The sequence below is a fragment of the Dermacentor variabilis genome, chromosome 11, assembly GCF_050947875.1.
Source record: "Dermacentor variabilis isolate Ectoservices chromosome 11, ASM5094787v1, whole genome shotgun sequence".
NCBI classification, from domain to species: domain Eukaryota; kingdom Metazoa; phylum Arthropoda; class Arachnida; order Ixodida; family Ixodidae; genus Dermacentor; species Dermacentor variabilis.
In genome coordinates, this window is record NC_134578.1 from 74,074,783 (window position 1) to 74,146,871 (window position 72,089).

Below are 72,089 nucleotides of genomic sequence, written 5' to 3' on the forward strand. Positions count from 1 at the left end.
GCTTGAGGGTAAATTAAGAAACGCACAAATATTGATGGAACACAAATTGTTAGGCGTAACATTAAGACACAGGAAGAGAGCAGTGTGGATAAGAGATATAGCAGCGATAGACGATACTAAAGTTGACATTAAGAGGACAAAATGGAGCTTGGTAGGCCATGTTATGCGTAGCGCTGATGACCGGTGCACCTTTAGAATTAGAGACTGATAACAATGGAAGGGAAGCACTGCCAAGGACTGTACAGAATCAGGTGGGCTGGTGCAATTAGGAAAATTTTGGGCTAAACTTGAAATGAGCTAGCTGAAAACAAACGTAATCAGACATCGCCTTTGTCGTGCGGTGTCTTCGCTGATGATAATTGTGGCTCTAGTCGATGAATTATGTGAATGTAGTATCCCTCATACCAAGAATGCTGGTTTAAATATTGACACGTACATTCTCCCGTATTGAATCAGGCTTTCGTTACTTTGACTACAAATACGATCCTCAATTAGGTTATTGCTTATTTTTTCTTGCAAAAGCGTCAACGTTTCAAACCAAGAAAGCCAACGTCCAGCGCATAGTTAAGCCAAACGGCACCTAACTTCACATAGGCTGTGAGGCTAAACTACCATTGTGTCTACGCGAGGTTCCCGTTGACTGCGAATCAACGGCGCAAGCGTGCCTCGTCTGAGAAGAGCGGGAGAACGCGAGCACCTGTCACCGACGTAGCGGCTCAGGTGTTGGAGAAGGGCAGAGCGCATCGCCGCAACATCAAGTCACCCTCGCACTGATTCTCTTAAGCCTGAGTTATTCGTGTGCGACACTTCCCGAGCTTTGGCGCCGAGTTCTAACTGCGACTTTGCAACGCCAAATGCAAACGCGTCTAACGTCTCAACGCATTCACTAACGTGCAAGGAGTGCCGTAAACCCCTCAATAAAAATGCAAAGTAGCCCATTCTTTGAAGATTGCCGGCGTCCTCCTTAGCTGCCCTTTCCCGACACTCGGCCCTCTCATTGGCGAAAAACCATAGCATGCTCTGGCGCACTTTTTATCTTCGTTGTTTTTTGCTTGTGCTGCCATCGCGGTGTACGCAGGTACCAAAGCGGCGTACGCAGGTACCATGTTTCGCGACACCTTGTCGCTTTTGTAGCACAGTTCCGTGTTCGCGATACCGTGTCGCTGTGCCTTAGGGCGAAGCACAAGGCAAAGGGCCGTCAAGCGAACATTTCGTATTCCATCTGACAAGCAAGACATGGCCCAGCCGAAGGCTCATTTCAAAGAATCAGCGGCACTGGATTCAAACAAACGCAATTTCGCCGGCTCTGTGAGGTGAGTGAGCGATTATTCGCTCACTCACCTCACTCACCTCATGTCGTAAGCAAGAAACGCTCCATACTTGGGCCGGTCCGGAAGATAGTGCAATACCGGCCCGACCCGCGACGGAGGCGAAGCCGGCATTAAGGACTCCCCATACGTGGGCCGATCCCGAAGATATTGCAATGCCCGGCGGGCCAGTGGTTGAGGTGAAGCAGGTGTTAATCACTCCCAATACGTGGGCCGATCCCGAAAATAGTGGAATGCCGGGCCTACCTACGGCTGAGGTGAAGCAGACATTAAGCATTCCCCATACGGGGGCCTATCCCAAAGATTGTGGGATGCCGGGACGTCTCGCGGCGGAGGTGCACTTCATCATTAAGGGGCCCACATACACAGCTTCGCTGGTCATCCTTCATCACGGAGCGTAAGGCCACTGAGTTTTTTTTACTTGATCTCAATCCACTATATCCTGCAAGTCATCGACGTTAAAAGTATAAGCTACGATAAATATCATTCGCATGATTTAAGCAAATCGCAAAACTCATTTGCGGCTTTTTCTTTAATGATATCTGCCGTCCGTAATACTCTGCAGTCGTCGATCGGATGATCTCAACATCAAGTATGCGACATATGAATTACGACTACCAGATTACCATCAACGTCTACCGCGTGACATTCTTGTGAAGCACGTGGCTAAGCCAGATAAAGGTCAATAATATCCAGTCAAAGCACATTTCACATAGCAAATTGCTAATGGTGGAGTGATGAATAAGTATTGTATTCCGACTATTGCTCTCTTACTTGTTGAAGCGAGAGTTTTTGAATCTCTCTATATGTGTGGAAACAAAGAGAGTCAGAGAGCATGTCTTCTGCCAATATCCGAAAGGTCAACACTAACAAGTGGGTACAGATCCGCGAGAGCGACCGTTTATAGAGTGTTTTGTGGCTCGTGATGTTCACTACTCAAGTGCCAATAACCGCATTATTCAGCGACAAAGTGTCGTGTAGTATGTTCCAAAGAAATTGCATACACGAATTTGGCCAATGTCCATTTTTTTTTACTAGATCATTCATGTTGTACCTGGTATGAGAATATTTTAGCTTGACCCAATACCAGTGTCAATCTCTGCGATAACATTTAGAGAAAGGCAGCGTGAATGAAGGAGCACCAATATTGAGGGGGGGGGACAAATTAGAGAAAGGTTGACGCAGCAGACGCACAAGACAGGAGACAGAAAGTGGCGGTTTAGGAAGTGCAGAAATTATTTCTGAAGAAAACAAATTCTTCCAGACCGTTCTTTAGAACTTGACGCGTTCATATAAAAGCAACATCATATACGTGCCCACCGTGAACAACTTAAAGCACTGTCGCACAGATGACCCGTATTCTTTATTACTTAATCTTGCTTCCTGCCTTGCGCGTCTTATATTGCTTCAAAATTTATAGTTCTGAAGGAAAGTATTGCGCATAGAATTTAATAGATAAGTACACTGGAATTTCTTTCAAATTTGTTGAGCCGTCAATTAGCTTGACGTCCCTATTTGCTCGAGATCGATTTGTGTTTATTACCGGCACCATATCTCCCCTATTTGTAAAGTGCAGTCGAAGGCTAGCTTATGTTTATGCGGCCTGTTGCGTTATAAATGTGCGATTATTTATAGGCAATGTGATGTTTACGTGCATACTTGTAGAAATATTACTACATGGCCTTCACAAAGAGGACAACAGCCAAATTTCATTTCTGAGCACATCGCGTACCGCTTCTGCATTCTTGGACAAGTGACAATGAGTTTTATAGAACATAATATAATATTTAATGTAATCAGCAATAGAAAAAAATATAGCTCAATTACCTAGCGCATACTCAGGCTTCCATACGTGTTTACCTCGTGATAATAAATCGAAAGCATTTAAATATCTGGTGCTATTACGCCGATTTGATATTTAATGTCGATGTCAAAGTACAAGTCGTTGATAAAGTTTTAACGCTTCGTGGCACTTTCTTTAATCTCATGGGGAAGTCTTGGTGGATAAAGCGTTGGCATCGATGATACTCAACGTAAGATATTTTATGCTGGAGAATAATAGTCTAGAAACTTTTAACTTGCGCATGCTTGTAAAACAGGCCACAAGCTATTCACGTCTTCCTTTCTTCCGACTTGTGCATAGGAGTGAATATGGATGTCTTTCATTATCTTAAGCTTTTGCATGGCCATCATAACCATGAGTGGTACTGGCTAACACTTCCCGGGTTCCACCTTGCACTGAAAGATAAGTACACAAGAACGCCGACACCGCGATTAAATCCCGCGACCTCGTGCTTCGCCACCGAACACTATAGCCACTAAGCAACGACGGCGGTTCGCTTTGAAAGGTTTCACAATTGGAATAAATGCTAATGCACCAACAACAGTGCCGCTGCTTAGTGCTGCATATATGATAGTTTGAAAAGCTTGTGGATACAGGTGTTTGCCCACTGTGTACTTGGAGTCTGTTCAAAAATCCTTTTCGCTTGAATGTCACAAGATTAATAAGAGAACGTTAACCTTGAAGCGCAGCTTGAAGTTTAATGACTACTCCACGCTGTAGAATTAAGGAAGCGTGTTCACAATTGGCGTAATTTACATGAGTGAATCAGCCAATCGGCGACGAGCAAGAGCTGGCTAATTTTCAGGCGGCGCGTATAAAACAGTGCGCCAAGGAAAGCCTTCACAGTATTTTTCATACTTCCGAGGAAGTTTATTAATTTGCTTTGCGTAAAAGCATATTGTTCGCTTGTACTGTTTTGGAGACGAATCAGATCGTCTACCAAAGTCAGGAAGTTGTCACATCGGAAGAAAACGTAAGTTGTTTTGCTGGCCCCAACCACAGAGAAAATTGCAGTTACATGGTTCTACAGACATTTGGCGTAAATTATATGAAAACTGAATCAGAATCAATATTACTGTCAGGTCTAACACTGTCAAGAGTTGCAACTTGAGATAATCTTATTCTTCATGGGGAGGTAGCCATCACGAAAGCATGCTAAAGAAATTGTCTGACAGATGTACTAGAAACCGTAAGGATATTACAATTGTCGAAGTTAGTAATTCCATAGTTTGCTTAAGAACGCATTAAGAAAACGAAAAGATCATCTACATTGAAGCGAACCAAACACAGGAAGTTTTTAGCAACTCCGGACTCTGCACCCTTTTTTTACGCATGAATATCACAACTACTTATTTGTGCCCCTCTTAAAAACGAAAACGCCCTCTATGTCTTATCCTTCATTCGAGATTCAAAGTCCTCGAGCGGAAACGTGGCAACGTCACCAACGGCACAAACACTATCCCCATAATTGTCAATGGAACATACGCGCACAAGTATAAATCGACCGATTCTTGGCCAATCCCGCATAGTGGGTATGAGTTAATCTAGAAGACAAGCAAGTAAGCGAGATGCATGATAACGATGGCAGATAAAGTGAATTAGGAAGGACGATAAAGCAAATTAAGTGGACGACTCAGGCGAGTTGAAGAAAATAGCGTTAGAAGATGAGTAAGCGGATTAAGTAGAAGGTAGCGGATTAAGCGGGATGGTTCAGGGAAGTGCACTAAGCGAATTGAGGTTACGCGTGCGTCAGGTGTCCGGATTTAAGGGATCGGCACTCAGGTTTTGGCCTTCAGGTTGTCCTAGGCATAACAAAAGAGACCCTGTTAATTTTTTTTTCGCTGCTAAGGCGTCGACCGGGGGCTGACGGCTTTGCTTTTCGCGGCCGATTTTTAGCGGCATGCTCACGAAATAAAAAATTAATGCTTCTGCCGGAAGGCACCACTCCCTATTACCGCTCTTGATGCGACCATTTAATTGTTGTGAAGTTGGTGCTTCTGTTGATGGTCGTTTGATTATCGCGAACACCAGCATTTGCTGGACACAGAAGGCGATGCTGCGTTATAAACAGAAACATACCGCCTTTGATACAGAAGGAACCTCGACAACTGCGGTTGCGCGTCTCAAGAGTTTATTCGATTAGCCATTATATTCTGTGTATGTCCTTGATCGAACGGTGCCGCGTTCTTTCTTTTTTCAGTTATCGAGCGCGTCCGGTGGTACATCGCGGGTATACCAATGTAATTGCTTTGCAACCGTTTCTTTAATTACTTTGCCAAACTTTTTAATGCTTTATAGTAATGCCTATATTAAGAAGTTTCCATTATATATTTCCTAGCGCATCAATCATTCACATTTATTGCCGGCGTTGTCGCGCTAACAACCTTTTATCGCTGGGTGTGCAATTGGTGATGATCATTGTTCTATGGCATCATGATCGTTCCTCATCCGTTTCGGCGGCAAAGCTTTTCTGAACCGCATCTGCTCTCAGCGAGGTAGCAACCACCGCATAGCGATGACCTTTGCGTTTCTCAAACTCACCAGCAGTGAGCTGCATCCTCGGGAAATGATGCCTTCATCAAACTTCATTAAGCAATAACAAACAAGAAACGCATACAGAAAATTGGCAAAGGTCTCACACGACATTGAGTATAAAAAGAAGTTCAAGAGTACTTATGACCCTAGTTTGGGGGAACACGTGCTGCACCATTAAGGGCCTAAGTATTTAGGTAAAATTGAAATTAAATTATTGGGATTGACGTGTCAGAACCACGAGCTGATTATGAGGTACGCCCCATTGGGGTACTCCGGAAATTCGGATCTCACGGGGTTGCTCAAAGTTTACCTAAATCTGAGTACACGGGCTTTTTCGCATTTTGCCCCCATCCAAATGCGGCCGCCGTGGCCGGAATTCGAAGCCGCGACCTCGTGCATAGCAGAGCACGTATTTAGGTAAACAATCACTGTTTCATACTCAGATTTCGGTGGCCTACTGTCTGCTTATAAGTGTGGTGTGATGTCGTACGTAATTGTTAGTTCAACACGTTGAACCATAACGCAGTTCATTGAAATTTTGCATCAGGCTGCCCCAATTCCAGTAATATGGATCACAATAGTAGTGGCTGAGCAGTTATACAAACCAAGACTACCTCTTTTTTACTAGTGACAAAAACAGCTATTTATTTCACTAGCCTCCAGATAGAACCAAACTATCATTAAGGCAGTAAAATTCAAACTAAGATCCCAAAGGAACTCATTAACTGAATATTCACGAACTTTAGTTTTACGAGTGTACGCCCTATCCGTCACATGGCCCGCCCAGCAGACGTTTTAAATGCGAAGCATCTTGTCCTAACGGAGCCAAGGTCAGAGCAAGGTCAGGCACAAAGACGCATCAATTTTTTCTTCAAGAACTGTGGGCTGACTTCACAGATAATCCAGCTAGAAAAGCCGCCACAAAGAGTGCAAACGAACTCCGGATATAGTACAAATTAGGGTGGCCCAATTGGCCCATACCGGAAACAGTGCTAACAAACGGCAATATTGTCACGATGTAATGATGGAGAGCAACTACAGTTGAACAACGCAAGCTACAAAACTATTTATTGGCGAATATGTGTCGAAGACAGCAAGTGACGCTTACCATAATAATATTGGTGATTCTAATTGTCGATTTCAATTTCTGATCTGCAGAACAGACGTCTCAGCTATATATATATATATATATATATATATATATATATATATATATATATATATATATATATATATATATGACATATTAAACGTTCGAGTGTAATCGCTGCTTTTCTTGTTTAATTAGAATGCTTGTCCCATTGGGATTATACCGAGGACGTTAAAAATACACGAGCAGATTCAAATCGTGCAAAAAATCTAGAATTGAACGATAATGTGGACCATGGATCCAACATTCAAGGCCGGGTGGGCGGCCAGACCCAAGGCCTGTTGGCCGGAGGTGGTGGAGTAGGCTTAGATGACGTCCTGGGCACATTCAGAGCAGTTTTGTCACTGTCGCATTTGGGATTTTAGTGTTCCAAAATGGGTACGATGAGCCGTAGGGACAATGATAATGTTGTTGCCAGAGAGCGGTCACAGACGGGGTGAGCGCGACCCCGACACGTAGCCTCCTTAACGTAACCTCCTCTCGGCGGGTTAACGCACCAGGGAGATCTGACCCACATGCAGGTATAAGAGCTCGTGCAGTACGTCGGAGGTTTTCTTTTTCCCTGATCAGTCGTCCACAGGCGTCTTCAGCAAAATGTAGAAGTGGGTATGTTGTAATCTGTGGGTGCGTTGCCTTATCTGCTTCAAGGAGACCCGGCAGGGCTACTCGAGGCACCCACTGCACACGTATAGGCATATACGTAGTAGCAAGAAGACAGCGAATGCTATCTGATAATAGAGTGGTCTGAGATACCCAACGTATGTCGTGGATTGCTTGAGTAGAGTAGTTGCAAATTATGAGTTCAGAGTATCGAGCAGCTTGAACAGTTGGTAGCAACGCAGCCAATCCGTCTCGTATGCCCGGGCAAGATAGGCCGGAGGTGCACGATCGGCAACATACGAGCACATCTGGCCTGCTCTCGTATCAATGGGCATACGAGAGTTGTGTGAATGATGGTGCCAATAACACTGGCACCAGTGTAGGCTACAAGAGTCGCATCGTCTTGATTATCATCGGCGGGATGAAGGCGGGAGACTTAGGCATTCGTCTGGCGAGGAACTGAGCTCTACAGATGACAATGAGGCTTATTGTCACTTAATTGCACCCTGTTCCACGGGGCTCCATCGGGTCTCGTTGATGCTGGATTGTCTATTTCGTGTCTTATGTACCGGGCCAGTGAAGCAGCCGAGCAGAAATTTGATGGCTTGAGTGCACACGCATCTACGTTGGTGCACGAGTTCGTCGATAGTGTTGAGTTGGGACTCGGCCTGTAGGTTTGGCAATGCAGTGAAATGTTGTAGTCCCGTTATGGTCTGCATGGCTTCATTAGTAATGGCATGAAGGCGAACCCATTGTGCCTTCGCGACATTATGAGACTGGGCTCTGTAGAAGAGTTGTGGTTCCAATACAGAACGGATAAGAAGGGGAGCCATGTTGGTGCTCGCTCCGCCAGATTTCTTCGCAATCCGACGTAGCAACTGTATCGGTTCTCTGGCCGGTTGCTTTTCTTTCTTGACATACGGTCGCATAGATCCGGAGGAATCTATTTCAAGGGCGAGTAGACGGAGAGTTGAAGCCTCGTGTAGTGGTTGCTTATGCAGAGATAACTGAAGAGGCCGGAGTGCCAGTAGACGGCGCCCATACTTCTTCGCTGCTGACATGTACTTCATCTTGTCCTTGGAAATTTCAAGCCCTATCTGAGCACGCCAGTTGTGCATCCCATTAAAGGCCTCTTGGATAGCTTGTTCTTTTGGCAGATTCCAGGATCAACTGGCGAGACAGTGATGTCATCTGCGTACATTATGTACTGTGTGTTATGTATCGTCGCTAGCTTCCAAGCTAGTGGAATGAGAGCAATATTGAAAAGGACTGGTGCCAGCACAGATCCTTGTGGGACACCCTGATGTGCGACGAACATAGCTGTTGCTTGGCTAGCCAGGCGAATGGAAGAGGTGCGGCGCGCAGGGACGCTTCGATGATTGTGCAGACACGGCTAGGTAACTGAAGCCAATGGAGAATTCCGACAATTGCTTCGTGACTCACATGGTCATACGCTCTAAGAATATCCATTGCCGCAATGGTGCGTATTCCTCGGGAGCGACCTCCGATGAGAACCACAAAAGCTTGAAGCTTGATTAGGCACGTACGACCACTGCCTAGGTAGTGAGCAGCCACGGCCTTCTTTGTGGGACACAATAGTTCCTGCAGGAGCCTCTCGGATTCTTTGTCAAAGTCAACGCCATTAACCACGTAGCGTCTTAAACCGGCACCACTGGTGAGGCACGCCTAGACTGGAAGGACACATTATTCCCAGACTTGTATTTGTTGCAGTTCTTCGAGTTTATAAACTCGTGCCATAGTAGACACCTATAGTGAGACCGTATTGGTAGGTTTGTGTAGAGCGAAACCTTGAAATCGGGAAGTCTCGAGGCAGGCGTCCAGGGCCGCTTGAATGATACGGTAGTGCAGAGTGGACATGTGATATCTAGAACGGGGTTTGATAACCAATTTGTACGACGATGTCATTGGCGACACCAGATACGTACGTGTCGGTCACATGGGCAGGCCTTGTGATGAGCGAGATCTTTTCGGGGCCGCTGGAGCTAGATTTTCATCCCATGAAAGGCCAGTTGCTTACTTCGTTCTCTTGGCAGAGGTGTGCGCCATGACAGCAGAGCTGTTTTCCTGCATGTCGGTGGTATCTATCCACAGGGTACCACCTTCGCACGTTGCACTTGTCCCCACGAAGGAGACGCTCCTGACTTGGATGGCAGTTGCATCAGTATTCTTCCACTCCCTCGACGCAGCGGACAGTAGCTTAGATTCTGCGCGCCGACACGGCGAGTGCGCGGCTTCGCGAGTGAACCTCGCGAAGTCGCGCAAGAATTCGAGCTGCACGATGCAGCAGGATGTTATAGATGCCGACGGGCCTTGTAGATATGCGGCAGTAGTAATTAGGACACACAAAGCGGTCCATAAACAACGGTGTTCCGGTAGCGTGGAAAAAGCAGCAAACGGGTCGAAAATCCGAAGATACGGAAAAACACGTCCGGTGTAATTGCTGTATGCTAGAGTAAATTCTAGAATTTCCAAAGCTGTCATCTTCACGCGCGCAATTTCATTACACAAGGGTAGGCCTCAACATAAAGAAGATGTAGAATCAGCGATAAAATTAGAGGAACTTAAGAGAAGAATTAATAGAATCGAGAAATAGAATTATTAGAAATAATAATAATAGAATTGAGAAACGATAATAGAAGGGCGTGTTGTGCTGGCCGATAACGTAGAACAGTTGCTAGACGGTGAATGACGGCCACAATGAAAGGTAAAAAGTACGCATGTCAATATCGTGTGAATTAGGGCACCCCTTGGCAAGTGATGCAGGGGAGTGGACATGAGCTCCAGCAGTAGCATACCATCGCTTTCATGCTAGCTTCTCGATTCCATCGTGGTGATTTTATTGCCTTCTGTGTGCCGTAATCATTCTTTGGTTATCATAACATCGGCATCTTTCGCTATTTTTAGCCCATTGCTGTAACTTCCTTCTCAAATTGTCGTCATCACGCCGTCTTCTAATCTTCGTCATCATCCCGCTGCCATTATTAAATCGTCGTCATGCAATTGTCAATATCGTGTCGTCGTCAAAGTCAGCGTCACGCCGTTCTGGTCGTTTTATGCTCTTCAATTTGTTGTAGCAATTACACTCCTGTTAATCCATTGTCGTCATGCCTCGTCATTCATTTGCCCGTCATGCCTTCGTCGATGCATCGTCGTCCTCATGTGCTTTTACAGCGTAAGCTGTCATGGACACATTCCGATACCCGTTTCGGTTGGCGATGGTGTCCGTCACCGCCACCGCCACGAGCACCGGTGTCCCTACCAGCTATCACCGGGAATATTAATAAAAACACCTCCTCTTCCAGTCCCTGAATATGGTCGAACTGCCAAGTTGTGTTAGTTGCACCGGGTGGTACATCATGTAAGTCGAACTTAGAAAGCACTGTATATTGTAAATGTTTTGTATCACCATTCTTTCCTCACATTTTCGCTTTTGGGTGCTTCGTCTGGTGAGCACGCTTTAGGAGTGCTCTTTTTCGGTGATACCTATGCTTTTTTTGCAGGAGGTTTCTTTGGCGTATAGCTCGGGGTATGACCTACGACTACGAGCCCGTTCTCGAGCCAACTCTCTCTGACGCTTGAGGTAGGCAGCTTCTTGCTCAAGAGTACGCAATACTCATGGTCTTTCCATATGGTAGCTGGGAGGGAATGTGCGGGACGACTAATTCAAAGCTCCGTGCATTGGGCGCAAAGCTCACAATGGAGATGCGGACGCTGCAATCGTTGTGATGATTGCTTGGACTGGTTTGGCGATTGACGTCTTTGTCTTTCTTAATTAGGTTACACATACGTTCGGCTGCGACGGAGAGAACGACCTCACGGACGGTATGCCCGCAGTCCGCCGTTGTCGCTTCTGTTTGACGTCTCCAATTTGCAAGGTGACGTGGTTCGCAGCATGCGCCTGGCATTACCGCTAGTGATTCTTCCAAACTAATTTGCTTCAAAGCAAATGTGTCCTTCCTGTAAGACAATGAATGGCTCATACGCCCTTAAGCAATGTAAACGCCGCCCCTATTAGGACGACAGAAAAGATGCGAAATTCTACGCTGGATGACGAGCTGCAACGAAGCCAGCTGTGGAAGAGAACGAAGACGATGAGTGCGGGAGCAGTGACAGGAAAGCGTTCGCGCTGTAGCGCTGTGGAAGACGACGAAGGTCAAGACTTCGCTCATGAATATAGGTTTAGAGAACGGACAAGGACGGCACAGGGACCGCATAAAGAGTTTCGCTCTAAAAATACCCAGTACCCGCCGTGATTAAACCGGGCTGGCTGCGTGCGTTAGCTACTCTACCACTGAGCCACGACAGCGCTTGCTCGAATTCTACGAAAAATGCCCTATAAACGGAGACGTCGCGCCCTGTCACATGCACGCCACGTAGCGTGGATACTGATAAAGAATATGGAGATGTATAAATATTGATTTAATGAAAGACATGTATGTCATACATGTCTTTCATATGTCATGCATGTATTCCATACGGGGTCAACTTAAGCAGGCTAGGTGATGGTTTTTGACGTCCCCTTTGAAAGGGTACGCCACTAAATCATCGTCATTATTATGAGCATCCCATTGCGCTATTTGACACGCTATGTGGCATGCGCACCGCGTAGCGTGGACACGTACAAGCTGCGTTGCAGTTCCGTTATATTCCACAAGGTGCCCTGCCATGCAGCAGTTGCATGTAGCAGTTACATGCTGCATGTATCGGGACCTGGTTACATCAAGCAGGTTAGGTGGTTTTATGTCACCGCCACGTTTCGAAGGGGTTCCCAATAAACCATCGTTTGCGTCGTAATCAACAGCAAGGTATCATGCAACGTGTCAATGAATGTGATATGTAAACTTTGTAGTTCGCATGCATCTGTTTAGTCTTTGCTACACGTTATGGTGCCTCCTCGCAAGGTAGGAACTGCAGCTGAAAGAGCGAATCGTAGAGCTAGGCGCGCGGCAGCAAACGCGTAACATCGGGCTCAGCAGACTGCTATGGAGACAGCAGGACAAGCCACAGCGCAAGCCGCAGCGCAAGCCGCAGCGCAAGCCGCAGCTCAAGCAGCAGGTTGCCGCCGAAGCTGTGTGAACCGTTCAAATACTTCGTCAAAACGACGCGAAGAGACTTCACCGCAAAGGCCTGTTAGGGGGTTGTGTTCAAAATAAAGCCCCTACGAAGCCGCTCCTCCAGCTCTAGCTGTTACTTCTGCGTGTACCACAAAGGCCTGTGACATTTTGTCGTAGCTTCGTCGTCAAACCACTGTGATTCTTTTAACATCTTGATACCATCTGCGTCAATCCAGCATTTGCAATAAGATGTCGTCACGCCTTCCTCGTCACAACAATGCCGTCATAAATCGTCTTTTGTCCTCCGTCGTCTCCTAATGTTTCTCATGCAGCAATCACCAGAATATTGTCACATAAGGTGCTGGTTACAACAGCCTCGTCAAACGATCGTCATTAAAACAACGTGTTGCCATTCTATGGTCGTCATTTAGTCGGTGTAACACCATCGTCGCCAATCTTCGCACATATTTGCGTCATCAGTATCATTTCAGAAATTCTTTGCGTGGCATATTTACTTATAAAGGACAGCTTCTGTCTGAATTTTTCTTCTTGGTATTCTAAATTAGAATCAGCATCACCAGTTTAGTCTCTAGTCCACGCGACTGCCTTCTTATATTTTAACGCAGCGGCCAAAATTTATCGTGCAATATCTTGTTGCTCGGACCCTAAACAAATTTATAGCTTCTTTGTTACTGTCAAATTTTCTCCGCTATAAGTTAGCGCCAGTAAAATGCAATGATAGTAGGCTTTTTGTGGAAGACTAGCTGTACACTGGCGGTCACAATGTGGTTTTACATCCAACAAGTGCTCCAACACATTTTGGTTAGGTGCGCTCCTTGCGAGCGCCCCACCTTTTTCGTGTCGGGTATGTTTTGTCGTCGTCGTAGCATCATATTCATTCAAAATTTCTTTTCCGACACTCATCATGCTGCTGTTGTACCGCCATCCTCGCCTCACAGTTTTCATGTATTTGTTGTCACGCCACATTAATGATGCTGTTGTGGTCGTTCAATTGTTGTAATTCTAGCTATGCGATCTGACTCCTGTCATGATGTCGTCGTCACGATTTCTACTCGAAATCGGTTGTCTATGTTTAACCATTTGGGCCACTAGGTGTGTGTTTGGGGTCTTGATGCCGTAAGGGACATGGCATCTTTTTCACTACAGCTTTGTCATACGGCTTTCGTCCTGCCTTTGTCCTCGCAACATCGTCGTCACACAGTCAGAGTCACAGCGTCAGCATGTGCTGTCGTTTTATCATTGTCACCGCTTCAGTAGAGTAAGAACAATGGTGTGATGTCGTCGTTGCCATGCCAACTTCGTCCTTGTATGAATGTCAATCTCTATTCTTCATTGTATTGTATTCATACTGTGGTCATTGAGTCGTGCATATGTCACCTTTATCATAGCGTCATCTTCTCAAAGTCGTTATCATGCCTTCACTGCTAGAGGATTGTCGTAACGCCATTGTGGTCCTGCCATCACTTGCGCTAAAGCTTCACTTACGTAGATATGCCGTCATCCCGGCCACGGCGGCCGCATTTCGGTGGGGGCGAAATTCGAAAACACCCGTGTACTTAGATTTAGGTGCATGTTAAAGAACCCCAGGTCGTCGAAATTTCCGGAGTCCCCCACTACGGCGTGCCTCATAATCAGAAAGTTGTTCTGGCACGTAAAACCCCATAATTTAGTTATGCCGTCGTCCTCCCGTCATCCTGTTGATAAAGAGATTAAGACACTGTCATTCTAATATCGCTGTCGTCACATACTCGTCATGAAATTGTCCGCGTGGGGTTGTCTTGCCATGGTGGTCACTTTGTCTTTTTCACTGCATTGTAGTCACGCAGTTGTCACCATGCATTCATTATAATACCGCCGTCATCATGTCGTCATGGTCGTTCAATAGCCATCATTAAATGTTAGAAATGCAACTCTTGTCATGTAGTCGCCGTCGTACCATTGTTGTTGTGCTATAGTCGTCCCACTGTCTAATTCACTAAATAACTTATTAATTAAATACTTTACGGCACGTATTGTAATTTGGGACTAGTAGCCACAGAGTTTGCAAACGGTATCGACTTGAAATGAATCTCCAGGATTATATTAGTTTCGAGATATTATTTTCCATAATCTGGGACAATATATATATGGGCGTTAAGGATACTTTTGTGCATTACTGCATAAAGAACGGCTTGTTTAAAAGTAAGAGTACCAAGAGAGAATATTACGGAGATTTGTTCGTGGATATCTCCAAATCTTTTGTTATTCTGTAAATTCGTTCAGTATGAATACGCCTTGGAAGATCAGTGGCTAAAGTGTGTAAATTGCAATACGTTTCATAAAGCTAGTAAACAAAAAGTTAGTTAATGAAATGTTTAAGTCGGACATTTTGTGTTTTGTTTTCTCGCACAACCAATGTCCCCATCCCTGAAAAATCCTGCTGAAGGACAGCAATTATTCTGTTTCACACACGTGATTTTTCAAAACTCTGCAAAACTTTAAAAGTCGCAGCCCTGCTGCGGCACACGCAGCACAGTTATTGCCTAAGCTGAAGGAGCGCCTTCATAGAAGGCTGTCGTAAACTGCTTGAAGACTTCCCTATCTACCTTGTGCCGCCACCGACGCTACGCTACGCACATGTGTGATCGCGTGTTTCCTCGCTCTCTGGGACGCATTCGTAGTGCATTTTCCGGCAGAATTCTACCAAACGCTGGCGAGGCTCAATGGTCGAGTAGCTAACCCACATACAGTGGACTCGGGTTAAATCCCGTCGGGAACTGGACATTTATTTTTCTCATTCCCGGCGATAGCTCCTGTGAACACCGGACACCGGTGGCGGTGGCTGCCGCAACGCCAACCTAAACGTCTATTGGAATGTGCGCATACCAGCTTGCGCAACGAAGAAAAAGGAAGAAAATGAAACGACCCGGATCAGTTTCAGGCATAGACAGCAAGCGTACAAGCTAGTCATGTAGGTTTGGAGAAGAATCAATAAATAAACAAATAAATAAATAAATAAATAACTAAATAAATAAATAAAGAACGTAGTATGCAAATGTATGCATGAGAGAGAGAGAGAGACAATTTAATTGAAAGAAGGCAGAGAGGTCGGCCTGAGCTAAGGTGCTCTAGCCTGCTACTCTGCACTGGGGGAGGGGGAACGGGGACATAAAGATGTGATGAGGGATGGTGATGACATAGCAAGAGGGATGCGCAAAAGCTCAACACTCTGATGATAAACATTCACAAACGTCATCCATGAAGCCACAATCAGGTTTCGCCTCAAGTCGGTAGTCACCAATTTGAGTGAACTTAAAAATAGAGGCGTTAGGACGAAGCTGGTGTGGGCCTCCCCTGCGTGAACAGCACAAGCCCGAAACAAAATATTTATAGCATATAAAGAGCTGTGATAAGCGGCAGTAGCACGGCGAGCACTTGTAGGGCACATTTAGCGGCCGCAGTCTCGAGACCCCCGAGAATCACGCGCATTGACTCTACAAGGTGCTTCAGCATTTTTTGTACACTCTCCTTCTCATTGTGTTCATTTCCTTGCTTGCCCGTAGTGTCACCGGTTTCATTGGCGCTATAATTCCTGGCTTCATGGCGCAGAGGACCGCTTGTGCCCGCTGGCATGGCCATGGGCCTAGAGGGCAGCAAAGGCCATTCCGCGTCTGTATCAGCCGGTGGAGGTGAATGTTTGCCGCGTGCTCTCGTCGACCTTGAATTATCAGTAGGCACCGTTACCGTCCTCGATGCACGCACAGGCAGAGTAAATGCTGTATGTATGCTGTATGAGTATGCAAATGTAAGCACGCATGCTTTCGACTTCATCCTCTTTGGCGTGAGCTAAAGCGACTGTCAACTTTTGCTAACATGTGAAATGAATAATTGCTAATTGCGGACGTACGCGATAGAGTAAGCAATTAAGAAAGTGTTCTTTCATGCGCGCGGACAGCAGGAATGACAAGCACAAAAATATCTGAAGTCAAATTTACGTTGAAAGGAGGCTTAAACGAAACAGATTTTCATGGTAATTTCGCGACCCACTATATTCGTGTGTTTTATTGCCTTAGGATGTCGCTTCACTATGCTATCATGGTCATACTACATCGCTTTAGTGCATAGTCAGAGATACCACAGAACGCCATTCACCACCTGCTTAGCCAATGCTTAGTGTTTAGCATTATTGCAGCTCTTCAATCAATTTCAGGGGGTTATGCTTCTATCAATGTGTCTATGTATGTTTGGATCTAAATGATTTGCGGCCTACCTGGGTGACTGGGCAGTCCGTGGATGTGTGGGTAGTCCATTGGGTTACTTCTCTGAAATAACACCGTTCAAAACTAACCATCGCACTAACTTTGGTCACTAAGTAGGTGGGAATGATTACAACGTGCCGCTCTTCAACGAACATTTTTCACGGCAACGTGGTTTGCTGTAAGATGCGGGACTCGAGATGCGGTATGCGGGTAAGATGCGGGATCCGAGACCCCTCGGGGGTCTGGAATCCGGCAACATTCATGCCTTCAGGTAGCATGTGTGGCTTTACTGACCAGTTGCCTTCACCAAACAAGATCACGGCCTCGTGACGCCTGCGGCAAAAAGACGTTCCACGTCCGCCGCCAAGGTATGTGAGTGGTGGTACTGGCTAACACTCCCAGGGTTCTACTAGGGCACATAAATACCCAAGAAAGTGGATGGGGAAACAGTGCCGCGGTAGCTCAATTGGTAGAGCATCGCAAGCGAAATGCGAAGGTTGTGGGTTCGGTTCCCACCTGCGGCAAACTGTTCTTTCATCCACTTTAATTTCCATTAACTTATCATTTGTTTATTTCATTTATTAAGCATAAGTAATTTCCCCTATGTTGTCCTCGGTGTCAGTGTTTGTTGGCTTCTTATGATATGACTAACAAAAATCGGGACCCTCGGTTAACCCCCTCCCTTCTCGTTTATCCCTTCTCGTTTATCGGTATTCACGCGCGAATGTTTGGAACCGTTAGCCACCATGACTCGCACTGATTCGTTTATGCAGGAAATAATAATTACTGATTCTGGAATTTATTCTCTCCTCACTAATCTTAAGATTTCATCTTCCGCTGATAATACTGGCTTAAATAAGACAATTCTAAAAAATATTGCCCCAAGCATCTTTCCAGTACTGTCCGCATTTTTTTCACAATCACTATCAACAGGCATTATCCCTCAAGAATGGAAGGTGGCTAAGGTAGTGCCATTCTTCAAGTCTGGGGATCGCTCTTCACCACTTAACTATCGACCAATTTCTTTAACAAGTAACATTTGTAAATTAATCGAACATATCGTACATTCCCAGGTCATTAACTATCTTGAAGAACATAACCTCATATTTAAGCAACAGCACGGTTTTCGCAGAGGCTATTCATGTGACACTCAGCTCGCTGGTTTTATTCACGACATACATTCATCAATAGACACCGGAATTCAAGTAGATGCCGTATTCCTAGATTATTCAAAAGCATTCGACCGTGTCCCTCATCGTCGACTTATTCACAAACTTACACAGCTGAACATTGACTCTACTGTTGTAACATGGATAAAAGACTTCCTTTCTAACAGAATGCAATTTACATCGGTTAACAATCACAACTCATCTCTAGTCCCCGTAACATCTGGTGTACCACAGGGAAGTGTGCTTGGGCCCCTACTTTTTCTAATTTATATTAATGATCTACCAGACGGCATCAAATCCAATATCAGACTATTTGCTGATGATTGCGTCATATATCGTAATATTCACTCTAACTATGATCACGACATTCTTCAATCTGACCTAAACGCAATAAACGTATGGTGTTCAACTTGGCTAATGCCTCTAAATCTTACTAAAACTAAATTCATGTCTTTTACTAATCAGGCGCCCCGAACATCAACATCTTACATCTTAAACAACAGCCTTGTTGAACAAGTTTCCAGCTACAAATATCTTGGCGTACACTTAACCCCTAACTTGACGTGGAATAATCACATTAACCATATCCTTGCTTCTGCAAACCGTTCGCTTGGTTTCCTTAAACATAACCTCAAACAAGCTCCCGTACACTTACGCAAATTGGCATACACAACACTAATACGCCCTAAAATAGAGTACGCGTCAGCCATATGGGATCCCCATCAAGCATACCTAATAACTGACTTAGAAGCCCTGCAGAACCGTGCTGTACGCTTCATCTTTTCAGATTATTCACGAGAAACAAGTATAACAGCATTAAAAAATCGCGCCGAACTTGAAGCCTTGTCACTTCGCCGTAATATATCTCGTTTAACACTATTCCATAAGCTCTACTATCACGTATCCCTTCATAACGAGTTCATGCGTAAACCCTCAGTCATTTTTCCGCGTAGGGATCATTCCTGCAAAGTTCAATGCATAATGTGTCATTCCCTCGCATTTGGTCAGTCATTCATACCTCGTACCTCGAAAGAATGGAATAATCTGCCATCGCACATTGTCACCGAAACAAATGCCTTAAAATTTACAGACGCTCTACGCAGTACCATGAATACCTAATATATCACGTCTGACTCTCTGATTTGTAAACATATGTATTTTTTATTTTTTTGTTTGTTAATGCGCCGTTAACCAAGCTTCCACGACAGTGTCACATTTTGTACAAACCATTTAGAGTTCCTGTACTGATAACTATCATTATTTTTTGTGTTTGTACGTTGATGCACTGTAATCTTTTCCCAGTTTTGTTTTTCCATTGTATTTACATTACGCACTGTTCACCTCTCCTATGTAACATTTACCCTATGTAATACCCTCCCTAGAGGGCCTTTAGGGTTATTGTGAAAAAAATAAATAAATAAATATATATATATATATATATATATATATATATATATATATATATTCACGCCCACTGTAAGGCAAAGGCCTCACCTATACTTCTCCAACTACCGGGGTTGATGTACTAATATTGGCCATGTTGTCCCTGTAAACTTCTTAATCTCATCCACCCACCTAACTTTCTGCTGCCCCCTGCAACGCTTCCCTTCCCTTGGAATCCAGTCCGTATTCCTCAATGACCATCGGTTATCTTCCCTCCTCATTTCATGTCCTGCCAATGCCCCCATTTATTTTTCTTGATTTCAACTAAGGTGTCATTAACTCGCGTTTGTTCCCTCACCTAATCGGCTCTTTTCTTATCCCTTAACGTTACACCCGTCATACTTCTTTCCATAGCTCGTTGCGTCTTCCTCAGTTTGAGTAGAACCCTTTCCGTAAGCCTCCAGGTTTCTGTCCCGTGCGTGAGTGCTGGTAAGACACAGCTGTTATACACTTTTCTCTTTAGGGATAATGGCAACCTGCTGTTCATGATCTGAGAATGCCTGCCAAACGCACCCCAGCCCATTCATATTCTTCTGATTATTTCAGCCTCATGATCCGGATCCGCGGTCACTACCTGCCCTAAGTAAATGTATTTCCTTACACTTCGAGTGCCTCGCTACTTATCGTAAACTGCTGTTCTCTTCTGAGACGGTTAAACATTATTTTAGTTCTCTGCAGATTGATTTTCCGAGCCAGCCTTCTGCTTTGCCTCTCCAGGTCAGTGAGCACGCATTGAAATTGGTCCCCTCAGTTACTAAGGGGGGCAATATCACCAGCGAAGCGCAAGTTACTAAGGTATTCTCCATTAACTCTTATCACCAATTCTTCCCAATCCAGGTCTCTGAATACCTCCTGTAAACACGCTGTGAATAGCAGTGGAGAGATCGTATCTCCCTGCCTGACGCCTTTCTTTATTGGAATTTTGTTGCTTTCTTTATGGAGGACTATGGTGGCTGTGGAGCCGCTACAGATATATTTCAGTATTTTTACATGCGGCTCACCTACACCCTGTTTCCGTAATGCCTCCATGACTGCTGAGGTTTCGACTGAATAAAACGCTTTCTCGGAATCAAGGAAAGCTGTATATAAGGGTTGCTTATATTCCGTACATTTCTCAATCACCTGATTGATAGTGCGAATATGGTCTATTGCATATATATATATATATGCAAGCTCGCCGATTGTAATGAGAATTGATATAGACAAATAGGTTTAATAGAGAAGTGAGGAGAGAAGGGGGAGACGGCGAATTCAATGCAAAGGATGGAAGCAAAGTAGAAGACGGGGATTTACAAAAACAGGAGCCAAAAACGGAGGCGAGATTCTTATGCTAACGCATTGGAGAATTGCTTGCTATGTGAGGGCTGCCTTGCAGCCCGGAGACGACAGGCACATTGTGTTCGTGTTGAACGGCAAGATAGCGAGACCTTTAGGGAGTGTTCACCATCCAGAGGCGTTGGGTTTCAATGAAAATGGGAGGATTACCTGTTCAGCAGTTTACATAAGTAAGAGCCGACTACAGTATTCGTGGAAGACAAGCAGGAAAAATATTCGTTAAGGCTGGGTCACTGCGATTTTAGGTAAATGCACCGGTAGTGATAGAGGCTTTAAATGTGAAAGTTATGAGCCATAGAAGTAGTAAAACCTGAATAAATCAAGCAAACTAGGTTAGGTGACCATGTGTCCTTGCCTCATTACTAAAGGGGTGCTAATATACGTCGTCCTCACCATTATCATCATAATATATATCATCGCTTCGCGCCGGTGCAGGCGAACGTAGAAGACAGACCACGGGAGATCTGAACGTGTTCATATGTTACGGTGAATTTTCAGAGGATATAAATTGGATAATTTTTCAGCTCTGGCTAAAACATGTTTTCATCTCAACAATTTGGTCCTTTCATGCTTTTCTTTTCTCCTGCACATCTCTACATTCTTATTCATAAATTTAGTAGTATCTATAGTACCTAATTAAGGCACCTTTGTTCATTTACAGTTCCAAAGAAATTATGTGCGGGTTACCCAACTATCTATTAGCTGTTAACTGGTAGCTTATCGCAGATGGTAGAGATCTTCTCGTTTTCTTTTTTTTTGCTGCCTGCTTGTTCTTTTGAATTTTGCGTTGTTGTGGCTCATAAATTTATACGGCAATTTTGGCGCTTGTATGCATACTTAGTAGTGCCATGATGGTCATACAGTCATCATCATCATCATCAGCAGCAGCCCATTTTATGTCCACTGCAGGGCGAAGGCCTCTTCCTGTGATATCCAATTATCCCGGTCCTGCGCCAAACGATTCCAACTAGCACCCACGAATTTCCTAACTTCATCGTCCCACCTAGTCTTCTGCCTCGACTGCGCTTCTCCTCTCTTGGTGCCCATTCTGTAACCCTAATGGTAAAACGGTTATCTAACCTGCGCATTTCATAACCAGGACCAGGCCCATTTTTTTTCTCTAAATGTCCATCAGAATATCGGTTATAGCCGCTTGCTCTCTGATCCAAATCGCTCTCTTTCTTTCACTTAACTTTATGCCTAGCATTATACGCTCCATCGCTCTTTGCGCAGTCCTTAACTTGTTCTCAAGCTTCTTTGTAAGTCTCCAAATCTCTGCACCATACGTCAGCACTGGTAAAATGCACTGATAGTACACCTTCCTTTTCAATGATAATGGTAAGCATCCAGTCAGGAGCTGACAATGTCTGCCGTGTCCGATCCAACCTATTTTTATTCTTCTCTGAATTTTCTTTTCATGATCAGCGTTCCCTGTCATTAATTCACCAAGGTAAACGTACCACTTCACAGACTCTAGAGGATGACTGGCGATCGTGAACTTTTGTTCGCTTGCCCTGTTATTCATCAGTATCTTTGTCTACAGCATCTTAATCTTCCACCTCACTCTCCTCAATCATTTGTTGTACCTCGCCTGCAGTACTGCCGAATAAAACAATGTCATCGGCAAACCGAAGGTTGCCGAGGTATTCGCCGTCGATCCTTACTTCAAAGCGTTCAGAGTTTAATAGCTGGAATATTTCTGCCCAGCATGCAGCGAATATTATTGCAGAGATTGTGTCTCCTTGTCTGACCCCTTTCATTATAGGCACCATCCTACCTGTGCAGACTTAACGTAACTGTGGAATCTCTGTATATATATTCCAAGATATTTACGTAGGCAGTCTGTACTCCTTCATTACGTAATGCGTCTATTACAGCTGGTGTTTTTACTGAATAAAATGCCTTTTCGTTTTTTATGAAAGCCATATACAGAGGCTGATTGTACTCTGCGATTTTCTCGATTACCTGAATGATGACATCAATGTAATCCATTGTAGGGTATACCTTTCCATTTTGTGTATACGATTGTAGGGTAACCCATTATTTAATTTGATAATTTCTAAAAACGAGCTGTTTGACGGCGCTGCTCTATCTGCATCCTGCAGTTTCATTTATGTTTGGCAATCTAACCAACGCCTTTCGTACCGACCTCGCCGCCAGTTTTTCGTAATGGGAATGTTTCAAACTACTTTGCTGGGCCTAATCTAGAGCTAGTGCACTGCCACGCTAGTAAAATTACGTTAGAATCAGTTTAGCTCTGTTATTGTTTGCACAACTATTATGGAGGTCTTAGAATGTTTAAGATAAAAGACTTGCGCAGTCGGCGTTTTGTTTCCTGATACTTTTTTGTGGTCTGTCCTCCTCAAAATTAGGTGGAAAAATTTTATCACGAATATACTACCTCGCATGAGCAACTTCAGTGAACGAATGCTGCGGCAATATAGCGCGCATTTATCGCATGTCAGATGGCATGGCATGGCATATAGCATATGTATACCTAATTATATACGGAACCAAAAGACGACACCGACGGCTAAAATTTGCTTGGAGTGTCCGTCTGATTGCTATCGAAGGAGAAGCTAAAATAAAAATACTTGAGGCAAGTAGATATGCACAACTTCAACTAGTATTTTACTGCTCGATATAATAAAAATGTTCAACACTACTGTTTTGGTATGGTAATGTCTACTTCTGTGGCAATAGCATATTTATGCTAATAGACGAGTAAACTATAACGTAATTTATCATTTCTTGCTTGATGCACCATTTCACGCTCTGACCAACTTGAGAAGATTACATGGAGAATGTTTTTACATGCAAACGTACGTGTCAACAAACAGGGGTTTTCATTGTTGCACACCCACACCCACCCACACACACACACACACACACACACACACACACACACACACACACACACACACACACACACACACACACACACACACACACACACACACACACACACACACACACACACACACACACACACACACACACACACACACACACACACACACACACACTCTCGCTCGCTCTCTCTAACGTTCATAGAGAGCCTTTTATATTCTTGTGTAGCAGAAGAAAGCATAACATTTCAAGTATCTAAATGTGCATCAACGTCACTATCGCTATCTCTCTTGAAAGCTAGCATGGGTCGCGAGCTAGCGTCCCAGGATGCTACTGCTGCTGGCTCGGCCAACATGTACCACAATCGCCTGCCGCCTTTGGTGGGAGCAGTTGCTTCCTCGATCTCTCGACGCGCAGGGCGTCGGTGGCATGCAGCTTTAGCACCTAGGCTACTGTTGCTTGCTGACTCTGGTAGAACACACAGCCATGGCTCATTACATACAGCGCAGAGACCGAAAGGCCACTATGCGGCATCCAATTGGACAATAATGCTTTCCATATGACAACTAATAGGATGTGCTTAGGTGCCCTCGAATTTTTCCTGGACTTAAAATGGAAACTGAGCGGTCAGTGCCGGTCCAATTTGTTTTTCTCTTTATTATCAGGATTTCTAGAATTTAAGCGGATATGCGTAATGTCAGAAATCAAGCACGTCCGCAACATTAAAGCTATATTGAGGTTTGGAACAATTGAAATAAAACTAACAACTTTTCAGTTTCAGATAACTTGAAACAAACCTCAGATATCGACGCCACCAGCTACACAAAGAACAGAGGTGGTCACATTGGCACTACCAAGTGGGGCGCATCTTATAATTTAAAATGTGTATTTTGGGTGCATAGCTAAAGAGGGGAGTAACTTGGGTTTCTGAGCCAACACATAGTAGGCATGTGCGGTTTGGGGCGAACTCAAAAACGAATTCGAAACCAGGCCAGATAAGAGACCTGCCCATCAGAGAATGGTTTGTCGGTCGCTGCGCCTCCTAATGGGGTTCCTCCAAGTGCCTCGGCTTCGAACTTTTACTACTTCGCTAACTAAGAATGACTGCCGTTTACTCAGAAAGCAAGAAAGCATTAAAGACACCAAACGGGGATATTAAGCAGCATTGCAATGAAGAAAGCAACTGTTAAAGTAACGAAAACGAACTGTGCACTGGAGATCATACGAGAGCAGCCTTGAGATATCTTTTAATTGAAATTCTCACTTCCTCGTTCCTACGTCACAACATTCAAAGGCCCCTAGCAATGCCATAATTTTGTTTACTAACAAAAACAAGCATCGAATAAAGATATGAGTTTAAAGTTAATAAAGAATATAACTTTTTCCATCAGGAATTACTAAAAACAAGATGCCCACATCAAGGAAACTGGTAGCGTATCTCATCATCTCTGTCCTGTGCGCAATGAGGTATGTATACACTCTGCGCATCCCATATTTCTATTCATAGCATGCATGTGCGATAGAAGGTATCGTTTGATGGCGTATAATTGTGCATAAAATGTCGCGCAAGCATAGCATTTAAAAAAATTGCCAAACCTTCCCCTCCCCAATATTTGCGGTGAGTGATGCTTGTCCTGCGTGCACCTGTCATGTGGCACCGTTACCTGTATGTTAAGAAACACACAGGTAAAACTGCTGCATTGCTTAGGCCTCCTGCTCTCTTAGCTCGAGATCATCATCTCGTTGGTGTCGGATATCCTGGGTTCGGGCGGTTCTAACGGCTGTTCGTCAAACGCAGCCTGTTTCCCCGGGGAACGCACAACGCGGGGCCGTCCCTTCTGTTTTGCGAGCCTGAACTGAACAGAAAGGAGACAAGCGCAGGACGCGCGAATACCCTTTCCCGCTCTTTCTCTCCCCAGCGGATGCGGAACGGCTCTGATTGGTTGCGCGCGTGACGTGAGCGCACGCCTATGCAGCTGCAATTCCTGCTAATGACACACGCTCTAACGCCGGCGCATCTGTAAACTCACCAAACCGCCCTTTCCCTCAGCTGCTCTGCGCTTACTATTGCGTCACAAGACCACCACCTAAATATTGTGAGGCCAATACAAGCTTCACTCGAAAAATACATACTCTAGTTACCACCGAGGCTCAATTTACTTCGACCAAGTTATCACAGACACCGGTGTAGGAATGTGCTTTTGTGCATATGCGATATGAAGATGTTTCGTATAGGGTGGATTGCGAAAAATTCCGTCAAAGCCCTTCTTGCTACGCATGTCGGTGTGAGTGTCATAAGCGTTGATGCAATTTAGCCGCATGCCGTGATGCTTGCGGAGAAACACGTGTGCAGCGGGGATCCTCTCTCGCGCTTGCTACTGCACCAACTGGGCCACCATTAGGACAACGCGGGGGGAAGCTTAGGTTCCAACGAGCATTAAATAAGTTCAACGGATCATTTATCAAAGAGGTTCAGTTAGGAGAAGCACAGACTGAGTGTCACATACCCAGTGATCGAAGTCGGCCTCAACGTTGTTCACTGAAGAGCGGCACATACCCAATGCGACATATCCAGCGACGCATGCACACTTACCCATGACGGCGTAAAAGAGGTTTGTTGACGAGCAGCACGTAAATGCAGTGCCACATGCAGGTTGACCCAGGAATGTCCGATGCTTGGTTTCAATAACGTGCCCACAAAATGTGAACGCCACGGGTTTCCCATTCGACCCTTAACTACCCATGATCCAGGTTCGCAGAAAAAGGTTAGATCGATAGGCAGATCCAAAGTCAACCTACGAAAAGTTCATAAAGTACCCAAAGAATGCTAATTGCATCAGTAGTGCATTTTATTGTCATTAGCTTTATTAGGGCACTTCGTGTACTTTTAGGGGTCTTTCGGCTGATCGGCATGGCCATCCACCATTTTCTTACAGAAGATGTATTGCTTTGTAATATATAGTCTATGGTCAAATAGATAGAGCATGGTGCTGCTTCGACGAGGGATTTCGGTTTTGAACCGACCGTGTGAGAAACTTGCGTCAATCAGTGGGTTCCACAGAATAGGCACCGTTTTCTGTGAGCCTCGCTCGCGGATGGCACTTTCTGTTGCTGGGTATGTTTACAGAGTATGCGTCGCTCTTTAACGAAAACCTGTGACATTAAATTAGGTCGCATGGCCATGTAATACACTCGTCAAACATATTCGGATACTGTTGTCCGAATATATGTTACACAGGCCCCCTGCGCTGACATCATGGTGGAGGCATTACCTCGATCAACGCGTTAAGAGGGGAAGTGTGACAGAGAATCCAGGCTGCATACACACTGTATGTAGGACGTCTTTTTGCGTTGGAAATATGCTCTGTCGCTAGATTGCTTCAGTGCTCATAACTATAATGTCAACTTCACTGTAAGATAGGAGCTACCGGTATTTTTTTATTGCGCAAGAATTTTAGGGTATTACACGCTCTTTTCGCGGGATACGTATGTTAGTATGCATGTATCTCCGCCTATCTGAGTCACTGGGTCGCACATGGTAAAATAGATAGTGCATCGGGCTGCTTTCCTGAGGCAACACGCTTCGGAACCAAGAGCCAGACCAACTTGGATAATTCAGTACTTGGGTACACGTAGATATGGGCCAATCTTCAACAAACCTATTTAACGCTGACATGAGCCACTGCATATGGAGGACACGGTAGGTGCTGTTGTTTAGAAGAAACTTTGACACTGATTTGGAGCGCTGAGAATGTGCCAATCGGTCTATGCTGCTCTTTATTGAGCCTCTCTGATGCCATCTTGGGTCACTTCGTGTGAGAGAGCAGCTGTGAGTCGCTATTCAATGAACGTATTTGAGGCTGACTTGCCTAACTAGGTATGTGCCATTGGGAATTAGCCGCTCTACAATGATAAGAAAAAGATCATTTAAATATATCTGATGTGAGCGGAATTTCATCCACCTGACAAGGGTTCCTTAGGGTCAGTAACCTGATGATTTCTCATGCTGCATCAGGAATTCACTGCGTGTAGACCGCTCTTTAACGAAGCTGTCCTATACTTGCGTCACTGCGCATGAGGAACAGGTGAGCACGTCTGCTCCGTTAGCGCAGCCTTGCCTGTAGATGACATTACACGTGGCCGAGCGCGTACCCGCCTCCGCCATGTTTAAGGGGTAATCTAAGACCGGGAAAAAGAGTGTACGAGCCGAGGAGGCTGGTGTCTTCATATGTGCGCTTTCTCCCATGCATCTAGTGCTTGAAGTCACTTAACTTTAAGTATCGGAGAAGAGTCGAAGAGAGACGCAGCAGAAACGTCTCCTCCCGTCACTTTGCGCTTATCCTAACGCCAGCGCTTTCACAGCGAGTGTTCGCCACCATCGAGTAAGGTCCGTTCAAGATGTACTATGCTCTCTTGAGAGGACGCTTGTTAATTTAGTTACAAAGTGAAAGAGTAACTGAATAGTTATTGAACAAGAGGCAAGCTACTGAAATGTCAAAATCTTGGCATTGAAAGCGGCCCATTGTGAAAAAAGGAGCCTACAGATTTGGACCAGATCAGAAAGTCCAGTAACACGGCTACACACAGGTAATGAATTTAGCAATACGTTGTTGCGCTACATTCTTTCTGCTCTAATCGCGTTGAAGTGAATATTCTTAGTGAGATAAGTTATGCCGTTTCTTTTTTCGACCACATCACTGTGAAACGGGATATCCGTTTAATGGAAAGGGCAATATGGCCCTATCAAGTAACGTTCTGTCCACAGGAAGCCTCAGATTTCCGTGACTCTGTCACGAGGCACGAGGGTGTGTAGAGAAAATAACGGCCTCTGTTGCGACACATGTCTTCTCTAATCTCAGCGTCTTACAGCCGAATTTTGGGGCTAGATGACTCCGTGGGTCGACCGAGCCTCCTGGAAAGTAATTCACCACCCCTCCACATTTTATGCACGGACGCCGGTGCGTTCAGTACAGCGCTAGCGTGCCTCGATAGCAGTGACGCTGTTTAGAAAGTCTTGCAACTTCACGGACAAGAAGTTTCCTTTCCTTAACTGTTCAGTATCGCCAGTCTATCGAACAGCTACTGCTACAGCACGGTATTGGTGCTTTTGAGCATCTTCTTTCCTTTGGGACATCTAAATTTCTGTACGCAAAATGTGTGCACCAATCAGTAGTCGTAGTCAGCATTAATGATCTCTGGTATTCCTTGTCCCATTTTTCTTGCACCGTTTTTCGCCATGAACCACATCAACAAACTCAAGAGCAGACAGTTTTAAAGAATAGGAAGTTGTTTAATAATGGACGTCATCTGTTACAATTATTAGGTGGATTGGATAAGATCAAGCATGTAGAAAGAAATAGTTGTATGCTGTCTGTAACCTCAAGCCTGCTCAGTAAGTACCTATGAGTCCCTGTGTGTAAGTTTTCACTACAAAAAGTTGAGTGGCAAGATTCAAGGAAGCTTATCTCCGAGGCCCTAGTATGAGAGGCAGCATATGTTAGTGACTATTTCTCCACAAAAGGAAACGGCCACGCATACGTATTAGTTTCCTCCGAATTATAATCTATGTATCAAGGAAAGAGGCCAACGACAATATGAAAGTAGAAAGTAGCAATAATTTCAGTTCCGAAATTGTTGAGAATTTCTTTGGAATAACAATTACTTCATCGAGCCCACAAGGTTCGCAGCCGTCATCAGTTGCTTGTGAACGACTCTTCTAAGGAGTGTTCCCTCACCATGATTTTAGCAATGTAGTTGTCAGAAAAGAATATCACGACATATGCCACGCTTCCATCGTGCAAGGGGCTCATGCACGATAATAATCGAAAGGATAAATTACTACATATTTTTGGAACCTTGTTTGTAATTCGCTTTGCGGGTGGTGATGAATTATGAATAAAACCACTGGTAGGAATGAAAATACAGGTAGGTGACTGAAACAAGGGCACTAATGAAGACTGCGAAGCCTGCGCTTATTGCGACAATTTTAAGGCTTGAATAACTACATTTGCAGGAACGTGAAAGCTTGTGTGTTACGCAAGTGTTGCTGGATCCACCATGCGATAGGTTCAATGGCGATCGCATTTTGCGCTTGTGACAAAAACTGTGCCAAAGTCAGGCTCATCGGTGGCGATTTATTACTTTTCTGGAGAGGCAGGGTCCCCACGAGCATTTCCAAGATGCTCCCACGTAGTCATAAGTAAAGGATACTTTACGTAACTTAAACCAAATGACTAAAAAAGTGGATAACCATACCTGAATGAAGCCAACGCCATTTGGTTTGTCGTCATGTGGCGCTTCCTATGGTATTTTTTGTAATTTCCAATTATTAGTTTCTCAGCAATAAGAAACACTTCGTTTAGTATTAGTAGCGCATCGAGGAAAAGAACCCTGCGTGAGGACCCTGTCGAAGGGAGAGGCCAAACGTCTAGGCATGGCCTTCAGGGTACGTAAGCATCTTTCACGGTTGCGCGCGGAAAGGGAGCGCTGTCGGTTCCTGACGAACCATGGGGCAATACTATAGTGAGTGGGCAGAGTCGAGCGGCTTTATTTAATATTTCGCGGGCTTTCTTTAGACGCTGCAAAAAATCAGAACGCAGCACCTAGGTTCCCATAGAAAATGGAGTGGTCGTTTCAGAACACCCTCTACAACGCAACGAAACGCACTTCGGCACAAAGTAAATAAGGGAAGCTTCCTCCAAGTAAGCCCGCATGTCTTAAGCGATAAGAAATCTGCCATAGGAATGTATCGTGGGAAATAAGCGGCTCGATTGGGTTTACGCATGTGATTCAAGTTGTTGTAGCTTCGCAGAAACCTTTGGTGGCTGCTAACTCTGCCATTTTCTGTTGTCTCTGCCTGCCACAAAGTCCAGCTGTGGATGCATCTTCGGGAGCACAATGGTATAGGAGTGACTGCTGGAGATATGTAAGTACACGAAGTATGTGTTCAATGCCATAAATTTCCTTGGGGCAGCGCGTTTGCTTTCGGAAACCTTTTGCACAAATATTTTCTTCAGACAGCAAAATAGTACACCGAATTATTTGCAGTTCTAGCACTGCTTTGCATGTTTTCCCTCAATAAGACTTTAGCACTATGAACCATCCTCAGATGCAATAATTGTTAGACGCAAGAAAAATAAGCTGCGTGAATGTTGGTTGTACAAACAGGCAACCAAGAATCGCATAAAAATGAAAGAAGGTGCAAACTATGTAACGTACATGATAACTTTATGGAGCGAAATACGAAGCAATTGCTAATAAACACGCAGCTGGCCCCATCAAAAGAACAAAAAAATAAATAACAGGTCCTCAGCCAGTCTTCCTTTAAGCTAAGAAAAAAAACACATTCTGAGGATTGCATATGCTGCCATTGAACATCTCACCTTAATTTGCACTCAATGGCACCCCTGCGGCACACAAACGGAGCGCGAAGTCCCCTTTTTGGGAAACGCTCCGTTTCTTAAAATCAGGATATGTTTTCGGAGCTTTCAAATTTCGTCACATATTTAGGCTCCCGTACACGGCTGCTATTTGTCAATAGCTCACATCAATCAAGCAGCTTGAGCAGATTATCGTCTGCTCACCTTCAGCCACGCGCACCAACATTGGAACTACACGAAACTTATTCTCTGGTCACACGTACGCTATGCCTACAGCGCCTCGTGATTAAAAGCCATTAGCATCTACAAAGGACGCGCACCAGTACGCTCTTAGTCCCAGTCACTCCTCTATCAACGTCAAGCTATTCGTATTGAGCTGCGTATTCAGCACAACATAGCGCGCAATATGGATCTGCCTACTATCCGTTCAGAACAAAGCCTGTCCGCGTGGTACGGCTAGGATAGAGCACGCGAGCACGCACTCCGGCCCTGATGTGCAGTTAAAGTCCCACGCAGCCACACGTAGCTGCATCCTTTGCATGGCGTAAATACTGCGGCCGGCGTGGTGTGCCGCTTCAAGCCCGCTTGCGGTAGTGTCCATCTGTTTCCTCCCAAACAAGCTTGTCAGATGGCCCCCACAAAACAATTGACAAATGATCTCAAAATCTAGCCGAAAAATTTTTTCGCCAGCAAAAAGTTGTCAAAACATCGAAAACGTGTGATGATCTGCAGGTGTCTTATAAGCGGTGTAGGTGGTGTTGAAGTATCAGTGCGTATTTTCGGCTTCAATGTTATTTCCACCTCATGCGACCAGCACAGCACTGGCCTCCAGACCTGCATAAAGTATTCTATTGAGAGCTGCCACTCGGATGTGGGTTTGGACGTCACCTATTTTTACTACTACACCACTAAAAAAATTATCTGCGAAACTACTCCGTAGTTTCGCAGATAATTTCACCAAAGGTAATTCACCGCAGATAATTCAGCAGAAGAATCTTGGAAGTTGTCAGTGGGCGTTTGGGTCTCCACTTGTGCTGCAGAGCGCTTCACAGGCGTCGGGGCAGCAATAGTCGCCTCCAACAAACGAAACAAAGGTGCGGGTATAGATATGGTGCAGAAACAGGCCATTATACGAAAAAAAAAATGTAGGCATTTAGGTAACTTGCTATGCAGTGAGTTGTCAAACTAAAGAAGCACCCAGAGGTACAAGCTCCCGGCTAACGAGCGTGCCCGTCTTTTTACCTTCTCATTAAGGTGCTCACCTAAGCAGAGCGTAAGCAGAGTCGAAGCAAAACAGCTCTTTCGTTCACGCTTTCCCTTGCGTCGTTCTTGCAGGAGCGCCAGAGGAATGGTGTCCCCGTTCGCTCCACAATCGAGTTTTTTTTTGGAACACGTTTCAGATTGCTTTCCTCACACTCAAGGCACGTCTGTTAGTGTGAGTCTGAGCAATGGCGCAGCAACACTGTGGCGCACTGACACTATGGTCCATGCCTGCCTTTGGGAATCTGAGGCTTTCGTCATCTTGAATCGTCGTATTGTTATCAGCGTCAGGTGAATGCGTTTGCGCCTAGGTCAATCGTAATCGTTTTGAACGTCACCAGCTTACGCGCAACACCAAGAACTCCGACACGCAAATGACACTTGCGCATTGTCCATTGCGCAATTGCATATTTGTGTAGGTTTTGTGGTTGTTACTATTGGTGAAATAGCTTTCCTTAACTTCCATTTACTGTAGACTGTAGGAGCTGAATGGAGGTGCAATTGCGTCTGCTGGGTTACCTGAATTCCTAAAAAAATCAAGGAGCCCTTTGTTTCGAAGGCAACTTTCAAGCATTCTTGCTATCGAGGTACCTATGAAAAATATTCACGCTCTAATACAGAGCGCTTATCAATCCTGTTGTGATCATATTAATTCGAAAGATTTCCAAGACGGCGATTGAATAAAATATTACATTTTACATCAGCGATTGCCTCGTTCAGTCAGCGTGAGTTTGCGTCTCCTATAAATTAATCACATTGGGAACTCGTATTCTCGTACAAGACTCTCGCACTAGCAGAATTATGTATCAGTGTTGTAGCTTTCTTTTTCCAGCGCATTCCTTAAGCAAACCTGGTTTGCTGGTTAGCAAGTTGTTTACGCTGAATGAAGCTGCTGCACAGACAACAAGCTATCAATTTTGTCCTAATAATCTGACGCAATTTGAAGTTTTCCAAAGCCTTGCATATAACCTATTCACGCCAAGAACTTGGGCCATTGGATATGCTCGAGAAAAGGCGACAAAATGGGCCACCTATGCCTGCGCTATTGGATCTGTGCCCGTATGTAGAACTTTGACTACTGGGCCCATTTTTCGCCACTGCCGCAGAATACGTGTAAGCCCCAATTTTAAAATATCCTGTATGATTTCTGCAGCCGAACTTGTCTAGTCGTGGCGAATACGTGTAAAACTCCCAGTGGATGAGCTCGCCAAGCACAGCAGCCCTGTCAAGCTTCGATTAATAAAAGCGACTTGAAATAATACCTACATCCATGTTTCCTTTGAAGAGGAAGGATGAGGGCGTTTCATTTAAGAAGTGAAGGAAGGCTGTATATTTACACAAAGAATGCAAAAAGAAAAGTCTCACACAAACAACTGGAAAAATAACACTCCACACGCCTTATAACGCACATAGTTTCCACTAACTAAACAAGATGTCGAATGCAATGACCGTGTTAGATGGTAATTGCAGTTCAAACCCTATAGTGGTATGAATGTCCGGCTACACAATGAGAGTGAATGAGAGCGGGTGCGCCTCACGAACAGTTCGGGCACATCGTCGCGCAGGTGAAGAACGCCGAGATATCTTCGACACATAGTACTGGTCGCAGAATGAGCAAAATACAGGTTCTTAGGCAGTGGGACCTTAAACTGGCTCAGGAGGTTAGGCAGTCTAGGTTCTTCCGGTAGGAGTCTGGAAGTTCGGGTCCGCGGCCCGACGGCTCACCCCGGCTCCCGGCAGACGCTGACATCTCCAGTGCTTTCCGGCGTCCGAGCACCACCCCGCCGTCCAGAGTCTCTCACCTTCGCGACCCCGCTCTCTGTGTGTACAGCACTGGCTTCGCGCACTGTCACTCCACGATCACTTCAGAAACAACCAAGAGCCTCCTTTTTGAAAAAGTTTCTTTTTCAGAGAAAAATGAACTGCAGTTCAGTGCGTGGGTATTGAGTGGGTATTGGCCATGATCGGAACCGTGTTAACAAAATCCCCCATACACAAAAATTGGCAGTGGCATAGCTCAGCTATGCCAGGATATACCTAGCGTAAAGGTACGCTTATGCTTGGTTAATCTCTTGCCTTGCTTGCTAACCTTAGCTTATCCTGCTACGGCGTTGTTTGGCCTTGTAATTCAAATACCACAGTATTTCACATACGTCACAAATGTGTCCAAACGGATTGTTGACAAAGTCCGAGAGGAAGAGTGTAGACGCACTCGTACTTTCACCGAGTTTCGTAGCATTTTCAGTGCACCGACGCGTCTTGGGATCGTCTGCGACACTCTCTTGATCCTGCCGCTGTTTTTCGGAGGCCATAGCACGGCGTTGAGCTTCTTGGCGACGTCTTTCCGCTAGGCATTCTTCGCGTTGCTGCGGTGTCTCGACCCCACGTTTTGCCTTGGCACGCTCGTTCTTTCGACGCTCGACGGCCAACTGCCAAGCGACAACCTCGGAGTCTGAAGAATTTTTGTTTTCCAGTATATCGCGGCAACAGGCAGCGGCTCGACTCTCCTTAACCTCCATGTCAAGCGCGCTGCATCAACCATCTCTCCCGCGCATTTAGACGCACGGTGCACTACAGCTTTACAATGCAAAAAAGCACTGTATAGTTAAGTTTTACGAGGCAACTACTATAGATTGCATGCTTATAACTGACTCATATATTCCGCACCTATATTTTATAGACCATTAAGACTCTAAATCCTTAACGAATATTCTTATATTGCAATGCTGCACCACCACACTCTGCTATTCAAGTGTTTTGATTTTAAGAGATACTGTAATGGCTGATCGGTTTACACCACGAAAGAGGTTCCATAGATGAAGACATGAAATTTCTCGATCACCCAAACTAATTTCAAATGTTCTCGATCGACCGCGGAGTATCTCTTTTCGCGGGGCCAAAGCTAGCGGCTGGCATACGACACAGGGTGGAGGAAATCGTGATCGTCTTGCTTGAGAATAGCGCCTATATGGAGGCATCCTGAGGCATCCGACCGGAGCACCAATTCTTTTTTGAGGTCATGATGATGATATGTGGGGTTTTATGGCGCAAGGGCCACTCATGGCCAAAGAGCGCCAAGCAATGTTTTAATGGAGCCAGTGATGCAAATAATGATCAATGGCGTCGTGGTTGGCCATAACAATGGAATCTGGCTGTATAGGGGCCTAAAACAACATATATATATATATATATATATATATATATATATATATATATATATATATATATATATATATATATATTAAAATTGTCACAATGACTTTTCAGAACCCGCCGCGGTTGCTCTCAGTGGCTATGGTGTTGGGCTGCTGAGCACGAGGTCGCGGGATCGAATCCCGGCCACGGCGGCCGCATTTCGATGGGGGCGAAATGCGAAAACACCCGTGTGCTTAGATTTAGGTGCACGTTAAAGAACCCCAGGTGGTCAAAATTTCCGGAGTCCTCCACTACGGCGTGCCTCATAATCAGAAAGTGGTTTTGGCACGTAAAACCCCAAATATTATTATTATTATTATTAATGACTTTTCAGATGTAATATGAAGAGATATGGTCTGATGGAAGGAGGGAGTAAAATATGTAAACGCCAATAGCACTATTGCCTCAAGAGACCCTTAAGTGCAAGGGTCTGTAGGCACGTGCTGCACAGTATGCTACTATCACAGCAGCAGTGTCTAGTTAGAAGCTGTGCTACGAATCCCTTCGGCCTATAACTTGCAATGAATTAACATCTTGCAGAAAGTTAAAAACTGACTTTCTGTGAAAGAATGGCTCAGCACTAAGCAACATTGCAGGATGAAAAGGAACGTTCTGTCGGTAGGCTAGAGGGAAGTGCTTTTTCCTTTCAGTTTCCATTTCTCTACACTCCAGCAAGACATGGAGGACGGTTAGTGTCTCGCCACATCTACAGCATATGAGAGGTTCGCTACCGGTCAAGAGATAAGAGTGCGTGCCATACGCATGACCTATCCTGAGGCGGCAGAAAATGACCTGAATTAGCCTTATTTTCGCTATCGGTGGCAATTTTCCTAATTGTGGCTCGATCAAATGGAGTTTATTCGAGGTTTAGGTGTCCCACTTGTGTTGCCAACGCCTTCGAAGTTTTTTGCGCAAAAAAGGCTTTAAGTCTGAGGCAGGGATACCTACGGAACAGTTACCAGCTTTCGTTGCAATGGATGTTGCAATTTCATCTGCAAGCATGTTGCCCTTAATGCCTCTGTGCCCAGGTACCCAACATACTATGACGTGCTGATTAGATGTATATGCTGTGCACAGGAGCGAATATAGCTCATTGAGTACAGGATTGTTGCGTTTCTAAAGTGACATTAGAGATTTTACGACACTAAGGGAGTCTGTGAATATAATGGCCTTTTGCAATTTCATTTTCTTGATATCTTTAACAGCTGTCAGTACAGCATATGCCTCAGCAGTGAATATGCTTGTTTCCGGGTGCAGGACGTTAGATTCTGAAACTGATGGGCCGAGAGCTGCATATGAAACGCCGGCATGCGACTTTGAGGCATCTGTGTAAAATTCTTGGCCAGAGTACTTCGACTGAAGTTCAAGAAAGTGCATTTCATTGTGTAACTGCCAAGCGTTCTTCGTTATTTGAACGAAAGAAGTATCACACTCAATGAGCTGCCATTGTCACGGCGGACATAGCATGAAAGGAGCCATAAGGGGATTTTCAAAAAGTGGGACATCCATTTCTTGACTGAGTTTCCGTACACGCAGTGAGAAAGGTTCTCTAACTGCCGGTCGATTAATAAATAGAGTTGCAGATGTCATGCTGTTTACACTTGAGTAAGAGGGATGTTCACGGTTTGCATTTACCTTCATAAAATGCATAAAACTTGAATACGACCTCTGAAAATGAAGCGACCACTCATTAGATTCAACGTAAAGACTCTCCACAGGACTTGTCCTGAAGGCACCGGTCGCCAGGCGGATACCTTGGGGATGGACAGGATCCAGCATCTTCAATGCACTAGGGCTAGCCGAATGATAAAATATTGCCCCATAATCTAAGCGTGTTCGAATGTGGCTTTTGTTAAGGTTCATGATGCATTTCTTATCGCTACCCCACGTTGTGTGTGACAAAACTTTAGTATGTTCATGGTTTTTAGGCATTTGTTTCTGAGGTACTTCATGTGTGAAATAAAGGTTAATTTCGTGTCTAAAATAACGCCTAAAAATTCGTGTTCTGTGCTCACAGGTATGTGCTGTCCCTGAAGTTCAACTTCAGGATTTGCTATGAGACCTCTTTTTGAGTGAAAAGAACACAGGTACTCTCGATTACACTAAAAAATTCTGTTCTTTGGAGTCGATAGTGTTTTGGTATGTACACAGAAGAGACTGTAATGAGTTTACCTAACAGAAAGGCTCGAACCGCAAATGCCTCAAGAGGTGTTCGGAGTTCGAAGGCGTGACAAGCTACATGCTTATCAACTATAATCGCGACACCGCCGGACGAAGCGAAAGCATCGTCACGGTCTTTGCGAAAAATGTTAAATTGTGGCAGAAATCCTGTCTGTGTAAGTTTTAAATGGGTCTCTTGTACACACAGCACCTTTGGATTATATTTATACAAGAGTTGCTTGACATCATCGAGGTTATGTAGGAGACTCCTCAAGTTCCATTGTAATATTTGTGTCTCCATAGTTAATAGTGTGTGTGTGTGTGCTGTGTGCTTAGAGGGGAAAATTTATTTAGACTACAGGGCCTTCCTAGGCCCCGTAATGCGGAGTTTGTCTTTCTTGCCGCAGTCCTGAGACTGGCGGCGGTCCTTCGGCGCTTGCTGCGCCGTCTGGCTTGAAGTAGTGTCCATTGCCTCTAGACAGGCACTGGACGTCCGCTCTTGTGAGCGGCGCGTTTGTCGTGAAGGCTTCACCTGAGCAGATGAGACCTTCGTGCCTACCAACCCTGAGGTCGATGGGCCCTCTTTCTGTGAAGGCGAGGCCGTGCTGGCTGCTGTCGCCGAGGGGGCTGGTTGCACAACCTCGGCCACACTGTTTGTGGGCCGCGCAGATGCCGGAGTCGGCTGCGGCGTTGCCCCTTTATGCCCCGCAGCAACATAGCCTGCCGTGTGAATGAATGAAACACGTTTCCACACTTCTTGAAACAATATATTCTCTTTAACTTTCAGTGTAATAATATCCTTTTCTTTTTTCCACGTCGGACATGATCGGGAATATGTGGCGTGATCACCGTCGCAGTTCACACAGTGGAGTGCGCTAGTGCAGTTGTCGGAAGCGTGTTCTTGACCACATTTTGCGCAAGTGAGACGGCGTCATCAGCTATGTGAGCCATGGCCAAATCTTTGACATTTGAAACATCTACGTGGATTTGGAATGTATGGTCTTACTCGTGTTTTTGTGTATCCTGTATCGAGAGATTCTGGCAGAGCACTTGTAGCAAACGTGAGAACTAGATGATTTGTAGGAATTTCTTTGTTGTCGCGCTTGATCGTTATTCTTTGTACTTTGACAGCTTCTTGTTCCTTCCATCCTTCGAGTAGTTCTTCTTCACTGAGGTTCAAAAGATCAGCCTCTGGATGACTTCATCGAGCGATGTGGCGTCACTGTGACTTCGACATAACCAAAAGCCAGAATACTTGAAATCTTTTCATGTTGGAGCTGGTCACGCACTTCAAGCAGTAAGGCACCGCTGGCCATTTTAGTGATTTTGTATCCAGGACCTAGAACGTCGGTGAGAACTTTCGCAACGGTGAATGGTGAAAGGGTTCTTACTGTCTTACCGGGGCACTGACTATGTATGACGTGGTAGCGCGGGAAGGATTCCTTGCGTTGGAAAAAAAATTCAAAAGTTTCTTCGGTGCGCCCTTTTTCGAAAGAGGGCGATCAGGAAGTTGGGGAAAGGTGCTTAAAGCCATCAATAACATAACGTTTCGGCAGCTATGCCAGCCACCCAACACCGAGCCCAACAAGGGGACGATGCGAGACCCGAAGGAAACGCAGACGCCAGCTGTACATAGCTACTATAACCCAATATAATAGATCCAAGGTTGAATGGACTACAGCAGGTTAACCCTTGCGGCCTGGACAATTAGAAGTAAACGAAGTGAGAAGACAAGACAGGTGGAAAGTGAGAGAGAAAGACGAAGGTTTAACAGAGAGAGTGACAGGAAAAGGCAACTACCGATTCTCCCTGGGTGGATCAGTCCGGAGGTGCCGTCTACGTGAAGCCGAGGCCAAAGAGGTGTGTTGCCTCCGCCGAGGGGCCGTAAAGGTCCAAACGCCCAGCATCAGCTCAATCCCCAGGATCCTCTTTTCCCTGGACACGGCTAAGCCGCGCACGGTTAGACGCGGGAGGGGCCAACCCTCGTGTGCTCGGGTACGTGGTGTCGCAACACATCAAACGCCTGCTCACGCAGACGCCCCTGCGGGGTTTTCGAGGTCAGTTGTCTTCCCAATTGGTCAACATGATAAAGCCTTCTTGAGCGACTGAACTGATTCTTGTATTTACTCGTTCCATGTGCTTTTATTCTTCCACATCTTCGTCATTTCGGTAAAGGACTGTGCCTTTTCGGCTTAGTGGGGTATGAAGTCGCGGTAGTAACCAGCCAACCTAACCCACCGTTGTTGCTCAGTGGCTATGGTGTTGGGCTGCTGAGCACGAGGTCGCGGGATCGAATCCCAGCCATGGCGGCCGCATTTCGATGGGGGCAAAAGGCGAAAACACCCGTGTACTTAGATTTCGGTGCATGTTAGGTGGTCGAATTTTCCGGAGTCCTCCACTACGACGTGCCTCATAATCAGAAAGTGGTTCTGGCATGTAAAACCCCATAATTAAATTTTAACCAGCCAACCTAACGACTAGTGAAGTTGCTTCTTTGTCTCGAGCTTTGTCTCAGCAGAAAATTTTGTTATTGTACATTCAACTGGCAGGATGTTGCCGTCTCCCAATCGGCGACCCAAGAACGTTCGTAGCCAAGGACTGTGATCATGGCGACTTCTCATTTCCGTGGTTTGATCTTCAAAGTTGCTTGTCCCACTCCCGAAGGCAACTGTTTCAGCGTTGCTAGAGGTTCTTCACATGTTGCAGTAACGACCGGCATACCTTCTTTATAGCGAACCACACTTGGGATTCCGAGAAGCAACTTTCTCATTAGACGAGTAAACACAGCCATGAGGTCTTGATGTCGAAAGGCATACAGAGGAATTGGTAATGCCTAGATTGGGTTGAAAACGCAGTCTTCCGCTGCGACTCTTTTTCTAGCGGTATCTGCCAATATCCTTTCGTTAAATCAAACTGAAGAATCAAATCTTCGTCCCCAACTCGGCGAACAAGGAATGGGTTCTGGGTATAGGTCCTGCATTAGAACATTAGATTAGAATTATTTAGAAACATTAGATTAGAACATTATGTATGCGTCCCAAAACATGTCTGGCATTTTCTGGCGAAAATGCCTGTCGGGCATTTAAACTAGAACGAGGAGGCAATTATATCGGGACTCGGAACGCTCATAACCCCAACATGCAACATATCTTGGACAACGTTTGTTTTCCCTGGAATCTCCAAGAATATGCCTTGATATGTATATAAAAAATCACGTATTTCGGTGCGCTGCATCTTCTCGATACCATCTCGGATCGTTACAAAGTGAATACCACAGCTGTCATAAACCTTGAAAGGAGGTAATGGCTTCTCGGACTCTACTTCCCCGACCCCCACAAGCAATACCTTTTGAAGCTCTTCCTGCACACGGTTTTCATGCATCTTTAGCATGTTTATGTGAAAAAGCTTGTTGCTTGGTTAGACAATTATGGTAATCGTTTTTCTTTTTTCTGACAAGAAACAGCTCTTTTCAGTGCACTAGTAATTTGTTAGTGCTTTTGGGAAGCAAAATCATGGAATGGTGGCCGACTCTGAGTTCTCATTTGCTTCTTCAACTTCAGTGCTTGGCTCAAGTTTTGTTGTGCAAGCTCCAAGGTCTTCTCAAGGCGATCTCTTCAATCCAAAAAAATATTCTTACGCCATTTTAATTTCTTCGTTTTCTCGCTCCTAAGTCCAGAGCTCTTCAGAATGCTTAGCGGTCCTCGGATGTGAGAGCCATAAATCAGTTCAAAAGGCCAAAAAACCGAGCTGGCTTACAGGGTTCAAGGTATGCAAACAACAGTGGTGCTTGCAAACAACCCAAGATTTTGGCTGTTCTTAAAGGGACACAAAATTGAAAAATCATTTCTTCTGCACCAGTAAATTACCGTTCTACACCACCAAAAACATCCCTCTTACAATGATAAGACGTTTGGTAAGCCAGAAAAAGCGCAAGAACGAAATACGGGTGGCGACGTCTGCTTAAGTTACCGCACCTGGGGGCTATGACGTCTTGGATTTTGATAACATCTTCTAGGGCCTACTAATTATATATAGCGGTACAGAGTGACTACATTGTGTTCTGAAGGAAACAGATATTAAACATGGCAAGTTTCTGGAACCCTTATTCAGCCAATGCGGCACAAATGCGAAAACATACTTTGGAATCCCTGACGTCACGCTGACGAGCCGGCGCTGGGGTTTCGGCGCTAAATTCAAATACTGATACTTGGACCTTCATTTTCTCATCTAATAATCAAACTAGTTTTTCTAAATGGCTGCCTGCAGGGTTCTCAAACAATGCTTCATTATTCTAAACTGATTTATTGTTTCACTTTAGTGTCCCTTTAAGGAGCTTCCGCGACATCTTTTCTAAAGTTTCATTAAACCGCTCGACCACGCCATTAACATTCCTTGATAGTAAGTAAGTGCAACTAAGATGCTTAATTGCCAATAATTCATTGACGGCATTCACGAGTGCCGATGAAAAACATGGAGCTGGTCGCAAAGAACTTCGCGTGGGACACCAATGCGAGAAAATATATCCACAAGTCCTTCCGCGACTGCAACTTAGTCGATTGCGTTGAAAGCTACAGCATCTCGGTAACGAGGCGCAAAAATCCACAAAAACTGAGAATCTATCGACGACCTATTGCGGAAGTGGAATCTGAAGGTGGAATGATGTAAATGACCATAGGTTCAAAAGGTGTGTCAATCAAGGGCATCAGTCCTAAAGCCACTTTGCCGAATTTGCCTTCAGGTATACTCCTTTGACTGGCATCACAGGCGTCAAAGTTTGACAGGCGTCACAGGATGTGACGTATCTAGACGCTTTTGTTTTGCACTAGACCAGTAGATTATCTAGAGAATGCGATACATCGTCCTTTTGATACCCTGGTGTCCAGACATTACATTTTCATGAGCCAAATACATGAGCCGCGCTGCTTTGCTTGCGTGCTGCACCATTCCCCTTTGGGCGGCCAGCTCGCAGCTGGTGAGCCGGCTCTCGCACTGCTCCGCACTCGGGGTTTTGGGTTGGAACCCACAACCTTCGCGAAATGCGAAGGTTGTGGGTTCGGTTCCCACCTGCGGCAAGTTGCTTTTCATCCACTTTAATTTACATTTGTTATCTTTACTTTATTTCATTTATTAAGCACAAGTAATTTCGCCTATGTTGTCCTTGGTGTCAGTGTTTGTTGGCTTCACATGATAAGACATAAAAATCGGGCCCCTTGGTTAACCCTCTTTCTTCTCGTTTACCATAACGAGGGTCTCGAATCCGGCAACATTGACGCCTTCAAGTAGCATATGTGGGTTTATTGACCACTTGCGTTCACCCAAAAAGACCACGTTCTCGTGACGCCTGCGGCAGAAAGGACATTCCACGTCCGCCACCAAGGTCTGTGAGTGGTGGCGTTGGCTAACACTCCCAGGGTTCCACTAGTACACACAAATACCCAAGAAGGTGGATGAGGAAACGCCGCCGTGGTAGCTCAATTGGTAGAGCATCGCACGCAAAATGCGAAGGTTGTGGGTGCGGTTCCCACCTGCCGCAAGTTGTTTTTTCATTAACTTTAATTTCCATTATATTACCATTACTTTATTTCATTTATTAAGGACAAGTAATTTCCCCTATGTTGTCCTTGGTTTCAGTGTTTGTTGGTTTCTCATGATATTAGTATATGTGAGTTAGAGAAGGTTCCCGTTTGCAGCCTCCCCCAAGTAGCTGCTTTTTGCTGTGTTAAGGCTTTGTGTGGCGGGAAGTATCTAATTCCCTTGCCTCTGTGGTAGTTCAGTAACTCTGAATAGCCGATCTCCACGGTGAAGTCCTGTTCCAGGGCGTGTGGTCGCTCGACTCGGTACGTGATCTCGGGAGCCAAGCTGTCTGCCCTTTCATTTCCTTCTATCCCCCTGTGTGTCGGAATCCAGATTAGTTTGTGGGTTGAGGTGTGTCTGAGGTGTTATGCCTTGCAGAGGATAGCTAAGACAGCCCTGCAGATTCTACCCTTTCTGTAGTTCCTGCACGTCTCTTTGAATCCGTTAAAATGACCATTGATTTGTGTTTTTGATAGCCCTCAGCCGCTGCAAGAATGCCCGCGTTGTGGCAATGGGGGCACGTCCAAATCACCAGCTGCTCAAAATTCGTCGAGAGTTCCCCACTACCGCGTGCCTTATTATGAAATCGTGGTTTTAGCACGGGGAACTATGCGATTGATTCATTTGAGAATTATGCTGGTGTGCATACGCAGCTGATACCCTAGTTAAATTGGGAAGCAGGAAGGGGAATAAAAGCTTTCAGAGGAGAGTGAGAACAAAATGAAAATAAACAAATATGAGGTAATCAAATAAACCTAACCATAATTGCTATATTTTAGGCAATTTCTGAATTCCGGCTTTTCTCTCTCTCTCTCTCTTTTTTGGGGGGGGTGGGACTTTTTTACGGCCTATAGAGCAGGCCACTTTCTGAGAGATATCAAAGCAAGTCTTCTAAGGCCAACCGCTGATTTGGAAAGCAGAGCACAAGACCTAATATGCGACGTTACTTATAGGTAGCGTGATAAGTCATGTTCACTTGTGATTCAAAACAGAGTCTGTCGACACCGTACTACCCTGATACTGGTGGCAGTGTATACAGAGCCAGTTGAAAACGTATTTAAACGATGGATGTTTTTGTTTGCTTTTCTTTATTGGAAAAGTAGATCGGGAGTGGGAGACCAAATCTGTCTAGCACTCTTGTTGATCGGTTCAAACTCGATAATCTCCAGTTCTAGCACCCCGAAAACATTTTAAAAAGTACTGATTCGCTATTTCGGCGCTGCGAAAGTGGTTGTCCTACAAAGGTATTGCAAAACGACGACTACAACTGCTGAGGGAGGTATGCAATGCTTTATTGATCATTCGGATGCTTGTCTTGACGAGGGTTGCGATATCGTTTTGCTTAACGCTTGTCTTCGTCTTCGTTTCTCATAGTGTCAGTGTTTTGCTGCTGGGTCCAGACACCATTCCATGCTTGTTTTTAGGTTTTTATTTATTCAATTTTATGCTGTTCTATGAGTCGGATGAGAGATTTCATTTAATTTACGTGATATTCACTCCACTTTGCTGAGCGCTCGTAGCGTCTGCATTACGGGTGTAAGAGCCATAGCATTTATTGCTTGCTTACGGTGGCATGAGCCATTGCATAATTCTTTGCTGGGGTATCAGCGATTTTTCACAATGATCAATGCTCATTTTGAGTTTGTTCATTAGTGAAACTTGCACTGTTCCGTTGGTTGCATGCACGATTCAAATGAATGACTATTAGCTTCCCTTTTAAGTGTGCATGTAGCCAGTGCCTCACGAGAGGGATGAATCCTTATATTCTGCTTGCTTAGGGAGGTGTGAGCCATTGCTGATGATGATTGTCTTGTTCACGGAACGACACAAAAATGTGGACCACCGAAAGGTTAGCAGCTTCAGTGTAACATGGTTTGACGCCAATTTCTCACGAAGTGTGCTTATTAAGGGATAGTGATAAATAGTGACAAAACTAAACAGTGGCCCGGTTGCTATAAGAACTGTTCAGGGCATTTATTTTTAAAATATCAATTTAGTTATTATATGTGAATATGGTATACGCCACATTTTTGGTTAAAGTGTGAATGAAAGCTTTCATGAATGAAGACGGGAATGAATACTTTCTTAACTTGACGCATGACGCCAACACCAGTCAGTTTTTTTCGTTAGGCTGCGGTGTCATTTGTCCGTAACGTCTACACGTTTAAGTTAACTGTAGTTATCTGGCGGGAACTAAATGAACATCGACTTTTTCTGCATGACTTTTCTAATCTACAGCAAAACATTGCGTCTCGTAACAGACGATGTAAAGAAATATAGAAAGTGATAACCCCGAGAAGAAGGTATTCCAAAGATAAATTATCCTGTGCAATGCCTACATCGCTTAATAGATATGAGAAAGCTGGCATAGACTCTCTGCAGTGTACACCGACCGGATTGCGAAAGCTGGATGCGTTAGGTTTCGACAGTTACTCTGGATGTGGCTATGTTTCCCGGATTCTTTCGCGTCTGTCGACTGAAAGCTGTCGCCATTAATGGCTCTTAGACCCGTATGCACAAAGCAATTATCACGCGGTAAGCAAGAAAAAAATGTAATGGCTCGTAGCACTCTAAAACAGAGGCTAGAGGCACTCAGCAAAATGAAGCGAACATACATTCTTTGGAATTACGCATACAATGTGCAAAATAGCAGAATTTTATAGAAGAAGAAGCGCAAAACAAGCACCCAAACCACATATTTGTTGATAAGGGGCCCTTGACAACAATGAAAAGCACGTGGCGCTCACGGATACGAATACAATCATAACATATATATATATATATATATATATATATATATATATATATATATATATATATATATATATATATATACATATAAGGTTTTGCAGATTCCAGAGGGCGGCTTTTATTTTAGATATGCGTCCCCCCTCGCAGAGCAAAGAGTAAAAAAACATTACACCACAAACAATACGTCGTTTGCCCTTTAAAAATCATGGTGGCCCTGCACATGATATGTTTATCTTTTGGAGGTCTTTGGCAAAGTCCAATTTCTCACTCTGATATAAAAGCTACCAACACAAGGAAATTCTTTGAAATTGAAACTCTGTGCTGTGTGTGTGGTGAATAAAGGAGCAAGATAATCGACATATACGGATTTCATTCTTGAAACATCTGTTTGTCTCCATGAATATTAGGTACGTGTTTTCATAGTCCTTTACTTGCCTTTGCGTGCACTTTCGCCGCGTTGAAGAAACAAATGCGATGTAAAAGGGTAAGTAGATCATCGCGCTACTACTACAAGACACCTTAATTGCCCACCAGTAATCGGATTTGGAAGAATTCTATAGAGCCATAGCTTCTGTGACCCCCTTTACCATACAGCCACAGTGTAACATAGAACAAAAAGAAAAGAAAGGTGGAAAAAGAATAATAAAAGGAAGCTTACTTTTAAAATGCATACGCGACCTTTTCTACTTTTTATGTGTAGGCTGTCCTAATAGATAAATAACAACTGACTCCGAAGACGTAAAAGATCACTTGCTGCAACCACCCTGTAACCTGTTTTTCAGGACTGCAAAGGGACGGACTGTCCTGAAAATTGCAATTGCCCTGGATTCTTTCAACGCTTATTTGGACGCTACACTTGTTATTGATTGAGATCCCAAGCGTAGCTTATAAGGGGACAAATAAACGATGTTGCGAAAATTCTTGTAGTGTTCTGGAGAGCCTGTGATCACAACCATATCAATGGCTAGGAAAATGAGTAAACCAACCGAATTGGCCACGGAAGACGTTCAAAAGGTGAGTTTTATATGGTGGTTTCAGACTATAAACACCAAGGCAGGAAAACTTCCAGTTGAATGTATTCTATGTACAATCGTCACAATTTCATAAAATTATTTTTATTTCTTCTGTTCTATCTTATTTGGAACGGCCTGGTTCTTGGTCAACTGTCGAAGGGAGTATGTGCCGCTGTCACCTAGACTATGTGTAAATGTACATCTATGCAAGAGCCTCAACGTACCACAAATAAGGTACTTCATGAATTATTAAAATAAATCATTGAGAAGCGGAGATCTTTTTAGGCCTGGTGGTCAGCTACCTATCGGAGTTCTCAGTTCGAAGGACATCGTATAAATATTTCGAAGTCTCTGGTCACCGTTTGCCCAATTAGAGGGTAGCTCAAGGAGCAGCGCTGGACGGCTGATTCCCTGCCAATTACCCGGTGTAGGAGGCGGCTGTGCAAGGTACAATAGGATTGCCACTGTGTTACATACTTTGTAAGAGAGGGCTAAGCGCACTCCTTTATCCTGTGGAAACGACACCTAAACATTTGGAAAACGTTCCCATCACATGGCTTTTCGCGCTCAATAAGTGGTGCTGCGCCGACAACAGCTGATGAACTATGTGCTGCCTTTCATTGTTATTGGAAGTTTTTGATAGATTGATCACTTCAACATTTTTCGCAAAGTTTTTTCCTAGTGATGCTTCTCTGAAGGAGTTGAAAACAATGGCGGAGAAGAGTGCGTGCCCTTCTTATAAACAGGTATACGTCAAATGGTGTGAATGGTGTGTCCGAACAGGCCGCCATTGGAATATGTACCTGGCAACGTTTAACGCTAGAACGTTATCTAGTGAGGCGAGTCTAACAGTGCTAATGGAGGAATTAGAGGGCAGTAAATAGGATATAATAGGGCTCAGTGGAGTTAGGAGGCCAAAAGAAGCATATAAAGTGCTAAAAAGCGGACATGTCCTTTGCTACCAAGGCTTAGCGGAGAGACGAGAATTAGGAGTCGGATTCCTGATTATTAAGAATATAGCTGGTAACATACAGGAATTCTGTAGCATTAACGAGAGGGCGGCAGGTATTGTTGTGAAACTTAATAAGAGGTACAAAATAAAGGTTGTACAGGTCTACGCCCCTACATCCAGTCATGATGACCAGGAAGTCGAAAGCTTCATTGAAGACGTGGAATCCGCGATGGGTAGAGTGAAAACAAAATACACTATACTAATGGGCGACTTTAATGCCAAGGTAGGGCTGGAGAAGCAGGCTGGAGACAAGGCAGTGGGGGAATATGGCATAGGCACTAGGAATAGCAGGGTAGAGTTATTAGTACAGTTTGCGGAACAGAATAATATGCGGATAATGAATACCTTCTTCCACAAGCGGCATAGCCGAAAGTGGACGCGGAGGAGCCCGAACGGCGAGACTAGAAATGAAACAGACTTCATACTCGGCGCTAACCCTGGCATCACACAAGATGTGGACGTGCTCGGCAAGGTGCGCTGCAGTGACCACATGATGGTAAGAACTCGAGTCAGCCTAGACCTGAGGAAGGAACGGAAGAAACTGGTACATAAGAAGCCGATCAATGAGTTAGCGGTAAGAAGGAAAATAGAGGATCAAGGTACAGAACAGGTATTCGGCTTTAACTCAGGAAGAGGGCCTTAGTGTTGAAGCAATGAACGACAATCCTGTGGGCAACATTAGAGTGCGCAATGGAAGTCGGTGGTAACTCCGTTATGCAGAGTACCAGTAAACTATCGCAGGAGTCGAAAGATCTGATCAAGAAACGCCAATGTATGAAAGCCTCTAACCCTACAGCTAGAATAGAACCGGCAGAACTTTCGAAGTAAATCAACAAGCGTAAGACAGCTGACATAAGGAAGTATAATATGGATAGAATTGAACATGCTCTCAGGAACGGAGGAAGCCTAAAAGCAGTGAAGAAGAAACTAGGAATTGGCAAGAATCAGATGTATCCGTTAAGAGACAAAGCCGGCAATATCATTACTGATATGGATGAGATAATTCAAGTGGCTGAGGAGTTCTGTAGAGATTTATACAGTACCAGTGGCACCCACGACGATAATGGAAGAGAAAATAGTCAAGAGGAATTCGAAATCCCACAAATAACACCGGAAGAAGTAAAGAAAGCTTTGGGAGATATGCAAAGGGGGAAGGCAGCTGGGGAGGATCAGGTAACAGCAGATTTGTTGAAGGATGGTGGACAGATTGTTCTAGAGAAATTGATTACCCTATATACGCAATGCCTCGTGACCTCGAGCGTACCGGAATCTTGGAAGAACGCTAACATAATCCTGATTCATAAGAAAGGGGACACCAAAGCCTTCAAAATTATAGACCAATCAGCTTACTGCCAGTTGCCTACAAAGTATTTACTAATGTAATCGCAAATAGAATCAGGAACACCTTAGACTTCTGTCAACCAAAGGACCAGGCAGGATTCCGTAAAGGCTACTCAACAATAGACCATATTCAAACTATCCATCAGGTGATAGAAAAATGTGCGGAAAATAACCAACTTTTATATATAGCTTTCATTGATTACGAGAAAGCGTTTGAACACTATTCCGCGTCGCGCATACATGCAATCAGGTGCGTGATCGGAGATCTTTGATACGCGTTCTCTTCGGTTGCTTCAAGATCACAAAGTGGCAGTATGCAAAATTTCTGAGAACGGGGCGGAGAGAGCAGCCAATCGTCAAGCGGTGAACCCGCCGGAAGTTTACTTCCCTCGTTTGCAGTCTGCTTAGACAGTATAATACAAAACGAAATGTTTCTCGTCTTCCAAATGAATGAAACGTTTATCTAAAAAAATCATTTTCTTCTCAAGCTTAAATACGTTTTCAAATAGTAGTACATGTGACTACTGCCATTTGTAACAATTAGTTTCTCTGCGTTGTCCCTAGGTTGTGTCGCGCATGGCGAGAAGAAAAAAGAAACGACGGGAACAGTGACGCACTTCTCAAGAGGCAGCAACAACATTCTAGTGGCTTCACTGGCCCCGATGATTGGGTCTGTTTTGATGTACGACCAAGGCACTATATGTTTCGAGAAACGAAAGCGACGCCGGAATCCGCTTTCTGCCATTTCCTCAAACGCGTTTCGCACCGCTACACGCTCTCCTTCCTCAACCAAATTCCGAACGCAAGCGCCATTTTCTCAAATTAAACTATGGATTGGATCCGAACGTGCCCATTTCAATCCAATCCAATCCACCAGACGCGCCATGCGAAGCCGGTCTAGTAACGAGCGTATGATCACTCCAAACTTCCCAACTACCGTCGGGTTCGGCGCTAAGCAGATAATGTGCTCGCTTGCACAACGATTCACCGAAGCGATCGTCATTTTGTCGTCACTAAAAAGGTGGCCGCGCCCCGCGGCTGGCAGCGTCGGCGCGGAGTAGGCCAATCGCGCGCGCCGTTAACCGAATGAACGCGCCGCACAACGATCTCCGATCGCACCCCATATTACCCAAGGTTTGGTGACCGACAGCGAATGGAACCATCGATATTATTCCAGAAATTTCAGATACAAGCAGGCGCACCCTGCTCTGTGCCATAACATTTGTTAGGCGGTAACAAGCGGTCACCTCGAAAAGATAAGCAAGTGCACGTGTCAATACCCCCTCGTGAAAAGCATCGACCCAATGCTGCAAACAAAGGAAATAAGCAAAAACACCCGTAGCAAAGAAACAACAAACTAAGGAAGTTCGTCAGCGTGTGTAAAACGGCTAAAGACGCACAAAGTGGTCCACTTCAGATCGCGAACGGCGCAGCTGCGAATGCGAAATGCCGTCTGGCACGACCTCACAGTGCAGTTCGCGAATACATCGGATGGTCCTGTAGGGTCCGAAATAGCGTCGCAATAGTTCCTCACTGAGTCCTCGTGAATGTATCGGGGTCCAAGCCCAAACACTGTCCCCCGCAGGGGCGTCTGCGTCAGCAGGCGTTTGGTGTGTTGCGACACCACGTACCAAAGCACACGAGGGTTGGACCCTCCCGCGTGTAGCCGTGCGCGGCTGAGCCGTGTCCGGGGAAAAGGTGATCCTGGGGGTCGAGCCAATGCCAGGTGTTTGGACCTTTACGGCCCCTCGGCGGCGGCAACACACCCATTTGGCCTCGGCTTCACGTAGACGGCACCCCCGGACTGACCCACCCGGGGGAAATCGGTAGTTGCCTTTTCCTGTCTCTCTCTCCCTCTAATCTTCGTCTTTCTCTTACTTTTCATCTTTCCTGTCTTCTCCTAGCTTCCGCTTACTTCCAATTTTTCCAGGCAGCAAGGCTTAACCTTGTGTGAATAACCAACCTAGGTTATCTCATATTTGGTTATAGTGACAACGTAAAGCTGGCGTTTGCAGGACCTGTTTTTACAGTCCCTGTAACGTCCCCTTGTAGGGCTCCATGGTGGTGGCTGGCGTTGTTGCCAAAAATTCAATTCCTTTATGGCTAGCTCCTTCCCTCCGCTTCCTGATCGCCCTCACAAAAGAGGGCGCACCGATGAAGTTTTCCAGTTCCTTGGACGACAAAGACAAAACTTCCCACGTTACCATGTGATCCACTCAGAAAAATCAGAAAAACAAGTACGAAAGATTTCCCCTTTTCTAGTTTCCTAGTCCTTAACTGATGTCCTTGGTCCAGGCTACAAGGTATCAAGGCTGGCAAGTGGTGATCTCCTGTTAGAGCTCCATGATCAGAAACAGTACGAGAAGTTGCCCAGTCTAGTATCATTTGGAGATGTTCCATTAACAGTGACTCCACACCGCACGCTTAACACCACCCGCGGCGTTGTCTCAGATGACGATTTGCTCCCGCTGACAGAGGCTGAGCTCCTGGAGGGCTTCAGTGATCAGAATGTTGTCAATGTGAGAAGAATTAAGATAAGAAGGGATGGAAAAGAAATTCAAACAAAGCACCTGATACTCACATTCGGTTCAAGTATTCTGCCCGAGTCTGTAGAGGCCGGGTACATCAAGCTCCGTGTCAGACCATATGTGCCAAATCCCCTAAGATGCTTCAAATGCCAGCGTTTCGGCCACAGCTCGCAGAGCTGCCGAGGCCGCCAAACATGCGCCAAATGCAGTGCCCTTGAACACGCCACTGAAGCATGTAAGAACTCTCTACACTGTGCAAACTGTGACGGGGACGACGCCGCGTACTCGCGGTCGTGCCCCTCCTGGAAGAAGGAAAAAGAAATTGTGACTATAAAAATAAAAGAGAATATATCGTTCAAAGAGGCACGAAGGCGGGTAGCATACCTGCCAAAGAAAACCTTTGCCGATGTGGCGCGTCAGGGGGCAGCATCACAACGGCCTCCGGCGGCTGTCCGACCCACAATCAGTGAGTCGGCAGTCACGCCATGCGCTGCTCCGCCAACCGAGCAGACGGAGCCATCGACCCCGAAGGTCTCTGCCACCGCGGCGGTTGCAGCTAGCGCTGCTCCGCCAACCCAGCAGACGGGGCCATCGAACCCGAAGGTGGGCACAGCCGAGGCTGCCCCAACCTCCGAGGCCCCTTCCAGCGCTGGCAACGGCCGGCGCAGCCAAATCCCTCAGGGAGCCCCATCGACCTCCGGGCTGGGGGCGCAGGGGTTTTGCCTTCCGGGGCAGGACTCTCGCGGAAAACATCTCGCTCGTAAGAGCGCTTGTCCGGCGTCTCACAAGAGGCAGTGGACACTACACCTGTCCTCAAGGCACACCAAACGCCTAAGGAGCGCCGAGGTTCGCTCGAACGCTTCAGAAAGAGCAAAACCCCTATTACAGGGCCTCGAAAGGGTTCTGTAATCTAAGACATCCCTTCACTTTCCGTAAACACAGCACTAATTTATTTTAAAATATGGATACACAAATCATTCAATTGAATGTCAGAGGTCTACTTAGGAATCTTGATGATGCTCAAGAACTCATCCATAAACACAATCCAAAAGTGCTGTGTTTACAGCAAACACACTTGAAATCAAAATACAAAAACTTTCTTCGACAGTATGTTACATTTCGCAAAGATCGCGATGATGCTGTCGCATCATCGGGCGGTGTTGCAATTATAATTCAAAAAAGCATAGCCTGTCAACGTGTACAGCTACGAACGGCCCTTGAGGCAGTGGCAGTTCGGGCTATTCTGCTAAACAAACTTATCACTATTTCCTCGCTTTATATTCCCCCCCATTATAAAGTAAGCAAACATGAATTTCAGTCCTTTATAGATTAATTGCCAGAACCCTATGTTGTTCTTGGCGATTTCAATGCGCATAACTACCTGTGGGGCGACCCTCGTATAGATGCGCGAGGACGTCTTGTCGAGCAATTCCTTTTTTCTTCTGGTGCGTGTCTGTTGAATAAGAAGCATCACACATATTACTCTCTAGCAAACAGAACCTATTCTTCCATAGATCTTAGCATAGTCTCCCCGTCTGTACTGCCTGAACTTGAATGGAAAGTTACCGACAACCCTTACGGCAGCGACCACTTCCCTATACTGCTAAGATCACCTAAAGAAGACGAATATCCACCACACGCTCCTAGGTGGAAGATTGGCAAAGCAGACTGGGAGAGGTTCCGAAACTTAACTAGTATATCATGGGATGACATGTCTTCTTTAGATACCGATGCTGCTGTGGAGTACTTCACAGCCTTCGTAATAGATGCCGCATCTAAATGCATACGTTAATTAAGCGGCTCGGCATGGAAACGGCATGTCCCGTGGTGGAGCAATGAATGCAGAATCGCACGTAGTAATCAGAACAAAGCGTGGGGGTTGCTACGCGCTTCGCCCACTGCAGAAAATCTTGTCAACTTTAAAAAAGTAAAATCCCAAGGTAGGAGAATCCGCCGACAGGCCAGAAGAAAAAGCTGGCAAAAGTATCTATCGAGTATTAACTCGTTTAGGGATGAGGCCAAAGCCTGGAACAGAGTTAATAGGATTAGAGGGCGGCAAACATACTCAGTCCCCCTGGTAAACACACAGGGCGATACACTGCAAGACCAGGCAGACTCACTTGGGGAATATTTTGAGAGCGTGTCAAGTCCAACAAATTATACACAATCCTTTCTCAAATACAAACAAACAGAAGAACGTAAGCCATTAATAAGAAAAGGTCGAAAGAATGAGCCTTACAACCGTCCTTTTTGTATTGCCGAATTGAGAGCTGCCTTGAGCGCATGCAACAGCTCCGCACCAGGATCTGATAGAATCATGTATGAAATGCTCAAAAACTTACACAATAACACGCAGGTTACACTACTCACAGTTTTCAACACCATTTGGGATGCAGGGTACCTTCCAACCGCATGGAAGGAAGCCATTGTGGTCCCTGTTTTGAAACAAGGCAAGGACCCTTCCTCCGTGGCAAGGTACCGCCCGATAGCCCTCACAAGTTGCATTTGTAAGGTGTTTGAAAAAAATGATTAACCGGCGACTCATTCATTTCCTTCAACCGAGCAAAATCCTTGATCCCTATCAGTGCGGCTTCCGAGAAGGGCGCTCCACAACTGACCATCTTATACGTGTAGAAGCAAATATCCGGGACGCATTTGTACACAAACAATTCTTCTTATCCATATTCCTCTATATGGAGAAGGCGTACGATACGACGTGGCGTTACGGAATCCTAAGAGACTTGTTAGAAATGGGTATCCATGGAAATATGCTTAACCTAATAGAAAGCTATCTGTCCAGTCGTACCTTCCGGGTAAAAGTCGGCAATGCACTTTCACGACCTTTTATGCAAGAAACGCGTGCACCCCAAGAAGGCGTGCTAAGCTGCACACTTTTCATCGTGAAGATGAACACGCTTCGCGCTTCATTACCACCGGCAATCTTTTATTCTGTCTACGTGGACGATATACAAATAGCTTTCAAATCTTGTAACCTCGCAGTCTGCGAGAGGCAGGTACAGCATGGCCTGAACAAAGTCTCAATGTGGGCAGACAATAATGGATTTAAGATCAATCCTAACAAAAGCTCTTGCGTTCTTTTTACAAGAAAGAGAGGAATGATCCCAGATCTTGCTTAGAACTATATGGACAACAAATACCCGTAAACAAAGAGCACAAATTTCTAGGTGTTATATTAGACTACAGACTCACTTTCGTCCCCCACATTAAACATATTAAAGAAAAATGTCTGAAAACAATGAACCTAATGAAACTTCTATCCCATACATCGTGGGGTAGTGACAGGAAGTGCTTAATTAATCTCTATAAGAGCCTGATTCGTTCACGATTAGATTATGGTGCCGTAATCTGTCACTCTGCCGCCACGAGTGCGCTAAAGATGCTAGACCCTGTTCACCATCTAGGTATCCGTTTAGCCGCAGGAGCTTTCAGAACGAGTCCCGTACAAAGTTTATATGCAGAATCGAATGAATGGTCACTTCATATCCAGAGAACGTACATCAGCCAAACATATTTTCTGAAAGTCCACTCAAATCCTGAACATCCCTGTTTTAAAACCGTTAATGACATGACATATGCTACACTCTTTCGCAATCGTCCCTCCGTAAGACAGCCCTTCTCGCTGCGTGTGAGGGAGCTTAGTGATGAAATGCATGTCCCACTCCTCGAGTTCCGCCTAATGCCTCCAGCTAAGCTGCTACCTCCTTGGGAGTGGCAGATGATACAATGCGACACATCTTTCATGCAGGTTACAAAACACGCTCCAGAGATTGAAATCCAGATGCATTTCCAGGAACTGCAACACAAACACTCCTGCACGGAGTTTTACACAGACGCATCGAAGTCACGCGAGGGGGTGTCATATGCAGCCGTCGGTCCATCCTTCTCGGAATCCGATTTACTGCATCCGGAAACTAGTATCTTCACGGCTGAGGCCTACGCAATATTGTCGACCGTGAAGCATATAAGGAAATCAAAACTCAAAAAATCAGTTATATATACGGACTCCCTTAGTGTTGTGAAGTTTTTGATGTCGTTCTGTAAGCACTAAAATCCTATAATAATTGAACTCTATTCCGTCTTATGTAAAGCATATGTATCTAACCAGGATGTGGTTATATGCTGGGTGCCTGGCCATAGCGGCATCTAGGGTAACGTTCTAGTGGACCAGATGGCCGCATCAATTGCATCACACACTGTTAATTCTACCGCTGCAGTCCCTGTCACAGACCTGAAACCCTTCTTAAGAAGGAAACTGCGAAACTACTGGCAACGATTGTGGGACCTGGAAACAAATAATAAGTTGCATTTAATAAAGCCACAATTAGGTTTCTGGCCTCCTGTAACAAAATCACGCCGGACAGATGTCCTATTCTGTCGCCTCAGGATAGGACACACATTTGGCACACATAACTTTTTACTCACTGAAAATGATCCTCCAACCTGCGGTAGATGCGGGGAGAGGCTGACCGTCCTCCACATCCTCCTGGAATGTCGGGCAGCCGAATCTGAAAGAAGGAAACATTTTTCCCTAGCATACCGGCAGCACATGCCCCTACATACCGTAATGCTACACGGCCCAGAACCTTTATTTGACGCCAACACAGTACTAAATTTCGTGAAAGATGTTGTCCTGCATGTTTTTAGCCCCACATGTTCGTAGCGGGTCCTCTCTTCAGAGGATGCCGCTGTGATAGGTCTTTCGTGTAGCACGCGCCTCTAGGCCCTTGTGTTTGAAGGTCTCTGGCGAGGCAGCAGTGCTCCAAGTAATTTTACCATCTTATATATTTTATATTTTCCATCATTCTTCTACGATGGATTTTAATGTTCATAGTATTCGTCATTAGTCATCGCCATAATTTTATAGCACGTAGATTTTACGCACTTTACAGCGACAATTTTTAGGCCAGCTTACAGCCAAGTCACGTCTCCATAATACATCGTCAACATCACCACTTGTCATGGCGTTCTTTGGCCAAACCTGGCCCTTGCGCCATTAAACACCACATATCATCATCATCAAACACTGTCGCCGGGCAATCGACGCGGCGTCGTCGGAAGTTGTAGTGTCGGCTGCCGGTACGCTGCTGGTTCTTGATCCGTAGACGATTGAGGTTTCGGGCTTCTTCGGCGCGCTGGAGATAGGTGGCGGCGTCAAAATTGTCTTCGTCGGTGACGTGTGGCAGCATGGCGTCGAGAGTCGTGACCGGGTTCCTGCCGTAAACCAAATTGAACGACTTGATCTGTGTTGTTTCTTGCACCGCCGTGTTGTAGGCAGCGGTTACGTATGGCAGGATCGCGTCGCGCGTCTTGTGCTCGACGTCGACGTACATTGCTAGCATGTCGGCGAGGGTCTTCTTCAGACGCTCTGTGAGACCATTCGTCTTCGGGTGGTAGGCAGTTGTCTTCCTGTGGCTTGTCTGGCTGTATTGCAGAATGGCTTGGGTCAGCTCTGCTGTAATGGCCGTTCCTCTGTCGGTGATGAGTACGTCTGGAGCATCATGTCGCAGGAGGATGTTCTCGTCGAAACATTTCGCCACTTCAGCTGCACTGCCTTTAGATAGAGCTTTAGTTTCAGTGAAGCGGGTGAGATAGTCCATCGCCACGACGATCCACTTATTTCCGGACGTTGACGTCGGAAACGGTCCCAAAAAATCCATCCGGATCGCCTGAAATGGGCGGCAAGGAGGTCCGATCGGCTTTGGTGATCTTGCTGGCCTTGTCAGTGGTATCTTGCATCGCTGACAGTCTCGACATGTCTTGACGTAACGGGCGACGTCGGCGGTCAGACGCGGCCAGCAATACCTTTCCTGTATACTCGACAGCGCCCAGCGGTTGGATCGTCATGTAGTGCGTGCAGTACTTCGGGACGCAGCGCTGAGGGAAGAACAAAAAGGCATCTAGCGTGGACTGGTGAGAAGCTCTTCTTCACGAGAAGGTTGTTTTGTAGTGTGAACGAAGACAATCCGCGCTGAAATGCTCTAGGGACCAAGTCGGTTTTCCCTTCCAAATACTCGACGAGGCCATTTAGCCCCGGGTCTGCTTGTTGCTGTTAAATGAAGAATTCCGCGCTCAATATTCCAAGGAAGGCATCGTCGTCCTCGCCTTTCAATGGCCTGCCATATAGGTAAAGGCGGAATTTTGCTGTAGCCCGAATGATAGCGAGACATTCTTTTTCAGTCGTAGAATAATTGCCTTCCGATGTTGACAGCGACCGGCTAGCATAAGATATCACCCGTTGAAGTCCGTATTTCGTCTGGCCTAGGACGGCACCGAAGCGTAGGCTACTGGCGTCAGTGTGTATTTCGGTAAGGGCGCCTTCGTCGAAGTGTGAAAGTACCGGCGGCGACGGCATGCGTTGTTTGATTTCATCAAACGCGTCGGCCTGCGGCCTTTCCCACTTGAACTCGAATTCACATTTGGGTATATGTGTTAGCGGCTCAGCGATGCGTGAAAAGTTCTTGACAAAGCGCCTGTAGAAGGCACACAAGCTAACGAATCTACGCGCTACCTTCTTGTCGATGGGCTGCAGGAACTTTGCGATGGCAGCTGTCTACTGCTGGGCAAGCCGTACCACAGATTTGCTAATGACGTGGCCTAGGAACAGAAGCTCAGCGTAAGCGAAGCGGCACTTTTCTGGCTTCAGACTGAGCCCTCAGATACTGTCGCAAGCCACCTAAGGTAATCGTCGAAATTTCTGGCGAAGACAACGACGTCATTCAAGTAAACAAGACACGTCTGCACTTTAATCCTGCTAACACCGTGTTCATGACGCGCTGAAACCTTGCAGGCGCCGAGCACAGTCCGAATGGCATTAACTTGACCTCGTAGAGGCCGTCTGGCGTGATGAAGGCGGTCTTTGCGCGATCGCTCTCGTCGAGTTCTATTTGTCAGTAGCCAGACTTGAGGTCCATCGACGAGAAGTATTTAGCGTTACCGAGCGGATCCAATGCGTCGTCTAACCGTGGTACGGGGTATATGTCCTTCTTCGTGGTCTTGTTCAGTCGACGATAATCGACGCAGAAACGTAGGGTTCCGGCTTTCTTTACCAGGACTACTGGAGTTGCCCACGGGCTTTTTGACGGAAGAATGATGTCGTCGCGCAGCATTTCGTCGACTTGTTGTCTTATAGCTTCACGTTCTCGCGGCGAAACTCGGTAAGGGCTCTGGCGGAGTGGTCGAGCGCACTCTTCGGTTATTATGCAATGCTTTGCAACTGGTGCTTGTCGAATCCTCGATGACGTCGAAAAGCGTTATTTATATTGGCGGAGAAGACTTCTGAGCTGTTGCTGCTCACTCATTGGGAGACTTGAATTTACGTCGATGTCTGGTTCGGGAACTGTTATCGTCGGGGGAGATGCAGCAGAATCCAAGAGGACAAAGTCATTGCTGGTCTCCACAATCTCCTGGATGTGCGCGAGAATCGTGCCCTTGCTGATATGTTTGAATACTTGGCTGATGTTGGTTAGCATCACTTCCACTTTCCCTCCGTGGAATCGAGCGATCCCTCTAGCGACGCAAATTTCACAGTCGAGCAGTAGATGTTGGTCGCCCTCGATGACGCCTTCTACGTCAGCGGGTCTTTCGGTGCCGACTTTTTTTGGGGCGGTCGTAATTTGGGTTTTCTTGCTTTGTTGATTTCTTCCTTTTGTTTAATAAGTTTCCATTTCTTTATAGCCCTCATGTTTACCCGCCACGGTTGCTTAGTTGCTATGGTGTTGGGCAGCTAGGCACGAGGTGGCGGGATCGAATCCCAGCCACGGTGGCCGTATTTAGAAGGACGTGAAATGCGAAACAACCAGTGCACTTCGGTTTGCCTGCAGGTTAAGGAAACCGAGATTGCACAATTTTCCGGACTCCCCACACTAGATCGCGCCACATAATCAGATTGTGATGTTGGCACTTGAAACCTCATAATTTATTTTTTCCCTCTCCTATTTGCAGCATCGGGGCGATTCTTTTCGGAGGGAGACATCGAAACATGTATTTGTTTATCTTTTAATGGTGACCGCGTTTCAACGCTTAAGAAATGTGATCGCTCAGCGCCGGATGCGCCCGCATGTATCGGAAGTTTTTCGAATGTTATCGATGGTTCTATCTACTGTGTGTCATTACCGAAGCTTACGTAATCTCATAGCATGCGCGAAGCGAATTGCAGAGAACTTTCAGGAAGACACGCGGGTACCAGCGATTACTCTGGAACCCTCCATGACTCATGTATAAAAGCCGACGTGCCTGATCGGCAGATGAGATTCTCGACGGTCGCCGACTGTGTTCGCCGCTATTTTTGGTCTTTCAGTGTAGCCTGCATTTTGGGTACAACTCCGGCAGATAAAAATGCTAGTTTCGCCATTAACAATTTTTCTGCTTCCTTCACCGTCCCTACTACGTGACAGTCTGAGCGTGAGTAAATATATAAGACTGAAAGAAGTAAGATAGTTGGTGAGCACCATTGAGTGGACATGGCTACGAACGGGAGTGTTCTACGCTTGTTGTAGATCGATGACCCATTTTTGCAAGAAGCTCGAGTGAGGCGTTGCAGTTATTTAGAAAGAAGGGTGGCAAGGTGCGTCTCAGCCTGCTCTTTTGGCAGGAAGGACCTATGTTGCTCTATGCCCCAAAGTCCCCAGGTGACATGTGTTGAAAAACGCATTGATCGTTTTGTAGTAATTGAGCTTTAGACCAATATAGGCATTTCGGTGAGTGGGTGCTTAGAACTTTTTGTGTTCTAATTAAATTCAACCTACGTTCTATGCGATTGACACATCTATATTCAAAAGAGAGTGTTTGCATTGGGTCGTGTCTGGCTTCCATACTTAGTGATATTTCCTTGGGAAATTATGGCAAAGTGACTGAAGTTAATGTTTCTGAGGTGACGATCACCAAAATCTTTAGATATTCATATGATCACGTAGTCCTGTTTGATCCCGCTCAATCTGCAAACGGTATAGTTAATATTTCTACTCCATGTCTTGACAATGTGGTGATAACACGCGAACTACGGATCAATGACTCCAACTAGTTTTCAAGAACGTTTTGTTCAAGAATCGTATTGATGGAAACAACCTCATGACAATACACATTGCTTCCGCACAGTTAGTGTCATTCTATGGTATTGAAAAGAACCGTCGATAACCTGCGGCTTGACAGTACACTCCGGAAATGAGGCCCCCATAAAATGACTAGTAGCACTGACGTACAAAAAGAGCTTGTATCAAAAAAGCTTGTACTTGTTTCAGTTGCAGACAGTGCGTAAAAATTTAAAGAAACAGATTGGCATGCACATGCGCACTTGTGACAATATTAAGAAGGTCGTTGAGTCGTATTTGCGCAGCGTATCACATGCACTAAAGGAACTTGGACGAAATGTTGAAGTACATGCAATATTTCCCGCTCCGCAGAAATCACTCATCTTGTGCAGTAGGAGAGTTTCATTTGCAAAAAAAAAAAATACCGACGATTACGTTACTTCCTAATGCGAAATCTGAGCGCAGCAAATAAGCTGTTTCACCTTTTCGATAGATTGAGGCAAAGAAATCGAGCAACACATGTATGCGCTATCACAGAATTTTTTTTTTATTTTTCACACGTATTCCTTTAACAAAGACTCCACTAGGTAAGCTTCTGCTTCGGTGGCACGCACGTCTGGATTCTGACGGCGACGGCGCTGGGCCTCTGCTCTGGCAGCTCGTTTAGCAGCAGCAGCAGCAGCAGCAGCAGCAGACGGAGGACTTCCATCGGTCGTCTCGCTCATGGCTCAGAAAGAACTGGCAGATAATTTCGCAGTGGCGAACGGCAGCGGCAATTTCGGCTCGGGCGGTGCATATATACAGATCCGCCGCCACCGATCTGGCTCTCTGATTGCCACCGCACAGGGCGAACGGCAGCGGCAATTTCGGCTCGGGCGGTGCACATATACAGATCCGCCGCCACCGATCTGGCTCTCTGATTGCCACCGCACAGGGGTTGCATTGGAGGAGGAGCGAAGAAAGGAATTAAGTTCGAGCCGGCGCTTTGACAACCGGAGACTCGCCGGAAGAGGGGGGAGGGGGGCGGCGTGTACACCCAGCGGCAAACGATGGGGGCAGAAGCGCGCGCAGCAAGCGGACAACACGATAAAGGGAGGAGGGAAGAGATAGCAGCGACTGACTGATGCCGCTGACGCCGATAGTGAGTCAACCCCAGCTGCGGAGTTGGTTTCAGGGACAACGCCGCCGATGCCGACACAAACAATATGATACCCTCGCTTCCGCAGCGCTAAGAACCAGGTCTAGCCGTGGGAAGGTGGTCACGTATTCGTCGACGTGCCGGGGCCTACGTGAAATAACCGGCGCGTCGGCAACTGAAGAGCACCCTATCCGCCACACAAGAACAGGGGGGGGGGACCCTTTCCTCCTCTTTCTGCATGGCGGCGACGGTGTTCTATGCAGTCACGTTATCTTGACTCTCTAGCGGCGTCAGCGGCATCCAGCGGTATCAGTCGGTCGCTGCTAGCGCTGGGGGGATGAAAGGGGGGCGGAGCTGGTTACGAGGCCGACGACAACGCCGACGACGACGCGAAACCCAGGAACGGACGCCAAAGAGCTGCGCTCTAAAACAAGTTGGCTCTAAAAAGCATCATGGTCCCCCTCTTGTATCATACGTAAAGAATGTTGTGCATCACGTTCAATGCGGGAAGATTTATTGGGGAAACATGGAACATGCCTGAACGACAGGTTAAGAGAACATAACCAAAAATTGAACCGATACCGGGATGATCATGTGTCTCTGCATTGCGGTGACTGTGGGTGCAGAGAGAGGGAGAGAGAGAAAGTGAAGAGAGAAAAGGCAGACGTGTGTGCAGTGCCTCGTTCACAGGGTTTCGCACTTAGATGTTTCTAAGTATGAACACTTGTTTGGTTGTATTACGCTGCCCAGGCAGAGTAGTAACGCTGTCGCAGGCTAGCTGCGAGAGGCCTACATTACTCGCCTGAATGATGACGCATGCATGAGAGTAACATTTGCTCAGATTAGCGTTACTGAAACCAAATCAATCAGCAAGATTATCTGCATATGTTAATTGGTTGTGGAAAGCCTTCGCTGTGCAGATATTTTTCTGTATCTTGATTTTTATACAATGTATCCGCAAAGACTTCGACATTCCCACGGCAGATTATGGTCGCAGTAGCGAGCATCTATACGGCGGAAGGAATGGCAACATATATGGCACATCTGTAAAAGTCGATAGTGAACTTTGTCTTGGGTAACACAGTGCAAAATATACACGCAGAAGAATGAAAGGAACAAGGCGGCAGGCACTGGACTCGCAACACAGAGGTTTATTCAAAGGTAAAAGATGTTTTGACAGAATGAAGTTGCGCGATGTCAACGACCAGGACACAAAATCATATACAAATCTAATATCATTTACGGGCACGGGCTCAGAGAAGCCGGACGTCAACACTGGGTAGGAAAACATCAGGCCTGGTTCTTCAAAGCGATGTTCAGAAAGTGCAGTTTATTTCATAATATCAACAAAAGGTAACTGACGCGCAAATGCTTTGTAATACGTTGGCAGCATGAGTAAACACGCACAGTCACTGAACGTTGTTTCGTTCAGTCATCGTATTCACTCAACTTCATACTAACGTCCACTCAAACCCACTGGATCTCACTCCCCGGCTTTGCCACGTCCACCATCGGCGCTCACTTTCTTTCGCATTTCAGTGTTTTTATTCACTCACCGTTGGACTCGTAGGGAATGAGGTCATAGCGCTCGTAAACACAGGGAGGACCGAGACAAATGTAAAAGTGCGAACGTCGAACAAAGTCTTCATTTTCAGAATACTACCGTAATTGCAAGCGCTCGCGCCGAAAAGGCACAATCAGCGCACATGAAACCAGCCGCTTGCAGGGGCGAAAATTCATTTGTATTCAGAGAAAATCAAAAGGAACTGATGCCGTTATGAGCGCTACTCGCTACCAAAGCAACTGAACAAATTCTCGTGTAATTATCTTAATTTTTGTAGGTCTTTTAGATGGGGTTTTCCGTGCCAAAACCACTTTCTGATTAGGAGGTACGCCGTAGTGGATGACTTCAGAAAATTTCGTCCATCTGGGGTTCCTTAACGGGCACATAAATGTAAGTACACGAAGTACACGGGAGGTTTACCACTTCGCCTCCTTCAAGCTGCGGCTACCTTGGCGTGGGATTAAATCCCACAACTCATTTCTATACATAGCAACGTTCTCATTAAATAAGGGATTACACCCAGTGGCTCTCTTTTCGTCTATACCTTTACCCCCAGTGCCCAGCAGTACAGACGTGCATTTGCTTAACATCTCTGCCTTTCCTTTCTTCTCTTTCTTTCTCTCTCTCTCTTCATAGCAGTGACTGTGGGTGCAGATTGGGTGAGGGAACAAACGCCAGTTAATGACATCTTAGTTGCAATAAAGAAAAAGAAATGGGCAGGGGAAGGACACAGATTAAGTTTGCAGCGACAACATGGCCACAATTAGTACATGACCGGGGTAGTTGGAGAAGTATGGGAGAGACCTTTACCCTGCAGGGGGCGTAACCAGGCTGATGATGATGATTTTGATGATGATGAGTATCGACTTTTGCAGCTCTGCCATATATGTTGGCATTCCTTCCGCCGTATAGATGTCCCCTACTGCGGCCGTAATTTGCCGTGGGAATGTCGAGGTCTTTGCGGGTACATTGTATAAAAATTAAGATAAAGAAAAATATCTGCACAGCGAAGGCTATCCACAACTAAACAACATATGCAGAGTATCTTGCTGATTGATTTGATTTCAGTTACCCTAAGCTGACCAAATGTAACTCCCATGCACGCGTCATCATTCAGGCGAGTAATGTACGCCTCTCGCAGCTAGTGTGCGACAGCGTTACTACTCTGTCTGGGCAGCCTAATACAACCAAACAAGTGTTCATACTTACGAACATCTAAGTTCGAAGCCTTATGAGGGAGCGCATTATTTCTGACGCCTATATAATTTCCTCGTGCCATTTTTGTGCATCACTGCTTCCGCTGAAGGTTGTGTGGCGGCTCTTGGTACCGCACAGGTGAGATAGTATTCTTCTGGCAGTTTTTATGTATTGTGATGGCAATGGGAGATAAGGCAAAATAAAAGTCAAATGTGTTTACATAAAATAGACAGAGAGAAGCGGAGATGGCGGCAGACTTTCTTCGACCCTCGCGCTCATAGCCTTGCTTGCGCTTTCTTAGTGTTCGGTAATGGCTGGCTAAATGTGACCCCTGCCAGTGGGAGCGCCGTCTCGGCAGTTAGGGAAGGTTTGTTGTCGCAGAAGTAGGGCTTCAAACAGGCGACGTACGTGATATCATTAAGTGGTACGTACAATGACGAGCTACCGTCCACAGGGGGGATCTCGTATTTGATTTCACTGAGCTGTCGGAGAACCATATAGGGGCCAGAGTATGGAGACAGGAGCTTCGAAGGTAGACCCACGTAACTGCGAATGTAGCCGATTTGTAGAGCGATCTGTAGCCGCGCATGAGCGAGTCCATCATCCATTCAAACATTGCTGGGGCATTACACAAACGAAATGACATCCTTAAATTGAAAAAAGTCCATCTCGTGTAACGAATGCGGTCCTTTCGCGGTCCAGGTCACCTACAGGAATATGCCACTATCCTCACTGTAGTTCGATGGAGGAATGGAGGAGAAGTAGGTAGAACCATGGAGACAGGTGAGAGCATCATTGATTCTCCGCAAAGGGTAGGCGTCCTTTCGCAAGACGTTGTTCAAGTGGCCGTAGTCTGCGCAGAAGCGCCAACTACCTTTCTTTTTTACCGGTGACACCCACTGACTGTCGGAACGTTCTATGACGTCCTTCGCGAGCATTGTTTCGACCTTGCGGTGAATTACTTCCCGTTATGCATGGGACACATGATAAGGACATTGTCTGATGGGGCTGACGTCTCCAATATGTATACGTAGGGTGACGACAGATGTCTAGCTGAAAGGGCGGCAATGAAAGCCAAAGATGTCATGATAAAACATCAACATGTGCCTTATATCGACAGGCTGTCTGGAAGGAGGCGGGGCGCGATCTTCATTGTAATATGAGGATCGGCGATACGGTTTGAGGTGGAAGGTGCAGCGGGGAGCGAAGGGGCGCCGGAAACTAATGCCGAAACGGTATACTCATTGATATACTCAAGGGAAGCTGTGTTATTACAAAGAGTGAGAACGGTATGGAGAACCGCGAGATTTCTGGTCAATAGATCGTCTTCAATGGAAGTCAGGACGTAATCGGCATGCGGAATAGGAAGGAGACATTAGGTCCCCATACGTAACGGGTTTAGATGCTAGACGGATGTAATCCACGGAACACAGGCACGGTGATGAGTCATAAGAGCGTCAGAGTAACGAGGTAGGTGAAGGTTAAGCAATCCCATTACACCATCGATAAGGGCGGAGTGGGCAGATAGAAAGTCCACGCCTAGGATGAGTTGTTGGGAGCAGTGCTCGAGCATGGCAAGTAATGCGGTCGTACAGCAGTCGACAACACTTGCTTGTACGGAGCACATACCAAGGACAGGAAGCGTTTCCGCGTCCGCGACCATGATGAGGGTTAATGTGGGCGGCGTGACGACCTTAACTCGCCGCCGAAGCACCGAATGCATTACGGATATATGCGCCCCCGTGCAACGAAAGTAGCGACAAGTGTACCGTTCACCTTACTGTCAAATGAGTTGCGTCTAGCAGGTAATGCGGTCAGGAGATGCGGACGGTCGAGTTGTCAATGCAGCTTAACCTCCGGGAGCTGCATCGTCTAGTTTCCCGGAAGCAGGCGCCCAATTTGTACTGGAGAGTTGCAGAAGTGTGGGAAGCGAAATACTCGGCTAAGAGACAACGTTTAACAGGATTGGTGACCACACGGAGATCGTGAACTACGGACCGTCATCACAGTCAGCCTGAGGGCACTCTCAATAAGGCTGGAAGCGGCCAGGAACTGTCAGGGCGCCCGTTATGAACCTAGGGCGCATGGGGAGAAGACCACCGGTTATTGCGATAGCGGGCGACGTGACCAATCCGACGGCAAATAAAGCAAATGAGTCAGTCGCCAGCATTGCTTCACTCGGCCGAATTGCCGAGACGTAACCTATGGCCTTGGCCATAGGAAGCGGGGAAACTGTCTGTTGGGCTACTAGGGCGGCGGTGCACACAGAGTCCTGGCCAGCATTGGATAGCTCCTAACGAACGATAGCTTGGAATAGTGAAATCATGGTAACGCTGGACTCACAGGCACGTGGAAGCAAGCGACATAGTTTCAACTTCCAACCGTATTATGTTCGTCACGTGTTCTGCAGTTGACGGCAGCTGTGACGCAGGTACTTCTTTGTAGGATGGTGTTGTTGCCATGTTGGGAGGCCGAGTAAACTGATGGGCAATACGTTAATTTTTGCTATTTTAAGCGGTTGCACTAATCAATAATAGCATCCACCATGTCACAATTCCTGTCGATTAGTAGATTGAACGCATCATCTTCTATGCCTTATAGGACGTGTTCCACTTTCTCAGAATCGACCATACTATCATCCGCTTCGCAGCAAAGGGCCAACGCATCATCTATGTAGGACAGGGAGGACTCCGTCGATGTTTGGGCCTGTGATGCTAGGTCCTTCTTCGCCGCGATCTTTCGACCATAGGACTTGTCAAACAGAGCACGAATCCTTACCTTCCAGGCACCGCATATTCCAATTTGCTCTTTATAATTCTGGAACCAGAGCATTGCTATTCCTTGGAGATCAAATAGGATGTTGGCCAACATTACCGTATCATGCCATTGGTTGTTCTTACACGTTCGTAGATTCTAAATCAATCTTCAATGCCGACATCATCTGTTCCACAAAACAGGCCTGGGTCTATTGACTGGGCAACGACAACCGTTCACGGTGCGACTGCTGCGGCGGGAACCGCCTCGTCTGTCACTGTCGGAAGAGCCCGATGTCGGCTGCTGTGGAGCTCCGTTATAACAAGTTCGCACCCGGCAGCGCCACCAAAATTGTTACGGGTATAAGACTAGGCAAAATGAACGGGAAAATGTGTTAAGGTTATATATAGAGAGAGATGCAGAGGTGTCGCAACAACCACACGAGCGCGTCTTCCACCTTGGTTTTGATCGATTTGCTTGTGCTTTCTCCACTGTAAGGGAATGACTTGTAACAATATCAATGAAATGGCTGATGAAATTGCCCTTATAAATCATGGAATGCAGCTTGTCCTGTGCTATGCCGACTTGTTGATTTCCTGCTGTGGGCATTTCTTTATTGCTTCCTGAACTTATGACTCTTGCAGAATTTCTTCTTCATTTAAGCTTAGAAGTCTTGCCAATTACATCTGATCATTTCAGTTCGACACTATCATGCTATATATTTTTATTAAGAAGTGGTTTTTTACTTAGAAAAGTTTAACTTCTTCTTGGCTTGGTGTCTCAACGGCCACTGTTGTTGCTGTTTCTCAAATAAGCATATTTACCTTCATTCATTACCTAGAACTTGTCATTATATTCATGTTCTAAAACTCGATATTGGTCTGCGAACACTAGCCTTTATTTATGTGCTCGTGCCTTTACTGCTTTCATGTTGATCAGTTTTTTCTTGATTTATTTTGGTTATTTTTCTTCAATTTGAGAGTACTCCTAACCTCGCTACTCTATTATCAATATCACTGCTCTTTAGCCTACCTATTTTATATCCTGAACTGTGCTGTGATCGGCAGAGAGTGTGTATGTATGTATGTATGTATGTATGTATGTATGTATGTATGTATGTATGTATGTATGTATGTATGTATGTATGTATGTATGTATGTATGTATGTATGTATGTATGTATGTAGGTATGTATGCATGTTTTATTTCCACAAAAACTAAATATAGCCTTGCGTGGGTAAAGTGGCGAAAAAAGCTGCTCGCAGTAGCTTGACCAGCCACAAATACCTTTCAAAAAAAAAAAAACAAAATCAGAAAGGAGCAGCAGAGCGGGAGTAGTTTTCTAAAGTACTCACAAATTCAAGCACTACAACATATCGTGCATGCGCATTGCAAATCAGGCGAGGAAGAAACAAAGAAAAGAAAAAACAACAAAAGCAAGATGTGAGCAAGCAAGCAAGAAACGCACAAAATGTCACTGCACTTGATAAACATATAGGCATTGTGCAACTCACATATGAGAGAAAAAAATGTAAAATATCAGGAGGAGAACAAGCCGCAATATCAATTTTATTAACAATACAGACATTTAATAACCGACGTAGCCTGGAGCACAGCATTTGTGATCCGTAGGTAAAGCGGGATTTTGGTACGTGCCAATACTCTAGCTTTCTTGTACTGTATGGAGTTTTGTGTAGCTTCAAGTTAGCCATAAAAATAATTTAGTTTATGATGTTTTTTTTATTTTTATACGCAAGCACTAAACGATACTTCAAAAAGGTCTCTACTTTCGGTGTGTTAAGCTTATCATATAAATAGGTTGAAGGGAAATCGCATGGTTTATTACAAATAGCGCGAAGAGCCTTCTTTTGCAGTATGTACAGCCTGTTGATATTTGCTTCAGAAGTGGTAGCTCAGAGAAGACAACAATAATTTAAATGGCTGAGAAAAAGTGAAATATATATCTAGCATTTAATAGAGCTAGGAAGAACGTTCAAGGAATAAAAAATTCCAGCGTTTTCTGAAAGCTTACTAGGAAAAAAATCTATGTCTATGTCAGGTCATAGTATGATCGAAAAATACGCCGATACATTTTACCGAATTTACAAGTTCAATTTTAGAATTGTTGATTAGCAAATCTCCCTCTAGAGTAATTTGCGTGTCCTTAGCGCGAAATAACGTTGCCTTAGATTTTTTGCGAATTAATAGTCAAAGCGTTGTCAAATTACCAGTATATTCAAAACTGCAGTATATTCAGTACAGTATATTCAAAAGTGCATTAGCCCTCGTATTCGATTCTTCAGACCGGTTAGATGAAAAGAATAACGTAGTTTTATCAGCATAGATTACGTAACGCGTATAAACATCAATGTTTACTAAATCGTTAATAAAATATTAAAGAGGAGGGGCCCTAAAATACCGCCCTTGGGTACACCTATCTTGAGAGACCAAACTTCAAATTTAAAGCTATTTTCCTGTATAAACTGCTGTCTATGACCAAGACACGACCTAATCAAGTCAAGTGCAATGCCGCGTATATCATAGTGGTTTAACTTACTAAGCAATAGGTCATGATTAATAGAGTCGAAGACTTTTGAAAAGTCGACAATGTCAGCAAACGTTCCTAAAAATTATTTAGGATTTTCTGTTCAAACAAAGCTAGCTATGTTGACCTATTTCTCCGGAAAGCGTACTGATGCTTTGTTATCAAGTTGTGCTTGTCCAGAAAGTCAGATATTCTGCAAAAATATCTTTTCCAAACACTTCAAAAAGTTGAGAGAATAGACACAGGTATATAATTGGATAAAGCAGTTTTGTCACCGGATTTTAACAGTGCCACTACTTTTGTCATCAGCATTTTATGCAGGAACACGCTGGTAGAAAGCCAGATATTATAAATATGGGACAGTGCTGGAGCTATTATATATATTACACATTTCACAGGCTCGATTTAATGTTATTAGTATCGCAGGAGTTGCTATTATTTAGTGCCTGGAACCGTAAAATTACGTCTGAAGTGTTTGTGGGACGTTAAAGAATTGAATGCCCACAATTCGTTGTAATGAAACAGCATGCGTTGTCATTCGCATTGCATTTAGGTAGATAAGTGAAATATTTATTAAAACAGTCGGCCAACTTCGCGTCAGGTATGTCCGCTCTGTCAGAAATTATACGCAACCCAGCCCCTGAATTGGGTACACTATTCAACAAAGAATTAGGTCAGCGCCATATCTTATTGCTATCATGGCTGCGCGATGCGAAGGATTGCTTACAAAATGTAGTTTTTGAAACATGTAATTCCTTAGTTCAGCCGTTGCGAAATAATTTAAACACTCTTAAATCAGCAGGATCTCGAGATGTGATGAATTTGTTCAATAACCTTTGCCTTTGATTTTATCTTTTAAAATAATTGAATAGTTACCCAGGGTTTACGTATCCTTGATGGAGCGGATACTTTAGGATAGGAAGGAAAATGTTTATCATAATAAGAGATGAACGTTTCCAGAAAAGCACCGTAAGCGCGACGAGCACTTGTACCGGCAGCAACACTGTCCCAGAGTACGTGACGTAAGTCGCACTAGTCGTAAACACACTAGCCGTCCTTCAGTTGTAATTTCTGAGAAGCAAACTCCTTCTGGTGATCTTTTATATTTCGGGTTGACGGTGAGGATTGCAAGCATGTGATCACTAAAGTTGTATGAAATAGTGCCACATTTAACACTGTTTGATCCGTAGTTAGTAATAAACAAGTGAATACATGTGGACGTATCGCAGGTAATTCTGGCAGGAGTATTGATGACATTGGAACACCCATACGTGTGACACTGCAGTCAACCAGCTTGTTTATATTGAAATCGAAACCACTAATCAATTTATACTGTAATTCAACAATGTATTTTAATAATTTCTCGAAAAAGAGTAATAAGCCTGGGAGATTACCTCGCGGTGGTCTGTAGACAACAGTATAAACAATGAGCGCATCTAACGCAGAGTCACCTTAAACACAACAAACTTCTTGAACACAGTTCACATTAAACAAATCGCACACAGTTAGGCTAAGCCCGCCACCGCGCGAGTTCATTCTTGATCGTGTAACGCACTCGTAATTTGGCAGACACCAGGGGATCGTACAATCATTGTACCATGTTTCAGAAAGCATTGTCAAATGAAAAAAAAAGTTTAGGCTACGAAAAAAAAAGTCAAGTTCTTCCTTTTTATTTTTCCCCGACTGGCAGTTGATAAGTATGCAACTAATCGATCCACCGTTCTGTGAGCTTGCATTATCATGAAGATCTGACAAAAACATTTTGTTCGAGTGTCCCAACATCATTTTAACTACAACTTACTTTCGCTCCTAAGATCAAAAAGTAATGTTATCTAGATGTGCAGGTGACTTTATCAAGTCTGCGCAATCGCCCGCACTCTTTCTTATAAACACTTGTCGAGCGCGGTGCCATGTAAAGCGGAAATTATTTACACACGCCCATTCTTTCGCAACTTTGAGGAGCATTCGATTGTGCGCAGTCAGGTTCTCCGTAATGAACATTGCATGCTGAGCAACTGACAAAACCCTCTTTGTGAGCAGCCATT

At 45.3% G+C, this 72,089-nt stretch overlaps 1 long non-coding RNA gene across 1 annotated transcript; it reads left to right on the plus strand.

The window, feature by feature from the left end:
- Positions 1-10,975: 10,975 nt before the first annotated feature.
- On the plus strand, positions 10,976-45,012 carry LOC142564494 (uncharacterized). The gene is made up of 4 exons (XR_012824579.1): positions 10,976-11,057; positions 24,979-25,054; positions 30,455-30,512; positions 44,934-45,012. It is a non-coding gene; the product is annotated as an uncharacterized LOC142564494 (long non-coding RNA).
- Positions 45,013-72,089: the final 27,077 nt, after the last annotated feature.